This window comes from Halichoeres trimaculatus, unplaced genomic scaffold (assembly GCF_033239565.1).
Source record: "Halichoeres trimaculatus isolate MK-OKI-2021-1 unplaced genomic scaffold, fHalTri1.1 fHalTri1_scaffold_18, whole genome shotgun sequence".
NCBI classification, from domain to species: Eukaryota; Metazoa; Chordata; class Actinopteri; order Labriformes; family Labridae; genus Halichoeres; species Halichoeres trimaculatus.
This window is the reverse complement of record NW_027437196.1, coordinates 25,207,389-25,279,477: the sequence shown is the minus strand read 5'-3', so window position 1 is coordinate 25,279,477 and position 72,089 is coordinate 25,207,389. Positions and strand designations below refer to the sequence as shown.

The window sequence follows — 72,089 nt, the reverse complement described above, 5'->3', positions numbered from 1 at the left end:
TCAGTGCAAATTTTATTTTTTTTAATTAAAATTTAATTTGGTATCACTTCTTTTTTAAACAAGGTTTTGTAGTTTAGTTTAGTTTTTTTTTTTTTTTTTTTTTTTTCAAAACGCTCAGTTTTAGTCTAGTTTGTATTTCTTTTTTTATTTTCTAATATGGGGTAGTAATAAAAAGCATTGTATAATAAAAGCTCCAAACATCATACCAGTTTTAAGTGTTAATTCACGGAAGACAGATAAACAACTTCCTCATAAACGAAGACAGCTCTGCTTGTGTCCATGTTTTGTCTTCTTTGTGCTTTAAATATTGCCTCTATGATCATTCTTCACCCTGTGTCTCAGTCTTGTCTTTAATGCATTAATTGCTTTGAGGTGCTTTGTTAGTGTCTGTTGTAATTTTGTGTGGTATGTTGTAGGCCTATGTCTTCTTCGTTGGTTCTAGGCCTGTTATAACCATACATGTTACACATTTTCTTTTGTATTTTATATTTTTAAACTTAGTGATTACATTTTAGGCTGCCTATCTGACAACAGCAGATAACATTTGGGGCAGGATGTCTTGTACTCTATCCTACTGCCTGGCCATTTCAGGGGTGCCACTTTCACTCAACTTTTGCTGCCATCACAGTCTGCTATTACACAAGTGTGGACGAGTGAAAACAACGAAAAACGTTTTATCATGTCCAGCATTTTCTCTTTTATTTGTTTATTTAAGTTAGCATTGTAAAACCACAATAAAATTGAAGTTAGTGTTTGTTTTCAGAGCCTCGTTTTTGTTTTTATTACAGCTAACAATTTACCCCCCCCCTTGTTTCTGTTTTTTTTTATTTTGTCATTTTTCTTTAACTATAATAACCTTGGTGCAAACCAATCAGAATTCTTTCTAGGTACAAACACCTCATACAAATAATAAAAAACACGTCCAATGGCAGCCCTGCAATCTGCAAGACTGAAACAGGTTTTAGGTTTTATCTCAGCATTTGATGATGTGTGACACGCCAGTCTCTTTGATTTGATTTAAGTGCGAGTAAAACAAGTGGCTGACTGGAGGGAGGCAGCAGTCGGTGCTCATTTCTCTTTCCCCTGGAGCTGGCTGTGGTTGTGGCGAGGAGGTGAGTGAGGAGGTGGGATTGGAGGGGAAGGAGGCGGCTGTGCAAAAACAGTGGCTCCCTCTGTGAACACACAACAGCAAAGGGGGCGACTCCCCGTGCCCACCATCCTCCAACGCCCCCTTTCTGCTCGCTGTAACTCTACCCCAGAGATAACCATCACACCCTGGGCCTTCGACGTGCCCCACTTGCCTCCCCCCTGCTTTAAGCTCTGGGGTCAGTGAGGAGGGGGCAACACTTTCACATCAATGCAGTCCTGTCTGGAGGCCTCGCATAGCTCTGCTGGAGCTGATAACTGGCTCACACATTTACACCGTCTTTGTTTTAAAGCCGTCCGCCTGCCGCGGTCATGTCTGCTCCTTCTGGAAATGTTGCATGTGTGTTTGTGTGAGCAGCTGGAAAGTTTTGGCACTCATAGAAGAGATGTTTCATCAGTAGCTGTTATAGAAAAAGGTGGCTTTATGACGACTGCAAAGAAAACATAAAGCTGTGTGTTGACTACTAATGACAAATCTGTTGGAGAGACTGAGCTCCAGCTTCCCCCTGAATGTTTATCAGCTTTAGGACAGTGGATGTTTGCAGTGATAGAGCATCAAGTGGGTCCAAATCTAAATATTTGTCTGCCCTGGCCCTCGTCATACATCAAAGAGAAGCTTTGCAAAAAAACACGGTGTCTAAAAATATGTTGGACGCATTGGTTTTGTCTGGAAAAGACTCTGGAGCTGAGTGGTCCTTTCCTCAAACTGAGAAAGCTGAGCATGACTGTGTCACTCCTCAGTCCTCAGCCCTCACACACAAACCCTCAAATAAAACACACACTGCCAGGCACCGTATCCTGCGGTTGGCTGAGATCAAACCCAAAGACAAACCCATAACTGACACACACTTAGAGAAGAAGCTGCTTTCTATTCCAGGGCACCAAACTGGTTTTTAGACCCGCATCTTAGACGTGAAAATGTCTGTTTGTGACTGTTTGTGAAAGAATACACGCAACTGTGTGTGTTGATTCTTCATAAAAGCTGACATTTATCAAAAACATTAAAATATGGACAACAGAAAAAGCCTCCAGCTACTTTTCTCTTTGGTGATTGAATACTGAAGACAAAGTACAAGAGGAACCAGGCCAGCATGGAGCTCTGCTGGCATTTGTTGAGTAACTGCTGAATGTGTTTGAAGAAGCGGCACCAGAGGAACAACTGCTCATCCACTCACAGGAAGTGACTCAGAAACCCTAAAACCATCCCATATTTATCTAACGTTACTGCAAGTATGAGGCACGCTCAGTCTGCTTGGAAGATCTACTGTTGAGAAGACTTTTTGTAGGTTATATGAGGTCAATAGTCGGTATGACTTACAAGAGGAATTAAGCCCCGTTTCCACCAAGTGGTCCGGTTTGGATCAGTACAGTTTAGCACAGATTGGATCAGTTAAGCCTGATCCTGGTTGTATTGCTACAGCCAACCGTTCCCCCTAGTGGTAGGTGGCGTGCAAGCTGGATACTGATAGCCGCATCAGTTACCTAATAGTGTGAGGCCATAGCAGTGTACCCTGCTAATACAACCAACGAAGAAGAAACAGTAAACAAAGAGCAACTATGTAAGACATCCAGCAGTTTGTCTTCTTTGTGATTTCCATGTGGCTCTTTGTTACAAAGCACAATCAGGCTTTGATTCAGATAAGACTGTGTGCTGCCAGGAGAAATACAGCAGCTGTTGCTCAGGAAGTAATGATTCTTTTGACTAATCTGGGGTCATATTGGTTTAGTTTGGTACACCAATGAAGGGGTCCCAAAAAGTGGGACGGTTCATCTCAGTTATTTGGGGATTGTTCTGTGATTATATAGTGGAAACACCACAAATGTGAGCCGCAATGAGACAAACAGAACTGAACCGCTTGGTGGAAACAGGGCTTTAAAGTCAGATTCAGACCCCCACTGAAACTGTTGCTTATACATTTCTTGTTTTGAGGATTCTGACAAAGGCTCCTAATTTATTTCCAGAGCTTGGTGTAATGTGTTATTAAAACAAGTGGCTCAGAGGTTTTTGTGTCATATATATATATATATATATATATATATATATATATATATATATATATATATATATATATATATATATATATATATATATATATATGTGTGTGTGTGTGTGTGTGTGTGTGTGTGTGTGTGTGTGTCATAAAGAGCCTAAATAAGTGCTGTCAGGTGATTAAAAAAATTATGTAATTAATTTCAGGATTTGTAATTAATTAGTCCAATTAATCACATTTTTATCTCAAATCTGCTTGAGATCCCAAAATAAAGAATCTGAATTCTAGGACATTTCAAAATTGTAGTGCATGACTTATCAGGTGAATAAACGAAGAAGAGAAGATTTATCCCCCCACCCCACCCCACCCCATCCCCTTTTTAAATCGATTGTAACCATTAACTGCATCTACAGAAGTAAATTGTGTTTTTCAGCAGGGGGAGGCGGGGTCTTGCGGAGCTTGTCAATCAATACCATACTCGGAAAGTACTGTAGGTGAGAGCGCTGCACCTTTGGATGAGAGCTCAGCATTGATATGAGGAGAAGATGTGAGATGACAGAGACATAGCGAGACGCTGCAAGTCAGAAAAGCTCAGGCAGCTCACGTTCAAACTGAGTCGTGGTCATTCAGAGAGAAAAAGCGGCACAATCGTGAAAAACAATGATGGAGATCATGGAGAGGATCAAAGGATGGAGCACCGACATGAACATGATCAAAAGTTTGTTTTGTCTGTTTTTTGGATCAAAAACAGGAAGAGAGACATTAAAGAAGAGTTTCCACTCTTCTGAGGTAGTTTTGGTGTTTACACAGCCACAGAAAACAAAATTATTTGGGCCTTGAAAGATTGTTCAAGATGTGCTGAAAATGGCCGGCAGCCAATGAGATAATTGGGTGAATTTTTATAATGCATTAATTAGCAGTGTAATTAATTAGTCTAATTAAAGCAACAGCTGTAGTCTAAATATTAATCTGCCAACCACTGTTTATTTGAAAACACGCTGCACTAATATGATCTTGTGTTTCCCCTCCACAGACAGATGCACTTTGCTGCACGGCGCTCCTCTCTGACATGAAACAACACAAGCTGAGACCAGGCGTCCAGATTGATAAATGCCATTCTGTGTGTGGAAATCATCTATAGGAGCACAGGCATATTTACTAAATAAGGGGCAGAGTGTGTGAGGTGGATGCTGCTTTTCTTTAAAAACAGTCTATTAGCCTCCTGTTTTTACCAGCCAGTGGCTGCTCCTGTTTCTGCTCTATTTATTTGTCGTCTTGTAAATCCCCTCCAGAGGTAGAAGAGGGAGCAATCTCAACTGAAATCAAACTGTAGTCTCGTATACACAATCTTTTCAAAACAAATGTTCTATGGTCACACTTTTGATGGAAGAGGTCATCAAACAAGTGTTTGACAGGCAGGTCAAAGGTCAGTTTGAGACGTGATACGACAGATGGTATTTTGCATGTGAGCTGAGGTCTGTGCACCTCTTAAAAGACACGTATACACTCACAAACACAGGGAGGGACCAGCAGGTTGTTTGCTCTGCAACTGCTAATTGCTTTAGTTCCCTGCACTAAAAGCAATAAAGTCTTATCACTTGGTAAATAAAGCTGAGCCATTACAGCTAAGGAGCATCATAAATATCCCCAATTATCAATAATCCAGCGATGTGGCGTCTGATACGAACGCATTTCCCTCTGACTCGTCATGAAAGTCAAGCTATAGCAACAAATATATGGAGGATGAGATAGTCCTGCATTCCTGACCTCTGAGAAATCTTATAAAGAGAGGAAACAGGGATCATCTGTGGTGAGAGGCATGGTGACAGCTGAAAAACACTATTTCTGCACACACACACTCACACACACTCACACGCCCGCCCTGTCTGTCTCTCAGGCTGAATGGACAGTGAACCACTCAGAGGGAGATCAGGTTTCTGTTTGTGTTCTTTCCATTGTGTCCTACACGGGATGCTCGTGTAATTGCTCGGGAACAATACACAGTGAATTGGCTGAATAAACGCCGCTCTGGTTTGAGTTGCAGAACTTTTATGTTTGGATCCCGCCGCTGACTCGATGGAGACTGTAAACAGGCTGCGCTCAGGAAGCAACAGAAACCACAGAGAAGTGCTGACTCTGACTGCCAGCTCATCTAAAGCCATCACAGTGTTTTCTTTCTGAAGAGTCCTGCTGTTTCTAGACCTAAAAACTCCCCTCATTAGTGTTAGAGCCAGTTTGACCTTTTGGGTGTCCTTCTCTGGAAATAGAAACGTCTGATCTTTGAAAGTTATGTTGTATTTAGATTGAATTTCCCACCATGACTAAGACGGTGGTGACTGGAGGGCGATGAAACTCATCTTTACATCTTTAACAATGCACAGTATAAAAGGAAAAAAGCAGTGTTGTGGCCTGTGTTGACAGTACGGGTGGCTTCCCAGCAGATCAGCAGCAAAGAAGGAAAATCAGACCTGATGTAAAAATGCACTGTCTTCAGAATATGAGCTTTTTTCAGGGGAGAGCTGGCCAAGACGGCAGCAGCAAAACAACACAAAGCTACAGACAGAAAACAAAAGCACTATTAAGGAGCACTAAAACTTTTTTATTAAAAACATCACCAAAGAGATGTGTGTGACAAGGTACTCTGAAAACAACTTAAAGAATCTACTTTATTTTAGACCGAAAACACTTAGTGAACCAGCTTCTTGAGTTTCAAGCTTTTCTGCAACAAGTTCCAGGCTGAGGCTGGAGGATACCCAAAAATACCTATTTTTTTTGTTCTAACTTTAGGGACAGGCAGCATAAAAGTTCCTAGGCGTGCAATTAAGAATCAACTAATTAGTAATACCACCGCACTTGAAGAGCAGTATGTACATGAAACGGCAAAGGGAATGTGAAAGTCGACACAGCAGCAGGAACAAAAACAGAGAGATGGCTTAAGCTCACTAGAGTGCCCTTTAGATGTATCCTCAAGGAAGGTGTGTAATGCATGGTTAAATTAATTTATAATTACACCTAAGTATTAGATGAACGCTTGCCAAGGTTGGAAAGTACATATATCTACAGCCTAAAGCCTGTTTTATACTTCTGTGTTAAAGGTCCCATATTCTGCTCCTTTTCTGCAGTTTAATATGGATCATTGATGTCTCCATGAAATGGTAGTAACATGTTTTGGTCCAAAAAGCCAATAAATCAAGCACAGCAGCATTGTTTCCAGGCTCTCATAGCCCCTCTGTTCAGAACGGTCTGATTTAGTGGGCGTGACCTCCATATGTAAATGAGCCACCGCTGATACCGCCCCGCTCTACTGCATCACTGAGAGGGGCACCACAAGCTCCAAGTGCACAATGTTTAGAAAACAGCAAAGCTTGATTACCGTAACATTACAGGCTAAGACAACAGGCTAACTGCAGCTACAGTTAGCATCCTGAAGCTAACACAGAGACAGGGGGGACACTGAGGAAAAACTCTTACATCTGCTCCACAGCACACAGCATTTAAAATACTCACATTTCCAGGGTCAGAGGTTTGTCGGCGGATGGTTGGTAATGCAACTGGATTCAGGACCAGTCTATTTACTAACCCTCTGTTGTACTGCCCAAAGTTGGAAAAGCAGTCGGCCGTGAAGTGACTAGCACACACATGCACAGTTTTACTGAGTGTAGCTGGCACATTTCCTTGACAAATGAACTCTAGCCACTTAGTCTTGTCTTCTTCCGAGATGGGAAGCTTGTGCATGGAACTATGTGGCTGTTTACATCCAAAAACAGAGCAGTGATGGCAGAGGTGGCTGCTGGAGCAGCAGCAGGGAGGGGGTTTGGGGGAATCTGCTCCAGTGGACCAATCAGGTCAGACTTGCTCCTGATAAGTCAAAAAAGGGAATCGCTGACGTTGGCTAATCCCCAAAATCCAAACAGCTCGTTTTAGGTTAGGATTTTACATTCACAAGCACTACTGAGTACAGGTTTTGTCATCACATTTTGTGGGAAATCCAAAGACCCACACATTTCACTAAAAGACTTAAATAAGTTATTTTTACATAATATGGGATCTTTGATTTAAGAAACAAAATCACTGTAAGTATCAGCAATAAATAAATGTGCCAAAAAAGCAACCGGTATCATATCATATAATAAAGGTGTGGTGTTGCCCAGCACTAATGTCAGGCAACATGGGAAGGATTTTGCACTTTTTAAATCAATGACATTCTCTCAGTGCAATGACGTGTTTATTAGATTAACTTGTGACTATTGTTTGTTTGTGGCTTTAAGTATCATAAATTATGTAATGATCAATTTTAATTTTCCATTTCATTTTATTTTATAAACCCTTTTTAAAGCAAAAGTGGTGGAGTGAAGGGGAGAGTAATTTTTTTTTCCTTCCCTGCCTTCACACTTGAAGGACACATTAGACTTAGGTAAGTGCAGAAAATAAAATAATTGGCGTTAAAATGCTTTTCATATGCTTCACTAACCTTTTGGCTCTCAGTTTGTTCTTCAGCTCGGTAACTCCCATCTGACAGTCTAAAACAAACACTAGGTAATTATTAGTGACCCGTTTCTGCACCCCACCTCCTCATTAAAATACGGTCAATAGAAATGCTCACATCCTACACATCAGCTCCAAACACGCCCATTCTGCACAAACGGTTTGGATCTGAGGCCCAGCAAGAGCTGGCGGCAGCAGCGTTTTATTATTTTTTATTTTCCAGTAGATGTTGGAGCACGGTTTAATTGCTGCATGATTCATGCTTGTTCTGCATTCCCAGAGCTGTGTATTAAATGCTTCATTAGACGAGCCAAGTGAGCGATAGTTTCCAAAATCCCTCCTCGCCTTCTCACCCCCCCAGGCACAGGAGTGTGGGTGTGATGTCTGCTGCTGGCTGCGTGCCCACCTCTGTCACATACAGACACAGACAAAGTGTGTTTGTGTGTGTGTTTGTGTCTAATTGTTTATTCCTTTGGTTAAATGTCAGGATCACACTGACTCAGAGGTATTAATCTTGTTTTTAAAGTGATTAAATGGTCGTGTGAACTGTTGTTTCCTTTATTCCTCAGGAAGTGCGTCCCCGGATCCTCCTCAGGCAGTCACTGTACTACTGTAGCTGTGAACATGTACTGTTAATTTCACACTTTACTGCAGTGTGCCAGCCTGGGAGTGTTTCTCATCACCGGTTTGACAATAAAAGGTGTTGAGCAACTGTCAGATGTAATTTATATTAATTATCCTCCTCTCTCATTGGAGGTAATCACCGTTTGTAGAACCACGCTGCCAGCTGTAACATGTGCAACAACAAACCAGTGACGAAAGCAGCTTTAAGGAGCAAAACAAAGCCTATGTTCAGAAAACACCCTCCCTGTTAAAGCGCTGCTCCTTAAACTCGAGACCAGCTGAGTCAGCAGAAACAGATCCCAGGAAATATCAAAGTTAAACTTTATTCCACTTATTCTCAGGAATCAACAACTGTCAGCAACTCAAGTCAGCAGAACATGCCCACTGTGTGTTGGCAGCTCTGTTGGTGGCCTTTTACTCTAAAATGCATAATTACCCTTTATTTGTCCCCTGTAATATACAATAAAGAGACTAACTAGACCCACCCTGAGACAGTGCTGAGAAACAGTCAGACTAAACAAACCTCTCCTGAGTGCTCTGATAATGGAGGCCATTCTCATTTTATATGATTCAGATAAAAACTGTAATAAAAGCCTCACATTTCCACACAGTCCGTCAGACGTATAAAGATACTCACAAAGGCTTGGGAGCTTGTGGGACTGACAATTTTATTGGCCTACAGCAGAGATGTGTGTCAGCTCCACACCTACTGTACTTTAGCTTTTAGTAAAGCATTAGGCTGAGTCAGGGAGATCAAATAGAAATACATTTGTTAAAATTAGAAAGCAGTGTGCCAAGGATGGACACCAGTTTGGTTCAGTCTGAGATATCTGATCAAATATTTCAGGGGTTGCCATGAAAATTACACAAGTTATAAAAGTATACCTGAGCTCACAGAAGCTTAAAGATGCTATGAAAAGGATCTGTTTTAATTGGACTGCTTCACAACAAGGTGAGGTATTTATCAGTAGAATTGCATAGCGCTGTTGTTTGAAACGTGACAACGAGCAAATGTAAGTTTGTGCTGCACGTCAGTAGCCGGCTATATGTAGCACTACTAATAGCCTGGTGCTATGACGTATCTGCAGGCTAACATGACAACAAGCAAACTTTCAGTTTGAACGGTAGTGTAGTAGCAGTCCAAAGGTAGAGTTACTGACAGTCTGGTGCTATGAGACATGTCTGTAATGTGTAACGTGAATCCTGGTTATGTCCTGCACCAGGAAGCTGATGGCTAAGTGCTAGCATACCCAAACGTAGCCTTACTCTTCATTTTATTGATAAACTCTCAAGTTTGAACAGACCACTGCAGAATAACTGCTGACTGTGGGTTGGAATCAACATTAGCACAAACAGTTTAGCCTTGTGCTAGCCTTAAGCTCAGGTTGTATCACTCTCCTGTTTAGCTTTCTTCTGCTCTTATGTCCTTTTTCTGTCTGACAGTTTGGCTCCAGTGTTCACCACCACTACAAAATTAATCACAGAAATTGTTTTCGGCAGAGAAAGAAAAAGAGATCCCTCTTCTCACTACTTAACTTCATCAGCCAGCGTGGTGTTGTCTCAGAGACTTGGATGTGCCATGACTCAATCCAGTCTCGCTCAACCCAATTGAGAAGCTACAAAGTAGCCTTTCAAAATAACATATATTGGCACTCATAATCTCATATAAAGTGTGGTTTATGAACTGGCATATATCCAGAAGAGAGACTTCTGCAAGATCACTTTCAAACGCCTCACAGCCCCTTTAACAGAGTAACAGAGCATCTCTGAATGCACAACACATCCAATCCTCAGCTTTACCCGCACTATTTCCCTCGAATGTCGCAGTAACATTTCATTAGGAAGACTTCAGGTGGTGATGAAGTACACCTTTTTAACAGCTCTTAATTGAAATATCTAATCAGCCAATCACATGGCAGCAACTCTGCAGCATTTATTCATGTAGACATGGTGAAGACGAGCTGCTGAAGTTCAAACTGAGCATCAGAATGAAGAAGAAAGGTGATTTAAGAGACCTTGAACGTGGCGTGGTCGTTTGTCTGAGTATTTCATCCTGTGAGCAGCAGTTCACTGGGACTAAATGTCTTGTTGATGCCAGAGGTCAGAGAATGGACAGACGGGTTAGAGCTGATAGAAAGACAACAGTAACTCAAATAACCACTGGTTACAACCGAGGTCTGCAGAAGAGCATCTCTGAACACACAACACGTCCAACCTTGAGGCAGATGGGCTACAGCAGCAGAAGACCACACCGGGTGACCCTCCTGTCAGCTAAGAACAGGAAACTGAGGCTACAATTCACACAGCAACACCAAAAGTGGACAACAGAAGATTGAGAAACGTCTCCTGGTCTGATGAGTCTGGGTTTCTGCTCCACATTCGGATGGTCGGCTCAGAGTTTGAAGGAAACAACATGAAAACATGGATCCATCCTGATTTGGATCAATTATTTGTTATGTGACTGGAGGTAAAGTTCTACCCAGGATGGTTTTTGATTAGTTTAACACAAAATAAATGCAGAGTGAATCGCTCCTGTGAATTTAGAGATGCTTGCTAAGTGCTAGCATACCCAGAAAATATGATTATGCATTTTAAAAAAAAGTGCAAACAGTGTCATTGTAGGGAGAATCATGTTTTAGCATTGCTTAGCTCAGTGCTGTGCCGTGACAGGGAGCAGCCTCTCAGTGAAGCTAGTGTTTTTTAAGACACAGTTTATTTATCTTTCCATTTTCTTTGTAATCACTGTTCTGCTTATCCTTGAACAATTTATTTTAAACATGTAAACAAAAATACACTTCCCACCAACACAGTCCAAGGGGATGATGATGTTTAAATAACTGGATATTTAAAGTTGCCTCTGATCGTAAATACGATGGATTTCAGACGTATTGGTGACCTCTATGATCAAAGCATGAACCCGTGTCACACTCTTTCAGGGGGATTTTTTGACTCAGCTGAAACAATTGCACACACACAGACACACAGGCAGCTGACTGAGGCAGACTGAGGGGCTGGGGCCAGTGGTTGTGTTGGTGCCTGGGGCCCCAGCGGGTTTGTTTGTGGTTTGTTTGTCGGGGGGTTGGGGGGGATGAGAGGTTCACCCACAGCGCTCTCTCTGGCACCAGCCTGTCCCGAAGGAGAAAAACCAGCCTCTGTTCCTAGACGGATGCTGCCGCTTTGGGAACGTGGCAGGACAGATATGTGAGGGGAATGTGGTGGGGGGTGACAGGATGGGACAGTTGGTCAGGTTAACATTTTTAGGTGGTTAAAGTAAATACTTCACAATCAGACGTGTGTTGCCTTTGGGCGCTTCAATAATCTCCTCTCACTCCATGATCTGACTTCGATGACATGAGGACGGACTTTAACAGAAAAAAAAAAATACTGTTCATGATTTGAGTCATATTTGATCATACACTAATGCTTCTTCGTGGTTATTTTTTACAAATGCTATGGAGACAGGTTGAAGATTTGGGTCATAAAGGCTTACCAGGCTTTGTCTTGTGCATCATAACTTTGGACCCAAGATTGTGGCCTTTATTAGAGAAACTTCCTGGAAATCCTAGACTGACCAATGGTCTATCAGTAACCTTCAAGTGATCCAAACACTGAAGAAGACCTCTGTGCTGAAGAGGCTTCGTCTGCAGCCCCAAAAAACGGCAGACCTGTTTAAATGAGTTAACGCGTATCAGGACAAGTTTAAGAGCATCATGGATGATTTTTTTTCCTCCTTTTCTTCCTTCTTGAGAGCATTCATCACCATCCAGTTAGATCTACTGGGTGAGGACAAACATGCATGCAGAAGGATGCTTCTCTGGGGTCCTGGATTGACTGGCAAACCACAGAATGTGAAGTTAAAGGACACTAGAGCCCAGTGGCGCTACTGGCTTCTTTCCTCTTCATCATCTACATTACAGACTTTAACCACAACATGGAGTCCTGCCTCCATAGAAAGTTCTCTGATGTCTCTGCTCTAGGTGGATGGATCAGAAGAGGTGAGGTCACTTATGCACTCCTGAAAATTCCCAAAATATTCCAAAGCCTCTTTCCAAAGTCTGTTTGTACACATGTCCTTCATGATAGGAAATCTTAATTCTGGACAAGGCAGTGTTAGACAGGGGCCAAAGATGAGTGAGGATGAAAAAACAGTCAGTCAAAGTGTGACAGTTACATCACGATGGCAGGGAACTTAGCACCTAAGATTTACCCTTGCTCACCCATTTGTGTTGTGGCTGCATCACCTCACACTGATGCATCATAAGTGATGCCTTGATTTTAAAGTTTATCAAACTGGTGAGGGGGACAGAAGCCAGGAAACTGACAGTGAGGATGGATCAGAGGAGGAAGCATCACAAGTTCAAGATAACACGGATCTGTACCTGATCTAAAACTCAAGTTTAAAGGTCACAGATGATAACCGTCCCCCAAAAGTGACCAGAGGCTCATCTAGTGTCATGTTTGGACCTGTTTTACGGATGAGTGTTTCATCTACCTGTCCCAAGACTCTCTGATGGGCATTGATCTTGGAGTACTGTGAAATTTTTAAGTGTACATTTGGAATAATTTCCTTTGTACATAAATAGAATATTCACAGTCACTCTTGACCAGGAGCACAATATACGTAAATGTTATTTTGCGGGACTGTTTAAAAATATAAAAAAAAATTAAAACAAATGTCCTAGGGAACTTTTACCAAAAATATTTCAGGTTTGTTTGTTTGTTTTTTATCTAACATGTAAAAGCTCATATCAATTAAGCTTACATTAACAACAAACAGAAGTTTAAAACGTGTTATGAGCACAAGAACTGAAGATGATAAAAGATATTGTAACTCAAAACGCTGTCAAATTTAAATAATGTCGTTTTTATATGATCAGTCTTAATTGAAAAGGCAAGTTTGACTTTCTTCAGCAGCTTTCTTTTATCTGTTGTGCAGTGTTGAAAATGTCACTTGAGGTAAATTCTTCCAAATATTTCTTGCTTCATTCTTTCATCCACTCAGCCTGACTTCTTGCGGAAATTTAACTTAAAAGCTAGTGGGAAAAAAAATCTGGTAAATTCAGGTGTGAACACAAATGCAGCTCACTCTGAAAGTTTGAGAAGTTTCCAAGAGTTTGGTGTGAATGTGTGAAAAGACCTTAAATTGTGATTACTGAAAGAAACACTGTGAAAGAAAACCAAATCACTTTGACTTCATTCACTTTTGTTAAGCTACTAGTTTTTAAAGAATAAAGAGGTAATGTCTACACATGTGTCTGACTCCAGCTATAATCCACTCGGTCTGCCTCCACCGTGATTTATTATTCTGTTTCCTAACAGAACCAGACAGCACCCCACAAAATGAGCTTCCTAGTAATTGTCTTCTGACATGCAGGGGCCAAGAGTCAGCTCCTAAATATAAATAAGCTGTAATAGGGGCTTTGAAAACACAGCGAATTACAAAATCGACTTATCACAGAGGCAGAGAGATCATCTGGACGGCAGCTGAGACAGCCACAGAAAAAAAAAAGAGAGAGAAGAAACAAAGAGAGTGCAACCAGGAGTGAGAACAAGGAAAAGTAAGAGTGCAAATAAGGAAGTAACAGAAAGAGAGAGCCAAGCAGTAAACATTCATTTACACACCGAGGAGCCAAGATTCAGCTCATTTTCTCGCCCTTCTGCTCCAACCAAAAAAGGAGACACTCTTATTTAAAGGTTTTGTCTCAGAAAGTAAACCCCCTTTCTCTATCCTCTTTGCCCTGAGTTTGTCCTCTGGACTCAGCCCTGTGGTCACAAATCAATCTACAGTGGAGCCTACTGTATATTAAACCCTCAATTTCTGACAAAGCAAGCTTTGAGTTTGTTAAAAACTGGAAACATGACTCATAGGTATTAACAAGGTCTTAAAGGAGAAATATCACATGTGTGAAAGTGAGTCAGAGCAGCTTAGCATAACCAAAACCATAATCATTATGATTTACTACAAAAATGTGAACTAAAAGCAGCATTGTGAGGTTTTATATAAAAATCCAGGGCCATGGGAGTGTAACTGTTTGCTTAGGGCTTTGGCATACTTCAGGGCTTAAAGTTACAACTTCACAAACCTCCTCTGAGTCCAGTTTCATCAGATTTCAATTCAAGTCTGTCATATTTTCAGCTCTGAAAGTGCAAAGAGCTGTCCATGTTATTTACAAGTGTTTATTTGTTCATATAAGATCCTTTTTTTCCCTTTCTTGCCACAGCTACAATTACTAGTCCAGGGATCTATGTGAAACAGGAAAAAGCATGCATGAAGATCTATCCTTAATAAAAGTTAATATCTAAATAGCATAAACATTGGTCCAGTAAGTTTAATTCAGTATATTATTTTTTCTATTTTTTTTTGTGTAAATAAGCTAGTCCATGTTTTTTTTACCTTTAAAAACTTAATCTTTAATGGACCATTATACATGCTCTTGAAATGCTTCACCAGAATAAACACACCTTCCTGTGCCGAGCACATCAGAGAGCCTAACATCTGACATCCTGAGTAAAGCTGGATCAGGAAGTGACTTTGGGTGAGGATGAGTTCTGAGTTTAACCATGGACCGAAACATTGTGTAATGCATTTGCTCTGAAGGGAACGTGCTGATCGACCCACGATGGAGTGTTGTAGTTTGAGTTACCGTAGCTCCAGTCTGAGTCCAGTCCTCTTCACCTGAGTCCAGTCCAGGTTGAGTCCTCTCTACCTTAGCCCAAGTCCCCAGGGCCGGACACAGGAAACTTACCAAGTGGAACTTTAAGTATCTACCTTTCAGTTTATAAAATGTTCGGATGAATGAAGCTAAGACAGAGTTTAGGATGAGGAATGCTGCTGTTTGACTCCAGGTTACAGTCTGTGTAAACCTGGACTGACTGTGTTGAATAGTTTTAATGTGCAGAGAACTCATTTAGTGAATTAACATCAGTGTCTGTTGCTCTGAATTTTATGGTATGACGGTTCAGTAAAGAGTCTGCTTGCACAGGTTTTTAGTATGTCTTATATCACAGCTGAAGCAAACATTGTGGCACTATGATTTGAGTGACTTAAGAGGCAAACAATATTGTTATTTAGCAGATAGCTTATAACAAAGTTATCAGCTGACAAAGTTGCGTTAGCATCTACTCAATTCTTTGGGAGTATCCTGGACAAATGTTTGTTAGAGTTAGACGTTGTCCTTGCTTCTCTTCAATGTTAACTTTTACAAGGGGACATGCTCTGGGAATATGGAGTCAATGTTACAGGCTATTGGATCTCTGTATTTCTGGAGTAAGAGCTTAGTCCGTATTGCCAACAGTCAGTCAAACTCTTCCCCAGTCGGGGTTTGACTCTGCCCAGTATGCCCTTTGTCACAGATTCTGTTCATTGCTTTTATGGCGAAAGAAGTCAAGTTTGGGGGTCTCAGGATCCCATCTGTGCTTTTTGCAGATGATGCGGTCCTATTGGCCTCATCGAACACCGACCTTCAGCTTGCACTGGGGCAGTTTGCAGCTGCAATGAAGATCAGCATCTCTAGGTCTGAGGCTGTGGTTCTCATCTGAACAAGGATGGACTGCCCACTCCAGGCCGGGAGAGAGTCTTTGCCCCAAGTGGATGAGTTCAAGTATCCCGTGGTCTTGTTCACAGGTGAGTGTAAAATAAAGCAAGAGATTGACAGACAGATCAAGGCAGTGTTGGCAGTGATGCGGACGCTATACCGGTCCATTGTACTGAAGAGGGAGTTGAGCCAGGAGGCAAGGCTCTCAATTTACCGGTCAATCTACGTCCCGACCCTCACCTACGGCCACAAGCTGTGGGTAGAGACTGAAAGGAAAACATTGAGAATACAAGTGGGTGAAATGAGCTTTCTCCGCAGGGTGTCTAGGCTCAGCTTTAGAGATAAAGTTCAGAGCTCAGACATTCTCTTGGTGGGGAGTAGAGCCGCTGCTCCTCCACATCCGGAGTGGCTAGAAGTGGTTCAGGCATCTAGTGAGGATGCCTCCCAGAAGCCTCCCCTGGAAAGGTGTTTCAGGCATGTCCAGCTGGGAGGAGACCCCAGGGTAGACCCAGGACACGATGGCCTGGGAACACCTTGGTACTTCCCTCCAGAGGAGCTGGTGGAATTGGCTGGAGACAGGGACCACTGGTCTCTGGAACGGAACATGTCTGCATTTTTCCAGCTTTAGCAGTAAAATCTTTAAAACACACAACTGGTGGCGCCTCCTTTGATATCTTACCACACACTATTGCTCAACAAGCCGGCAAATGAACACCCATGCAGGTAAACAAACACAAGTGCCAGCCACAGCCTGAAAACTGATCTTTTATCAGGAGGTTATACCAGAAGAAATGCAGCCAGAGCTCATGTCCAAGTATAAGTCCAAGTCATCAGTGCATAGGTCACACATATATGAGCCTACCTACATATCTGAGCTGTTTATTCTTTCTCTTCTCAGCCTCAAACCTCTCCTACTCTCTTCAAGGCAGGACTGAGTAACAGAGACAGGAGTTGTTCTGAAAGTCATCCCTTTGACACTGATTTAATTTCAGCCCAAATTGTGAAATTGCAAAACTATTTCTACAAGAAAGGAGCATTTGCAAATATTTTAGGACTTAAAAGCTTCATCTTTGGCCTGAAGTGGTTTATGTTCATACTTCACCAATAATCCAATCATGGGAGTCAACTTTAATACTGTACAAGAGGATGTTTTTGTTCACCAAAAACTGCTTTCCTGCAAGAATGCTTGAGTAATTACATCTCATTTTGGGTTTTAATCATGTTTAACCTACCTACTGTGGCTTTTGTTTTCCTCCTTTAAGCTGTGTCACGGGGCTCTGCTGTGCCGTCCTGTTTGAGGAGGGAAATCTTTTAATTCAGGACCACAAACTCCGTATTTACTCAGTGTAGCGGATGATTAGCCCCATGCTAATGTGAGCCAACTTTTTTTCCCTCTCCTGGACTGTGCAATGACTTTGCTAATGTTGTGTTTGTGCGAGTGCGTGTGCATTAATGACACATTAGCCCCAGCGTCATGCAGAGGTTAAAACAGCCCCCTCCTCACCCTCCTGCTCTTGTTTACTGACCATTCAGAGGACATTTGTTGCACCACTGGTTTCAAAGAGCTCTCCCTGTCATGGGTGTTCCTGTCAGGAGAGAGGTGAGGTGGGTTCAGTTCTTTTTTGCTTGTCAGGAAAATGTTTCCATTTAAAAGAAGGAAAATAAGTTCAGAAACAGCGAGGGGAGAATGAGGGTATGACAGCTGAGTTATGAGGAGAGAGGAGGGCAGGAAAAGCTGCTTCCTTCCTCCCTCCATCACGATCGCCCAGGGGCTGCGACTGCACAGCAGCCACAGTATTTTTAGCCCTAATCGGAGGGGAAATGCCACCTCAGGGTCCTCAGGGGTCGTAGGGGAGCAGTCCAGCATTTCCTGACCCATCAGGAGCCACACTGTCAGGGACACCCAGGGCTAACCCTGGAGTCCTGGGGGCACCTTGGCCTGAGGTCAGAGGCCACAGATTTTCTGTATCTGGGGGAAAATAAAGAGAGGCAGGGCTTTAAAAAAAGACATCCTACATAGCAGATTTTAAATACACACTGTGTCCCATAAAGCTGGAGTAAAACATTTTTTTCCTCCTCCTGTTAAATGAGTGTGATTTAGTTTTAACTGTGATATGTCTGGAACAGATTGATCAATGCAGTTTTCAGAAAATTTGGTATCATTTTCAATCATTTCAGTTTCAATTATTTTAACTTCCAACTCTATGAACAGTTCATGATGGCACAGTTATTGTGTTTTAAGTACAGTTACTACGTTATCGTTTCAGAATAATTATGTCAATGGGTCAAAAAGTCAAAGAAAAGGTTTTAGAATCCTAATTAATTTGACATCTTCTGTCTCTGTCCTGCACCAAATATCAAGTCAAGTCAAACTTTTTTATATTGCACATTTTAAAACAACCACAGTTGACAATTTGCATTGGTGCAATGCAGAGAGCATGCCTATATGCACAAAAACATTTATTTTTATTTCTTTATTTTTGAGAAAAAAAAAAACAAGTATCACATCACAAACAAATTTATGATGTCTTTGTGAGGCATTTATGTTCTGAAAAATGTGTATTCACTGCAAAAGCGTTTTATTTATTTAGTTATTTATTTTGTTAGCTATTTGCCTTTAGCTTTATCAGTCAGGCGTGTGTCATATAACGACAATAGTCCAGAAGTACAGAGCACAAAAGCTGCTACATTTGATCTCATGTATGATTAAATCATGTAATGATTGATTACAAATCGTTGAGTAATTTAGGGCCAAGTTGTTATTATCCAAAACAAACAAACAAACAAACAAACAAACAAACAAATGTTAATTTTATTCCAACACAAATCAGTGTGTTGTAAAACAAATGGAAAATGTTTCTTTGCAGTCAATCAATCAACTTCTATTTTAAGCATCTTTCATACAAAATAAAAATCAGTTTAAAGTGTTTGACAGAGGTTGAAACAAATGCATAAAATAAATCAAAAACATTTTAGAGTAGTGACCAATGAACACTTATAAAGAATATGTTGTAGCCCTTTAAAGAGGACTAATCCAAATACTTTAAATCTCAAAACTTCAACACTGAGGTGTCACTGGAATACAAATGTTCTGTCTTGTGATGTGTGCAGAAGTTACCAGTGATAGTTAATGGCCCAATAAAGAGTTAAAACAGCTGAAAAGTTTAAAAAAGTTAAAGTATGCAAATAACAGAATTGAAAAGGTGAAAATTCTTAAAATAAAAGGATGAGTTTTATTCTTTGTATTTGTTCTTACAGTGTTGTCTTTGTTTTATATACTGCTGTATTTTAAAACTGTGCATAAGAATCATTTTTATTAAGAAACCAAAAGAGCTTGATGTTCTGTTTTTTTTTTTTTTTTTTTTTTTTTTGGGGGGGGGGGGGGGGGGTTGTTTTTTTTATTTTTATTTTTTAAGTGATGGTCTTACTTTAAATGTGAATGACACTGTGTTGTTGGATGAGCTGGATGTTGCAAAACAAATTTTTGCGTAATCAGACAATATAATATTATTTTATCCTGTCTTAAAAGCAAACGAGCAGGAACGTGTTTCTGTAATGTTTCATGTTTCTGTTTTAGGTTTCCACAGAATTTGACTGGACAGAAAGTGTTCAGCAGATATGATCATTTGTTAAAGCTCCAGTGTTTGTATTGGTTTTGGTGCCCCCTGCAGACAAAGTGGTCTTAGCTGAATTCCTCGACCACAAGTCTCACCTTGCTATCTGTGAACAGCCAAATGTTCCACTCAAAGAATCTCACTGTTACTAGTAGAGGTAATTAAATAAAGTGTATCTCAACCAGCCTCAAAACTTTAGTTTTCATGAGACGTAGATATGTTCCACTTCTTTACCTCTGTTGTCTCGACCCTCGACCGTGTAATCTTAAATGACCCAGCGTCCCTCCAGACCAGGTTTTAGTGAGACCTCCGCGCAGACTTTTCTGTGATTTACAGACATCATGACTCTCTTGCATGCCAAACTAAAATCATGGGATTCAATAAATGACTGTGGTAAGACGAGACCTTCCTCTGTGCACAAACAAATCCACGATACAGAATGAGAATATGAACTATCAGAGGAGTTACTAATCTGTAATCCAGATATCGAAAATTAGAGGCAACCTCCTCTTGTGCTCTTTCTTTCTTTCTCTTTTCTTCCCTCGCTCCAAACGCAGGGTCTCTCTGGTTAGGAAAATGTTTAGTGGTCGGGCCGTGCTTCCTGTAATTACTCCATTATTCACATCCCACTGATAGAGAGACAGTGGGGTAAAGGGCGCCCAGCTTCGCCCAGACTACAAGAGGGAATTCAGCACAGAATGTCTGACATGCAAACTGTGCATTCCCTGACACACACACACACACACACACACACACACACACACACACTGCAGTTCATATCCTTCAATGCAATATTCAAATGATTAAGACGGATTGATGTGAGGTCCAGCTGCAGAATGAATTTGGTTGCATCTAATCTCTTATGTATAAACCTCCCACACACAGAGCACACTCAAACACACACACACACATACACACAGTGGTCATGTAAGTTGTAATGGAGAGGTCAATCAGAGCGAGCAGCGAGGCAGCCTCTGTATTGAGTTAGAGCAGACATTAGCACCAGCTCTGTCTCTCGCCTTAGACTCCGTCTCCTCTCTGTGCGTCTCTATCTGCTGCTCAGTACAAAGACAGCCTCCTCCGCTCTGCCCCTGCTGCCCAGTAGCATCCACTGATCATAACCTAATTGGATTAATGTAACTTGTTTTCCAGGCCATTCAATCTAATTTGCCTGGAGCCAGCCGCACTGAAATAATTGTCAATATGATCTGCTCTTTTTGCTCCGTCTGGCGCTCTTTCTGAGGATTTAGCCTGGAGGAGGATGTGGGAGCAGGATGAGAGGCTGAGCTGTGCAGGAATGTGGAGCACTCAGCAGGATGGGAAGATAGACGGCAGGTCTGAGGTGTGGACAGCCAATTGAGTTTGAATGTGATTCAGGTTTCTGGCAGCGCCTGGAAAATAGATGTATGTCCTGTGTTTTACTTTTTAACTCCTGCATCTTCCATACTGGAGACATACATGCTCAGAGAGAATACATTTACTGTGAGACGTCTCCAGGTGTAGACATGGGGTGTGAAATTGAATCACACAAACACAGGGTAATAGATTTCAGATAGGGCTGAGTGGAAAGCGAATCTGAAATCTAATGGAAAAACAATTTGTATAAGGTCTCTTTAGGGGTGTTATTTTCGACATCTTTAAAGATTTATAGGTGCTTTGTAGACTTTAAGTTACATTTTTTGTCTTCTGGAGTTCCTGCTTCCTTAACTTTGCTTTTAAAAATACAGAGAACAGCTATAAACATTTCAGACAGTCATATCTAAGTCTACTGATGCCCAGACTAACATCCAACCATCTTTAGATATTTCAAGAAATTAAACTGCTCGTAAAGTGTAAAAAGGGGGGGGAAATCTGCAAATTTCATCACACTTAGGTAATAATTAGACATGTTTTTTTTCTTATTTCTTTAAAATTAGCACATAACTTCTTTAAAATAATGTCCAAATTTATTGCAAGTCACAAATGGCAGGTTACTGTTTTTTCCGGTTTCTTTGAAATCCATCCAATTAAAAGGTAAGACGGTGACAATTAGCAAATAATTTATTTGAAATTAAATCACAACCCACCACAAAATGTTTTTAGTATCCCAACGTTTCTGCTATTTCCAGAAAAGCAGATGATAAATAGCTGCGTAGTTCTTCAATACAGAAGTTAGGTTCACTGTTTCCTCTGCTCATTACCTTTGAAATGTGAAGTGATTAATTCAGTTTCCCAACAAGCAGCTGATAGTTTGCTATTTGTTGTTTAATTTCACCAAGTTCTTTAGTACCCAGTTTGTTGATATGCATAATTGAGATCAGGTGTAAAATGAAAAACCTTTATGATCAGGCCTTTAATGTTTTACATGATACAACTGAAGGCTCCAGATGTGATATTCACCAAGAGTGGGGTTGTAAATTGGCCTTACCTGATTGTGATAGACACTGTGAGTACAGGCGCACTGCAACACAGAATCTGGCCAGAAGTTTTGTCCTCATTTTCACTAAAGTCTCATGAAATTCTGGGGTAATTTCGGAGAAATAGGAAAAAACTTTGTCCAATTATTACCGAAGTGCAATGAAATTTGCTGGGGGGCTGGGTCGCCATAAAACAGCTGGGCGTCATTTTGAGCATGACACAACAATCACAAACATTGGAGGACTTGGAGCCAATAGTATACTTGCTGCTCAGTCTGTGACTTTTTGTCACAAACAGAATGAAAGAGGAGAACTTGACGGGACACCTTTCTTGCGGTTGTTGTTTAAAATTGGCAGGTGGCTCTTGTCCTCTTGTGTCTCGTCTTGTTTTGGGTGCCGCAATCATGTCTCATCGATGATGACATTGTCTGACCAATCAGTAGCCGGCAGTCTGAGATGTCATCTTTTTAGTATCGAATCAGCTCGCTTGGAACCAGAGCGGTGTGGGTACTAAAACTAGCTTGTTTTAGGAGGTACCAGGCCAGTGGAAACACACTGCAAATCGAGTAGGGCCGCGTAGAGTAGGGCCAAGGCGTGCAAGTGGAAGAGGGCCAAAAGAGTGGGAAGGTAAAGTACTTAAACAAAAATAGACAAAATTACAGGATCATTGAAAATCAGTTACATCTCTCTCCTTTGATGATAGAAGAGACCATCCTCTGCCTGTGTCTAACTGAACATCGGTGGCTCCACACAGCTTGATTCATTAATAAGCATGAAACAGGTCAAGGTCGAAAATGTTCAGAGGGGGAAGATATCTCCTCACCCAGGCTCAAACTCAGCAGAAAAAAAGAGATTTAAAGTCAGCGACAGACACCAGAAGAGACTGTTTTGATATGAAAGAGCCGAGAGAGCCATCCCAAAGATAAACAGTCCAAAACATCTTCAGAGTTTGTCCTGCGTCCAAATCTATCCCTCATCCAAACCCACTGCCAAAGAAAGCTGGAGCCTAACGTAATCACAGAGCGCTCGTATAAATTAGTGAGCACTCAACCAAACTGTTAAACTCTGGTTGACATCTGTGAGCCTCATTAAACTCTCTTCATATAGACACAAGAGCTCTCCTCTGTCCCTGTGTGTTTATTCAGGGTGTTAGCATGTGTAAGTCCGTGTAAACACACACAACGGCTTCAATGTACCTTCAGCCAGGTCAGAGGGTTACACACAAAGCCACATGTCAACTGTGAGAGTTTCTCTTTAGCAGTGTAAAACGGCGTCAGACAAAAGAAACTGATATACCAGCACTCCAGTAACGAAGTATCTCTCGCCGCAGCCTTTGTGCGGACCCTCACAATGCTCCGTGTGATATGGATCCCTCTCAGACGGGCAAAGTGGACGCCTATTGTGCGAGGCGAGCATACAGGATCCCAGGCGAGCCTCCCTCCTCAATGTGGTCAGAGTAATTATGATATAATTTTTCTTCAGGGTTTCAGCAAGTCTTCTCACTTTACTCAAAGCGGCTGTGATTGGGCCGGAGTTAGGTGAGGAAAGCTGCGATGCTGGAGGGTGTTGAGGTTTCACTGCAGCCTTACAAAGCCCTCGGCTGGGAAACTTTGTGGTTATTCGGGTATAAACAGTGTTTGGGCGTCTGTGTGTTCATCTACGATAGATTTGCTTCCCTCTTGGAAACATAAATATCTGTTGTTGACTTTTTAAGAGAGAAACACTTTCTGGGTTGAATTAACTGTGACTGAATCACTATTTTCACATGTGATGTTGTAAAAAAATGTGTTTTTCTTGATGAACTTAATCTAAAATCTGTTTTCTCTTCAGTAATGGTAACAGAGCTCTATAAAGTCAATACTCTAGTGTTGGCAAGATGTAGTTTTACAAGTTTTCATGGCTGGCTTTCTGAAATTTCCCCTCTGAATGGTTGTTGTGCAGTCTCTAAATGAGAAACAGAGTGGCTCAGCAGGTTAAGACTGTTACCAAAGTCTTTTGCAATCGTCCCAATCTTTGTCAGTTGTGTCAATACTGAACCGCCTGAAACGGACAACACAAGTCATCCTGGAGGACACATCAGAAATGCTGTAGTCACTCTGACTCTTTGTTATCAGAGGCCCTAACATGCAAACTGACATCATCATCACAAACACTACATGATATCATCACAGAGGTCTCACTCCTTGTTGACACCCATACAAGCTGCTGGTCTGTGTTAGGCGCAGAGGACAAGCCGCCTGCAGCTAACAGGTTGTTCCTGCTGTTTACACAATAGGCCCTCCCTGAGATGGACAGATAGCAGAGACTCCACCACCACACCACTGTCCTCGCCGCACAACCTGACGACTGCATGACAACATTTCTGCTCATCAAACCGAGTCACGAAAGGGTGAATGAGCCACATTCTGTCCCCCCACGATGAAGGCAGCAGGGGGAGGGAGGGTGGTCTGTGTTTACCCAAAGCAGGCGGACTACAGTGCATATGCGGTTTCACATCAACAAGGAACACAAGAGCGCGCCAGTCTATTGATCCCGTCCACAGGGAGAGATAAGCTGTCGCCACTCATGAAGTCATTTCATAGGTTACATGCTGCGTGTGTGTGGGGAAAGAGTATGGGCTGGACGTGCACCGATGCTGATAAAACAATACCTGAATGCAAGCATGAGCAGATAGTGTGTGTATGTGAATATTTATATTCACAAACAGTCATTATGTTGTACAGGTTATCCACACAACTTATTCGACTTTGAAAAACTGCAAGAATTGACATTTTGCACCGTTGGGTCTTGAAAAGGTACTGAGTAGAGTTTCAACATGCAAAAAGAAGAAAAGGAGGAGGAAAGGGAGAAAAAAAGAGTAAGCACATTATCTGAAAAATTTAATCAGCTGATCAAAAGTTTTAGACCACAGCTCCAAAAAACTGAAAACCCCTAAGATAGAAACAAAAGTGTTAAAAAAGGACTCAGTAATGAGTAGCTCCACCATTCTTGTTGATGACTTCATGCTTGATCAGGAGGCTATGGGAACGTTGCTCCAAGTGGTGAAGATGTCTTCATGGAGGATCATCCACCGTCTGGACCTGATGTCCTTTTCTGTAAACGTCCCTCTCCATCCATCCCCAAGAAGCAGCCATTGTGACCTGCAGCGTTGTCCTGTTGAAAAACCCAGTCATTCCCACACAGACCGGGGCCCTCAGTCATGAAGGAGGCCCCCTGCAACATCTCCACAGAGCCAGCCGCCGTTTGACGCCCCTGACCAACCTGAAGCTCCATTGGTCCATTGAAGGAAAAAGCCACAGATCATGATGGCGCCCCCTCCACTGTGCCGCCGTGAAAACATCTCCAGTGGAATCTCCTGGTCATGTCAGTAACGTTGAAACCATCAGGACGTCAAGGTTCAGTTTTTTCTCCTCAGAGAATCAAACTTTTTTCACCTTTCAGTGTCCCATGTTTGCTGCTCTCTGAAAACGTCCAATGGTGAGTTTGTGGTGTTGAAGGAGATGAGCCCTTTGAAGACATGCTTTCTTCTTAAAGCTCTTCTCTTCCAGATGGTGTCTGATGGTTGTTGGGCTGCAGTCGGCTTCAGTAATGGCCTTAATTTGGGTCGAGGATCATCCCTTGTCTTGACAAACAGCCAATCAGATCCTCTTGCTCCAGTGAATTTTACTTTGGGTCTACTTCTTGACATTTTTGGTCCATAACCCAGGATCTTTAAAGAAATTCAGAATGACTGTCTTACTGCATCCAACCTCAGCAGCGATGGCGCCTAGCTTATGCAGCTGGTCTTAGTTTTGATCAGCTGATGAACATCTTGTCACAAATTATTTGTTGTTTTTGATAAATTGCTACTCATTTTTGTTCTCACTCCCGTTTCTTCTTGTTGCATTTTGAAACTGTACACATAATCTTCTTAAGATCCAACAGCAATGTAAATATGTGCAAATTTCTTAACTGGTCGTAAGATTTTGATCTGGTGTGTTTGGAGTCTTGAAGTTACAGTCTCCGACGTGGACCAAACATAGGATCCATACCCGGGCCTTATGGTGTTCTGAACATTTCATCTCCACTCTCACCTGACATATCCTGTCTGTACTTTCAAAATAAGGGCAAAAAAGCCTTACTTACCTGGTAGTCCCATTATTATGTACAATTTATTTTTACTCTAAAATGTACACATTTTTTTGTTTTTGTTTTTGTTTTATTGTAAATATTGCTGTAATTTCCAAACTTTGTCAGTTTGAACTTCAGAGTCTTGTGAAGTTAAATCAACTCTTGGTAGTGAAAATGCAATGTGACATCCATGCAACAAAGTTCACGAGGCTTTTAGCATGGACGAGAAGATGAAACAAGTCACAGGACACAACTTAACAATCAGTTCAACAACTTTTTCTTTTTAACTTAGAGATTCAGAGCTTTTTCTTTTTTGCAAAGAGAGGACCTCATCAGGCAAATAATCTTTGGCGTCACTGAGAACAATAACAGTTTCTGTACGGCTTATGTAATGCATTATTCCTCAATAAAAAATGGGATTTACCCCTTTGGTTGTTTTGGATTTGTGTTCTGTATAGTGATTTAGCAAAGTCCCTGACAACCCTCGGCTTTTATTCGGGCTTGGGACTCTCATTAACAAGACCACTGGCTTGTGCGGCTGGGAACATCACTGCATTATTCAATAAAAGGAAATCACATCACATCAAAATGTTCATGTTTGGACTCGGTAGTTTTTCTTTCTCCACTGACTTTAAACGTTAAACTCTTCCCTCTTCACAGCTCCTTACTCTTGCATTTTTATCCTTTCAGGGGTGTATTTACTCTGACACTGCTAAAGAGCTCTCCTCAGGAGGCTCAGTGTGCAGTATGTGTTGGCTTGTACAGCTCTGTCAGGTCTGGAATATAGCTTCAAGAAGGTCACGAGAGGCTAGAAGTAATCAGAGAAATCTTCAAGTTTTCTCTGCACATACAGGGATCTTAAGTAAAGACGCTTATACACGAGTTTATGTTGTCAGGATTGGACCTGGTCATGAGAATTCAAACTCCCACTTTTTGAGGCTTGCAAAATTTTTGTTGTATCACATTGAGTACATTACTTTTTTTAAGAAAAGACCACCAAAAGCCTTTTTTCCCCTTTTCGTAAATGATCGTGTTTCCATTTTTGAAGGTGCAGCTCAGTGGATTCTGTCTGATTCACTAATCTGTCTTAGGAGATGTAATGAAAATGAGGCAGTGTAAATCTGAGCCGTGTGTTTCCAGCTCAAACATGTTCACATTTAGTTTATGTGCTGAAATCGGACCTGACTTTTCTAACAGTTTCTACACACATACATTTGAAGGAAGAATTAAACATTAACAGTTCAAAGTTCACAAAGCATTAATCAGCAGTCATTTAGCCGTTATGTTAGTTTTGCTTTCTGTGCGGACCACCATTCATTTATTCCCCAAACACTGCAGCCATGTTTGCAGAGCTGTAAAGAGGGGGAGACTGTATGTGAGGGGGTTCACATCTGATGGTGAACTTTTCCCTGCCTTGTTTCCTTCACTCATCACGCTCATTTGGGGCCAGCTTCCTCTGCAATATTTATGGGGCGCTTGAAAAACGTACAGAGGATCATATGACGCTCAAACTGCAGCAGCAAAGTTTAATGTTTGGTCAAAATGCAAAGCAACAGAAAGAAGGAATAAGATCACTTTATAATGTCTAATGAGGGAAACCCGTCAACGTCTGTTCTTTTTGTTCTATCAATATTTCTGATGTTTAAGAGTCAGACATCCTGCACACTCAGTCTGCGACAGATAAGGCTGTCTGCTCTGTGTCCTGTCGAGTCAGTCCTTCCCCTCTGGTTTCTCAGCAAACAAAAGAGAATGACTGACAACGCCGGCCTCTGAGAGTCAAAAATCCATCTATGGATTTCAGAGTCCTGTTGCTGCCCCCCCCTGTCCCCACTCCCACTCTCCCCCCCTGCCAAATCAATTCTGAGCAGGGACTTTTATTGACTCAGGTAAAGGGTTTGTGATCCAGCAGTCAATGTCTGTGTCTGCAGAGCGGAGGGAGGGCTGCAGACACAGAGGGAGCAGGCCGCTTAATGCAGCCCTCTCACCGGGATCAGAGCACCGCTGTGTGTGTTTGACTGTACTTATGATCTGCATATTTGAGTGCACATGTTCATGGGTGTGTGTTTTACCTCTGTGTTTGTGCTCCTCTGTGTATCAGGGACCTTTACAGCAGCTGAAGAGGCAGGCTGGGGCCTCGGGGTGCAGAGGGGCAGACATCGATTATCAGGCGCTGTGGAGCCACTGGTCTGTCTCCACTGGTGGGAGGGTGGCTGGGCTGGTTTCAGAGGAGCTCCTATGGCTGGGGGCTACAGTTAGAGAGATATAAGCTGGAGGGGTTAATGGTAATGCTGGATAAAAGGTGGGGCTCTTCCTGCTTCTTTAATGATTAATAGAGGATGTGACACCCTCCCTGGAGTCACATAAGCCAAGAATCCACCCTGAGGTGCTTTACTGCTGCTGTCCTGGTCCCTCTGAGTGTTGTCACCGTGCTGATATGCTGTTGGACGCCTTCACTGGAGCCATGTAGAAAGTCTGATCACACCTGGAGAGACGTTAGTCTAGTTCTCAGTCTAAACATCAGACTCTCACACCTGTGTGAGCTGGAGCCTTGAATTTCTCATTTCTCGGTTAATCTTTCAACTTTTTGGGCCAAAGATAAAATAAACTTCCATTGTTGCTTTATATTTTCTTTTCAGTGTGTGTATTCACAAGTTGAAGCATAAAAAAGCTACACAACAGTTGCCCCGAAGTGCAAAACACAAAAACAAGAGAAACAACAGAGAAGAGAAAGCAACTAAAATGGAGATACAAGAAGAAGAAATAATACAAACTAAAGAGAAAACAGCCCAAAAAAGGGCAAACTTTTTTCATTTTGTTGTCCTGTCTTTTTTTTTTTTTTTTTTTACGTTACCATGTTTTTCACATCAAGGTCACCACACTACACACCATCAAACTCTAGTTGGATAAAAAGAGACTTTGCTATTTTGTACAGCAACTTCTTTTCAGATGGAACAGACAAATAGTATTTTAATGTCCCAGCCTTTGCAAGGATTCTAAAATGGAAATGGAAAAAAAAAAAAACTTGTGTGTATATAGTGGTATATTTTCAACTCTGTTATCACTGTTAATCCATCCTGTAAAACTGGCCTAGTAATCCCAAAATCAAGTATTTATTTCCACATAAGCAAAAAAATGTGCTGCTTCATATACAGTGCAGTCAAGGGGGAAAACTAGCGATGTTACGAGATTTGCTGAGGCTTCTGAGCATTCACCAAGTAATGGAGGGGGTTCCGCAAAGTGCACGTCAAGGCTTGCTTCATTTGGGGGAGGAGTTGAAAAAGATGATATCTGAAGCCTCGCTGCCTGGCTTTACCACGTGACGACTTTGGAAAGTGGTTCAAAGCTTACCACAAGGTTTGACAGCAACACAACCCTTCAGGTTGCGTTCAAAATGTAGACTTTTCACAGAGAGTTGCAGTCAGTGATAGTCTGGATAATAGAGTTTGGACAGCGTTTATAGTTTGAAAATAGTTTGAAACAGTTGAGAAACATTATTTCTGAATGAAAATGAGCAAAATCTCCCCTGTACTGTTTATCGCCCATGTTAAACAAACAAATTCAGTGCTCCCTGGTTCCACAACCTCTTCACTGTGCTCTGCCTGTTTAAGCTCATGCAATTTTCCTAAAGCAACAGAAAAACATAATTATACAACCTGCCATATCATCGATACTACCATTTTGGGGAAATTTACACACCCAGAATATTGAATAATATTTTATTATACAACATATTCAATTATTTTTGTAGAGAAATTATTTGGTTGTAATTTTTTTTATTTTTTTTATTTTTGTAATTAACAGTCGTTCCCAAGAGCCAAAACAGACACAAAAGTTCAATTAATCACACAGTAAGTGGTTAAGATATTACTGTCTGTGATTATACACCTGACCAGCAGGGGGTTTTGTGTGCAAGTGAAGCTTTAAGACAGTGTTTCCCAATCCTGGTCCTGGAGGACCCCTGTCCTGCATGTTTTTTATGTTTCCGACTCCAACACACCTGATTCAAATGATCAGCTCGTCATCAAGCTCTGCTGGAGCTTGATAACGAGCCATTCATTTGAATCAGGTGTGCTGGAGTGGGGTAACATCTAAAACATGCAGGGCGGGGGTACCCCAGGACCAGGATTGGGTAACACTGTTCTAAGATATGAATCCTTTCTTGAACCACTTGAGTCAAGTGGTTCAATGCCTCATGAGGCTTCACCATCATGAATAAAGGAGGAAAGAAATGCCAAACCAGTTTGTTGAGGGACAGCGCTCTACACGGTGACACTTCAGCCCTTGAAGCTCCATCTGCTCTCTTTTCTTTGTCTCACTCATCAGGACTCCAACCTTCCTCTTATATAATTGTTGGCTCCTACCAAGAGTGAGGGATTTATAATTAGCCATCAATTAACTTATGTCTAACTGTTATCAGGTCAACAATGCACAAAAAAAAAATGCACTGAGGTTACAAAATAATTTTTCAAGATACATTTATATAAAATTCATGTTCAACTTAAACTTAAAATAACGTTTCTTATTTCATTTGTGAAATCACCCCTTGATCTCTTTCAGAAATGGTTCCTTCCATTTTGCACACCTCCCCATAAACCAATGACGGGCTGTGGTTCTGTTTGGCACTTCCTGGTTCTAGAGATGGAGGCTCAACATGGCAGGAGAAAACAGGTAACAAACAAAAACTATCTTTAAGAAGTTTAACAATAAATTAGATAATAAACTGTGTGACTATTTCCAAGATACAGTCTTCATAATCTCTCTGTGTTCTGCATTATCTGAGTTTAGCAAGTGGCTTCCACACACATCATGGTAGCATGCTAAGCTACCTTTAACACAGGCCTTTCAGCCGGTTTGCCGTGTACCCTTACAGCAGGCATGTGTGCACCCTTATCTAAATTCCTCAAAACTTAGAATAAATAAATTCATAACCTAATAAAAATGTCTTTGTTACAGGAAGCTGGAGTACCTAAAGAAAACCCCCACACACCTCAGAGAAAACATGAAAACACTTCAGCCAAGTCGTGGACCAGGAGGTGACAGCACTTACCACACCACTGTGAGTCTTCATGTCGAGTTTTTAAAATTTTTCTTTTACCTCAAATTTTAAGCATCAGATTTTCTACCATCATATCCTCACATAAAATAGACTTAATGTCATTAAACAAAAAAATGAGAAGATTTTTCCCAAAATGTCCAACAATATTTTTCTTTATTCACGCTGACTAATGTGTAGTAAAACAGGCCTCCTGCTGTAGTTTCTTTTAGAGTCTTATGAAGCAGCATGAGGTGATGTCCAGCCTCAGTCCAGTTATTATATTCTGATCCTCACGTACACAGCAGCGCAGGTCACCCTGGCCCCGTCATGGTGCCAGCCTACCTTCAGCAGCTCTGTGATCAATAGCGGCCCGACTGCCTCGTCTCCGCTCTCCTTATTCGCTGTTCTCCAGATGAGCCTGCTCTCTAACCCCTCCATGACTGGAGCCTCATTAAAAATACATCTCATCCAAATTACATTGATCTCTTTTACTCTTTTCATTTACTTTCACTGCACCTCTCTTTGTCTCCTGTTCTGCTGTGTCATGATGAGGGAATACAAGAGCAGATCTCACTGTGAAACACCAAACATCTCATCTTCTTATACTCATGCATGACCAGAACGTGGTTATTCTGCAGCTACTTTTCTACCTCTACATTTTTCCTGTCTTCACACAATCTGCTACATTTATTTGGATGTTTTCTTTTCTGCATTCTCTCTCAAACTGCAGCCGCTCCATCTGACTTGGGTGGCATTCCTCTAGGAGATGATAATGAGTATAGCTGAGGGCTCACCTGGGGACTGCAGGGCGAGTCCGTACAGGCCGTTAGACTCTCACATCAGACCAACCTCACTGTCTGATGTGCTGATACCCAGCCTGCCCTGCCTGCTCTTCCTGCTGCACACATGAATACAATGATTACAAATACTAGATGGATGCATTCCCTGTTTTTCAACAGCACAGATACTGTGGCTTAAAATGAATTATTTGCATGGCAAAGACTATTTTCACAATTAAATTTCTTCAAGCAGAGGAGAGAGTTCAGGTGGAGGTTGATGAGCTGGTCCTAAAGAGGAGGGGAGGGGGCCGGAGTGAGCCAGGGACTCAGAGCTCAGCAGAGGGAGCCCTTTCTTTTGTGTGTGTGTGTTTGTGTGCATGTGCATGCACAGTTTGGCTTTAGAGGTTTAACGCTAAAGGATTACACAGAGAAATCTACACCTGTTTGAGACCCTGCATGCACTGAGGAAACCAAGACAATTTCCTCATAGTTAAAATTTAAAGGACGTTAAAATAATAAGTAAATGAAAGAATAAAGCCTCCAAAAGGGTGACACATTTTGCAGGTTTGCTAAAGAGGAATTTAAAGGATAAATTCAGTTCTAGTGAGTCCTTATCTTTGGTTGATGATTCTTGATCTTTGGTTTGTAGCCTAAGAATCTTGTCAAGTTGATGCAACACTTTGTCCAACTTTGGGTTTTTAATCTTGCTAAAAGGGATCCTTCAGGGATTATTTTGGAGTTAATACCACAGTTTTTTAAATGTTCAGCACATACACTCACAATACAACACCAGCCTGATCTGTGTAGTAAGGTATCCCAGCATGCTTTGAGCAGCAAATCAGACAACTGCAACAAAATTGTAATACTGTATGTGCAGTGTGTTTGTACCACAGACTGTGTAATACGTGGACATAGTCTCTGTAATGAAGCCAATCCATGGATGCAGCCACATTTGATATGACGCCGGCTTCGATCTTCCTTTCTAATAGTTACAGGGTGCCCGGCAGTCACATGACCTGAGCTGTGTCTCTGATTGGACAATCAAATGACCCTTAAAAAATTCTGAACCGCAGAGTTAGAATAAAAAATTCACTCACCGTACAGTGTGTGCCGATAGTGAAATCAGTGTTTCATACCCGTGCCTATAAATATGTTTGTTTTTTTTCTATGCCGTAAAAGTCTGTTTTTATGGCTGGGTGTGTACGTGACTTCCTATCTTTTTGCATCCAGCGTCAAGCGGATTCTCGATGAACAGCGACTTTTAGCACTTCCACATTGGCTTCATTTTTGTGCCAATAGCACCTGCATCCTAGTATAACCTGATGTCTGCTAATCAAACCATGTCCTAATTATCTCACAGTACACATCACTTTTTTATTTAGAAACCAAAACATTTGCATCAAGCTGTAAACATTTTATGATTTTAAAAAGAACAAATTGTGACATCGTCTTTTTCTATTGAATGTATGATACATCAACATAGTCTTAGTGATGTCACCCATCTGTTTTTGATGCAGAGTTTTGAACCCATTGCTGACAGGAGCCATACTGGAACAACTAACCTTAACCTAGCTTAGTTCATGTTTGGATGAAGTAAAGAGGGGGGCCTCACAGACAGCTACAGGGTGCCCACTTATCAGTCAGGTCAGCCATGCCCTTATATGGACCAGTAGGTTTTATAACTTTGAAAATAACAATCAGAAGAAATGTAACCCCATATAGCGTGTGACACAAGGTATCCAGACCCAAACAATCTCTCGAACCAGGCTGTGAACATGTTTATTCCTGCTTTAAAAGTAGTCTCAGCCTGGGGGATGCTGCTTGGCTTCAACAGGGATTCTGCCTCTAGTGGACATTTAACAAACTACCATTTGTCTGCATTTTAAGACTGCTTCTATTTTTCAACACTGGAAGTTGCGGTTCTTGTCTTGGATCTCTTTCCAAACACTCAGAACAGGTATAAAACATCCCTCCAGGCACTACAAGAAGGAAAACTTTGGCAAAGCCTTTACTTAATATGTAAAACATACACATTCATCTAACGTCTCTGACATGCCAGACACCACAGGCCAGATTAATGAAAACGTATAGACTTGCTGTGTTTGCACATCCACTTTCTCTATTTAAATAAATGTTTTACAAGAAGGATTACATTTATCTCTTGAAGCTTTCCAGAGTCAACAAACCTTTTACCCATTTTTATATTTTACCATCACGCAGACATGACCTGATCTCGATGGGTCACACACAGATAAGAACAGGAGCAGAGAGAGCAATCACTCTATCAAACTGTATTTCCTGTTATCAGAAGTTTAGCTGACACCCTTCATACAGCTCCACATAAACCCTCCACTCATCCACACTGTGGGAGGGGTCACCTGGAGGTGATGAGGGGAGAGAGTTTCTATGGAGACAGTAATGAGCGAATGAGGTCGAGTGCAAGGACCCGGGGCTGCGATGCGCTTTGTGCCTCCCTTTGTCCCCATAACAGTGGAAATTAAGGGACGCAGGAACAACAGGACTGAGTACACATGACCTAATGAGGGTCCAGCGTGGGCCAGGACTTGGGGAACAGGGTGGAGGGGAGTGCTTTGGAGGAGCAGGGGAATGTGGGTAAGAGGGGGGTGCAGAGAGAAAGGGGCGGGATTAAATGGATTGTGTCACTTCTGAAGCTGTTTTGAGGCTTTTTTTTTTAAATGTTTTAGTGCACTCCAAAAAGGGATTTAAAGAGTTATAGAAAAACTTAAGAATTCTTCTCCCAAACTCTAAAACTGTTTCTCAAATCCAACACTTTCCCTCTCCAAGCTTCTCCTCTCTCCCCCTCTCTCCCTGCTGACTGCCCTGACTCAAAGTGACAGCAGCTCTCATTAAATACGAAACACCGGTCACATGTGGAATTGACCTCGCAAGTGTTCTGGCTCACCCTGTCCATCCACCGGGCTTGACTCCCATCAGCCCCCCCGGAGGGAAGCGACCGAAGCCCCAGAGGTGTCAGGTATGGAGAGAGGAGGGGGCTGGAGGAGGATTTTCTTTTCTAATCAGCAGATTTAATGGACTTTATGGAGAGGCGCCCATTATCACTGCTTTACTGCCAGACTAGAGGATGTATTTGATGTGTCTCCTTATTTTTTTTCTGCTAATTCACTGATTCTCTTTTATTGTTCATAAACATATGATTCAAATTTGACAGGATTTTGTTTTTCAAATTATTATCAGGAAAAGTGCATAAGGATATATGTCATAAGTTCCAGTTAATCTGGTTTGAGGAGTTCTACAGGAGTTTCAGAGGAAAGCAGGGCCTTTCATAAAGAGATGGGTCTTAATGGGCTGCATCACATGATTTAATTCAAATTTAGGTTGGCTGTAAAGCCTGGTTAAAAGGTACAGTTCATTCTTTTTCAGTTTGGTTGTATTTCTTGTCTCTTTTGAAACCTGCAGACACCTGTTTGTTGTGTCTGTGAATGGTGCAAAAGCAAACAGGCTTCTGGCGGCAACAAAAAAGTGCCAAAAATGTTCCAAATAAACTGCAAACTTAACTAACACAGGCTTAAATGTTTGGGTTGGAGTTTGTCAAAATAGCTGAAATGGTACATACAGCTGACTTGATAGCCCAGTGGTTTTCAAAGTCGGGGCTGTGGCCCCCTGGGGGGCTGCCAGGGGACACCAGAAGGGCCTCAGAAAATTGGAGGGAAGGGAAAAATAGGATATTATTATTATTATTATTATTATTATTATTATTATTATTATTATTATTATTATTATTATTATTATTATTTAATCTCATTTTTTATGTTTATAACTATTTTTCTTGAACATACAACACTCAAGGCTTTAATTGTACCAAACCGCACCTGACAGCTTCAACCTTGTCAAGATGATGTCATGATCCGTATCGACCTGACAGTTATCTTAAAAGCAACTGAACTTTGGGGCTCATCCCCTGTCTAGCTACTGGATAAATGTACGAAAGAGGTATCTCACCTTGGCTGACAGAGCCCTGATATACCTCCTCCCTTTTAACATCAACCTACCTGTCTGGGTCTGGCTTTTGTTTCCTGTTCTAAAAAATGGAATCATTGAAAAGTGAATAAAAGTTTTAAAAAATATATTCTTAAACTTAACATTTCTTTACATATGTTGAAACGTTGGTTACCAAAGGGGGTCCCAGGCTAGAAGCAAATGCTGTTATGGGTGGTCTTGGCATAGTAAAGTTTGGTAACCCCTGTGATTGCCTATCTGTGGGTTATCTACCTACTTTCAGTGCCTCACACAACCTCACTTATAAAAAAAAACACAGAACAATTCCTCTGAGAACCTGTTCCTGATTATGAAACATGCCAGAAACTGCAAGAGTGTGAGTTGGATTCCAATGTTGCTGTGTCTGGATTGCATGATAGGATGTCACTCCTCTTTTCTCTCTCAGAGATGGTGGGGGTCCTCTCACACCGGAGCCTATCGCTAACTGTCATTACTTCCTCACTCTGAGACCAGCTGGAGACAACGCTGACTTTTTACCACAGCGTCAACAGGCAGAGAGTGGAATCGAGTTTGTTACACAGCCTTGTAATGAAAACATCTTCTCTCTGACCGCCCTGATTGCTTTTGTGGGTCAAATACTACCATCAGTATTACTTCAGTGGGTTTCATGACCACTTTTAAGCTCCTTGTTGGGCTTGTAAGGGAGAATTTTCCATGATAACTGAAGTCTAACCCATTTCATTTGTAAATAAGTGGGTGGATTTCAGATGCTCTTCTGCACAGACAGTCCTATAATTAGGGCTGTGATTTAGTATAGCCTGTGCCTGTCTGTCTGTCTGTCAGTGTGTCTGTCTGTCTGTGTACACACACAGCCCAGCTGCAGTGTTATTGCTCTTGGCTGCCTCTGACAACTTAATGGGATGTTTGATTTCCACGTCAGACTTCCTGCTTGACATTTAGCCCTTTGATATTTGGACTTCCCCTACACACTACACACTTCTCAAAACAAACATGCACACATTCACACGTATAAAAATACACAAACACAACGCTGACCTCACGTCACCTGCGGCACACATTACTAATTTCTCTCAGAGGATGAAGCCAAAGCACACTCAGCGGCCGTCAGCTCTCACTCAGAGGCTAGTTCTTTTACTTAAAGTGTGTAAAGTCGTTCTTGCTGGGGAAGACTCTCACCCCTGGACCATCAGACGTCTTGTTTGTCATCACTGTCAGGCCATGAGGATGACCCACTCCCCGCTCTGCGGTATCACTTACACCCGGCGATGGCTATCTCCCAGCCGTCCATGTCTGCTCTCCGTCTCTGAGACGCGCGATGATTAAAGATGTCTTCTATTTTTCATGAAGCGAGGACTCCAGGTTACGGCCCTGTGTGACCTCTCTAACGTTTCTAGTCTGTTTGAATGTTTTGTGCAAAGGATGGGAATTTTTCCATGTCACTCATCAAGTGACCACAAAACAACGATTCATGCCTGTGAGAGAGGATCTCTATTTCTGGTCGAAACTGGTGAAATCATTTGTGTAAATAGTGGCACCAGCAGCAGCATGAAAGATACTGTTGGATTGTTACTGCTGGATAATTAAAAGTAGCAGCAGATCACCATGAACTGTTTAAAGTGACTGAGAAAGGCCAAACCTCTCCTCACTGTTTTTAGCTGAGTATAAAATAGCATTACTCACTACCTACCACTCCAACATGCCAAAAACCTGTCAATGGAAACACTCCACACTGAGTTATTCACACTCCACCACATTAACACCACTGACGCCTCTTACACTTGTACATCACAACCTCAATCATGTTTCTTAATTAAAATAAATCATGTTTGTTTACATTTGGTGTCTCTTTTCCGTGGCGTTATGACACCATGCATTTAAAACTGGCATGTGTCCGTCACACAAGTTTTAATAAGGTCAACAGTCTCATAAAGCATGACATAAAAACTTTAATTGAACACGGAGGAAATGTAGAACATTGCTGCAAATGTGCAAAGTGAATTTTTACAGCACAAACTGGATCATGTAACAACTGAGGTCGGAGGGCGGACTTTCCATGACTTGACGTTGAAGTTTCATCACTTTGTTGGGCACTTGGTTTCAGAAGTGGTGGCAGGTCAGAGCACAGCTCATAACAAAGGAAAAAGAAAATCAAAGACAGGCATATATAATACATCATGAAAATGTTGAAGAAGTTCAGTCCAACTCGTGACCAGATATGTGATATGTTACTTGACTCAGACTTGTGCGCTGATGACTGAGCTCTGGTTGGATAAGGATTGAGAGCAGGACTCTGAGAACTATCAATGAATTTATCAATGAATACTTAATTGTTTTATTAATTTGTTTTATTTATATTAAATTGTTTTATATTTATTTCTTCAGCTATGAGGTCCTGATAGCACATGTGTTTTCAGGCTATAACTGGTATGTGTGTCTGTTTATCTGCATGCTATGTGTTGTCTTGTTCAGCAACAGTGCATATGGAAAGATGTCAGAGGAGGTGCCTCAGATTGTGTGTTTTAAAGATTTTATGACCAGCACTGGTAAATGCAGAGCAACATGTTGGCTATTTATAAGGCAAAAAACATTGTCGGGGAAACAGATAAGTTAAGTAACATGACATGAATAAATTCTGACTGCAGGTGTGTCCTGCATTTAAAGAATTTTGTCTTAAATTGGATCCAGCCAAGGTTTGTAGTAAATATTTTTAGGAGGGCTGAACTCTCACAAACAAAATTTAGTTTAACAGACTCTAATGAGAATCAATTAAGTGCATTTTCTGCACATCAAAATTGTCCAACACAGTCAGTCCAGGCTTACGCAGCCAATAATCTGTAGTCAAACAGCAGCATTCCTCATCCTGAACTCAGTCTTTGCTTTATTCATCAGAATATTATATAATACTAAAACTTAGATACTTCAATTTTCACCAGGTGAGTTTTCTGAGTCCTGCTCTGGGGACTATTCCAGGACTTTGGCTAAGGTACCGAGGACTCAACATGGACTCATACTCAGGTGAGGAGGACTCAACTTGTATTTTTTTATTTTTATTTTTTGGGGGGAAATACAATGCACCACAATAACATCACCTCCTCTGTAAGTGCAAAGAAGCATTTAAAGTGCTATTTTGTGAGCTAAAGAGCTTTACCTGGAGTGTGAACACACAAGAGGCTGCCTCCTATTATCTAACCCAGGGATTACCAAAGTGTGGTGCGTGAGCTGCTGCTAGCTGGTGCAAGTGTAATAGCAGCAGAGCACCATTATTTATTGATAATGTATCAATACATTATACATAAATAATTAATGAATAATAATAATAATAATAATAATAATAATAATAATAATAATAAACAATTAAGTAAATAATTTAAACATTTTTTAATGTTGGTTAACGGTTTAAATATTTAAATGTTGAATTTTTGTTACATAGTAATGACTGTTTTTCATCACTCTGCTACCATATTTGACTTTCAAACATTATCATTGTCATTATTATATTGTTAATTACTGTTACTGTCCCCATCATTTCTAATGTGAGAGATCATTGGGCCCATAATAGTACATTCTGTTCTGTGTTAACAGTAGCCCATTTTATTGAACTTGATACCGTATATGTGGCTATAAAGACTACACCTTTTCTTTTATATGCTTCGGGCATTGGGAGTGCGAAGTAGGTAAAAAGGGGGTGTGCGGTAACAAACATGCCCACATTTAAACCAGTACACTACATATATACACCCTTTTTTACACATGTATAAACACAAACACATACACATAAAAAAATTATTGGGTACAAATTAGTGAATGCAGATATGGAATGACTTAGTGTTTTTAAAAGTGGGGTTCGTAGGAAATTCCCTGATTGTAATCGGTAAGTTGTTCCTGACCTTGATCAAACAATAGATGTCAGCGTGTCTGTCATTCACTTAAAACATATTCATATTATCAACAATTTAAGGCCGGCAAAACAAGCTTCATGGTAACAGACGAACCAGTTGCAGCATTAAAGGCAGGGTTGGCAGTCCTGAAAAACTAGCATAAATTTGAATGTAGCATCTCGTCAGGACTCTGCCTAGCCCCTCCTCCCCCTCCCCTTGGGGCTCCCTCAAAGCAACACCCCCGCTCACATGCACCAGCGCTGCTGATTCGCAACTATGATTGTGAATGACTGAAAGACGGACTCAGCTCATCATTTTATGTTTTGCACTACGTAGAGTCATGTCTCATTTAGAGGTAAGAAAAAACCAAAAACGTTAAAACGCAAAGCTAAAAAAACAATAAACAAACGTGGCTTTTGTCAGCACTCGCGACTGTCATGCTAGAATCATCCACTTTTACCTGTGACATGATATCAGGAGTAAAGCTATAATACAAATAGTACATGCACATTTTCTCTAGGACTTACCAAATATCACATTTTTTTGTTTGTTTTTTTTTTGCTTGTCAGAGCCTCTGTGGTGAGAGTTTATTAGTCTCTGATCCGAACTACAGCCCAGAGCCAAGTACCCCATCTGGTCAGAGGGGACATGCCCGAGGTCGAGTGAGAGGGGCAGTAGTTAGAGGCAGGGGAACAGAGCAAGAAAAGAAAGCCTCCGTCTTTCTTTTCTTGCTCTGATTAGCTGGAGGAGCGGCAACGGGCAATCGAGGTATAGGTAGCTTCTCCGCCATTCTGCAGCGCCGCTCCTTCCTTCTCAGCTCGGCCACTCGCACTGAATCATGTGCACGCCAGTGAAATGTACGCGCAGGAGGCGGGTGGAACAGCGACGGGATTTGATTGGTTTACAAACAAGGTGTCCCTGGATGACAATTGGTTGGTGTTTTCCCTGTTTTACTCCTGCTGTAGATAGCGGATATTTTCTGCTCTACTTTAAGAACACATCACGTATTTCTTGCCATCAGTACATATAGATCATTTTAACCAGCATAACAAATAGTGTATCTAAATCAAACTAACAATTATACCTTTAATGTAGGATGTGCAGAATTTAACTTTTAGCCAAACTGACCGTTATGATGTTGAAGAGGAGGACGTGACTCAGCCAAGTTTTGTTTTTTTTGTTGTTGTTTTTTTGTTGTTTTTTTCTTAAGATTTAAAGATAGTGAATGACATTAAAAACCATACGAACTTGTGGTGTTTTCTGCTACATGTAAATCTATAATATTTATAACATTGATCAAGACTGAGCTGCAACAGTGACTCTTGTGTTTCAGCAGAAAATAAAAATAGAAAGAAGAGAAAGAACAACTTCTTATCTGGTGCACAAGGCTGGACACTGCCTTTAAAGTAAACAAACATAACAACCAGCAACTGTGAGCTCTCTCTGAACCCTTTAGGCTGTGTGTGTGAGTGTGAGAATGTGTGTGTGTGTGTGTGTAATTAGAGATAAAGCATGAGATTATGTACACCTATGTGAACACAAGAAGCAGAGGATTAGGACTTTAAAAGAAAGACAAACATCTCCTGACGCTGTGTATGTTTGAGAGTACACCAAGCAAGTGTCAAAAAAAGTTCACCCGTGTGTGTGCGTGTGTGTGTGTGTTTGTGAGTGTATGTGTGTGTTTGAGGACAGTATGTGTAGAGGGAGAGGGGAGGAGGGGGAGGTCCTGCTGCTCTGGTTGTGTGGACTTGTTCCCTCTGCCCTCATTAGATGGTTAACCAGTGTCCACTCAGGCACAAGAAAAAAAAAAAGGGCCCCTCCAACTGACCATTCGTCTCCTTCCAGAGACAGCAAACAAACTCTCGCGCAGCATTGATCCAGTGCTTCGAGTGGACACCCGCTGCAGCTCAAAACAATCCAAAAAGACAGGTCAGGGTGAATGAAAGGGCTGGGTTGTTGGAAAAACAAGCAGGGGAGGGAGTTCTCAATCGATTTGCTACGTATAACCGCATCTGACGTGCATGTCGGTAGCTGCTTGCTAATTACGGCGAGAATCTACACTCGGGGGTTGTTGTGTCACCGGGAACAATCTGCTGATTGTTGTGTGAGAAGATTGGTCAGACAAGGGCCGGCCACTTTCCGCCCAATTATCCCCATTTAGTGGTTCTGCTTCAAGCTGCCTGGACGGGGCAGAGGGGAAAAAGAAAGAGCAAAGGAAACATGAAAGACCTAAAGAAAGAGAAGAAGCATTTCGGAAAACAAAACATTTTCTCAACATTAAACAGAGAAAACTTGAAAACGCTGGCATGAGGCTTTTACTTTGCACAGCGGTTATTTTAAGACTGAAAAGTGATGGTCCTTACCCTAATGAGCTCAGCTACCTCACCCCACCTGCCCAACCCGCCTGTAGGGGCGAGGGGAGGCGGGGGAGAGGGGGGCCAAAAGGGCCGATTATGAATTGAGTTAATGAGCCTGTATTGGGGTGGGGGTTGGTGGGTTTGGGGCAGCCTGAGAATTCAACCTTTCCCCCTCTGTCCTCCGTTTCCTTCCTTTTTTCCGTCCCTGGTGAAAAAGAGAAAAAAAAACTCCAGCAGGTGTTTTCAAAGCGTGCTGATTCACTCTGATGGAGTCCTGTTGTTAAAGTAGGAAGTGTCAGATTGTCCAGACGTGATTTCAAGATGATGAACTTGTTGTTTTTTGGCTTTACTGTAACTGTTCCTGACCTTTGACCTCTTTCTAATTGAGTGAACAGACAATCAAAATAATGAATCAGGGCTTTAAATCCTACGATATCAACGCAGTTACTGTGCCAAAGACATTAAAACCATACAGATATACAGTAAATGTTGTGGCATGATCTATTGCTATGTAACTGACTGCACAATGTCATTTCCACACTGTAAGTTTTCAGTTTTCCCTTTAAAACATTCAGTATTAAAGGGGAGCAAATAGCTTTTTAAAGTTATAATTTACCAAAAAAGTGAACGATAGGTGTTGTTAGCATTTCTTCCTCCTTGATATTCTTTTTCTCTGACATGAAATCCCACAGGTGGTTTTGACTTAGATATGAATACAGAGCCATTAAGATGCTGTGAGGTGTTTCGAATCTCAATACAAACGGCCCAAATACACAAGATGGGACCCTGGGCCAGCCCTACTGTTGTGTGTTGACTGTGCACCAAGGACTTCCCACTCCATTAATAAGTCTCTCTTCATTCATGTTGGGCTGTGAAACCTCAAACCTGTTGACTCCTGGTCTGTCTCCACTCCACTGTGTTGGTTTGTTGTTGTAGTCAAGATAAATTTGATCTGGTTTTGACACGTTTTGTTTTATTTTGAAAGTCACTGGCTGTTTTAGTTGGTTTCCGTGCAGCAACTTGATGCGTCACAGCTTCGGCATCCGTAGGATTGTTGTGTATCTGCTGCAACCTGCCAGAGCAGGGATGCAGCTGGACTGCAACAGAGCGAATCTAATATAAGTTGACACATTGACTTGAATGGAAACCTATCTGATCTGGTGCTATAATGGAGTGGAGCCAGACTGGAGACGCATCTGGAGAATTTGGGCCCTGAAGTGTCAAACTGTCGCCCTTTTGATGACACTCCATTGCTAAACTTTGCAAACATGAGTATTGAAGAGACTTTAGATTTATGATCTTCTGGGGAAAGCCTCTTCTGAGCACAGATACTTAAGAAATAATAAACTTTGACACTGATGATATTGTTTTGAACAATGAATTAGAAGCAGATAGATATATAAAAGTGAGACTATTTCAAGAGCATTCATCAAGTCCCCACATGGCCTTTACTCCAACACACTGTAAGTTCTGTTTAAGTCTTGGAAGCCTAACCCCGGGGCAAGGGCGGCAAATCAGCTGTAGCTAGACACCCATATATATATATGGCATCTATGTTTCATGAAGTATGTTTCATGCATTTGTCTCTGTCAAATAAATGTGAATAACAAGATAAATGGAGGCCATGAAGCAATGTTACACCACATAGACGGACACAAAAGCCCTGTTTCCACGAAGCAGTTCAGTTTGGTTTGTCTCAGCACGGCACGCATTTTTTGGTGTTTCCACTGACTAATCCCAGGACAGATCCCCAAATGTCCAAGAAGAGCCGTCCCACTTTTTGGGACTCTTCCATAGGGATGCCAGACTAAACCGATCTGATCCCGGAAGGTGGAGCTACAACACTGCAGTCCATTGATTTGTTAAAAGAATCATCACTTACTGTGCGACAGTGGCTGTGTTTCTCTTGATGGCACACAGACTTCTCTGAAACAAAGTTTATTCGTTTTTTGTAACAAAGAGCCACATGTCATTCACAGAGAAGACAAATTGCTGGATGTCTTCCATCATTGCTCTTTATTCACTGTGTTGTGTTTTGATTCTTCGTTGGATTTATTAGCAGGATACACTGTGTCACGCTGCTATAGCAACACGCTAATATTTAACTGATGCAGCTATCGGCATCTGGCTTACATGCCGCCTACCACAAGGGGGCATGATTGGATGTGGGACTGTAAACAGGACCAGGCTTAACTAATCTAACTCATATCTAACTGTACTGATGTAAACCAGACTGCTTGGTGGAAACGGGGCTTAATATAACCCAACTGTGAAGTCAATATAAAAGTACAGAGGTGCGTTCACAGTGGTTTATTTTGGCATCAAAAGAGCCATCATCCAGGAGACTGAGGATCGTACGTAACGTATCTATCAAACAGCTAATCCCATCACTCAGGTCTAAACCTAAAGCTGGAAAATCACCTCTAAAAAAATAATAAAGCTTCAAATGTTTTCAGACTCAATGTGAAACTAACTTAATTCATCCATCCACTGACTCAGTCAGTCATGCTGGTGTGAGAGTAGAGAGGTGAGCCTGTGGACACGGTGAACTCTGTGGCCGTGCAGAGCGGGATGAGGGAAGGACAGAGAGAGGCAGGGAGGGGAGGAGAGGTGTGTTTGTGTTCAGCCTGGCCTACTTAGACTGATTTCAGCCCCAGCAGTAACCCGCCGGAGCTCCTGCGCTTCACCCACTGAGCTCGCCTCAACACCCCGACTTGATCAGTCAACCATGTGACTCAGGCCTGGAGCCAGGAGGACAAGAGACAGACAGCCAGGAGGGGGAGAAAGAGGGGAGAGAAGGACAGAGGAAGGCTTGATTTCATGAGCCACTCATAGTTAACAATTTAATTTTCAATCCAAAAGGCCAAATTTGGTGGTTAGAGATCTGTATCAAACCACTTATCTGCACAATTTATCAAGTATCCTCAAAGGCAGCGCTTATTAGCTGAGCTCATTGGGATGACATGAGGTCAGAGCGGCAGACAAAAACCCTCTTTCTGTGTTTGCCCCCATGGAGCCATGCTGAACTTTTCCATCGCAGATGATAGCAGACTGCTGATCTTTAATGCTGTATCAAAAGAAGGCCGTTTCCCACACTGAGGCCTGTCTCTTTCCCACAGACGACTCAGATAGCCCGCTCTGTCTCTGTGTGTTCAATACGAGTCATGTCCAGCTTATCATCAGCACGTTCTGACAACAACTCTCCACAGGCGCCCTCATTCATTCCCTGTTTTTCTTCCCCTTCACTCCAAAAATGCATATTGTTTTCTGCAAAAAGAGACTCAAATAAAAGAGCTTTTTGTGTAAAACTCAGGCGCCAACTTTGGTAAACAAATCTCAGTGATAAAAGAGCTCAGTTACAGAGTTACAGAGCTTGATTTCCTTACATGGAGCGCTGTGGGACGTTAGAAAATTACAGCAGCATTGTCTGGGATGTGCTCACCACTGTTTGCAGGATGTTTGCTGTTTTCACGTCCCTCTGCAGTGAGACTACACGTTACTGTTCAGAGGACTTTACATGAGTAACAGAGAAGCTGAGGGGCTGAGGGGAGTAAGAGAGACATGGTGACATTTGTCTGGCGACAGAAGCAAAGTGTTGTGACCTTTCAGCTCCGAGCACTGAGGGGGATGCACGCTGTAGGGAGAGCTCTGATAGTAAAGATAGGACTATGAGTGAGTGTGTGTGTGTTTGTGTGTGTCTATGCAGGACACCAAAGAGCAAACAGTGAGGGTGGTTATGCTGTGTGTCTGTCTGTCTGGGAGTCTGTCTTCTTTCTGTCTGCATAGCTGCAGTGAACCATGACAGGTATCATCAGGGCAGTCTGTGAGGAGGCAAATAATACCAGTTAGCTGGCACAGTTTGTTTTATGACTTATCAGCGTTTGCTAAATCTGCAGAGCTCAGAGTACCATCCAGTTCTTTCCTCTTTGTGCATTTTGGCTTTTGAAGACTGTGGAGTTTAACTTTTTGATCCGCTGATGAACAACCTATTTCATTTTAACCCCTGAAGCCCACGCCTCTTTTTTGGGTCTCTTGAAAAACGACAAATCCAAATTGAAAAGTGTAGATTTCTGCTTCTACGAGGTCTATTTGAAACATTCTGGTGTCATAATACAGGAAACGCTTGGTTATTTATGTCACTGGCTCAGAGAATAACTGGTGCTTCGTTTTATGCCTTTTGCTGTTTTGAGCCTCTTGTTTCCAAAAACTAATCCCTGGACAGATCCCCAAATTACTAACCTGTGCCGTCCCATTTTTTTTGATAACCTGGGGTGCCAGATCCACCCCAGAAGGTGGAGCTAGAAACAGTGCAGACTGTTGATTGGTCAAACGAATTGTCACTTACCGTGTAACAGCAGTTACAGTTTTTCTCTTGGTGGCACACAGTCTTCTCTGAAACAAAACTTGATTGGGCTTTGTAACAAAGATCCACATGCCAATCGCAAAGAAGACAAATTGCTGGATGTCTTCCATTGTTGCTCTTTGTTTCCTATGCCACGTTTTTCTTCTTTGTTGGATTATTAGCAAGGCGTCGTGCTGCTATGGCGTTACACTATTACATAACTGACATGACTTTTGGCACCAAGCTGACATGCTGCCTACCAAGAGGCACGGTTGGTTGTGGAAACACAAACAGGATCAGGCTTAACCAATCCTTCCTGTACCAAACCGTACTGATCCATATTGGACTGCTTGGTGGAAACTGGCCTAATTTCCCTATTTGGGGGTTTGAAGGTTTAATTGTTGTTTACAGTAAATTACTTGCTCACATTTTAGTAATATATTTATCTTTTTTTTTTTGTCTCACTCCCATTTCTTCTATTTGCATTTTGAAGCTCTACTACTAACCTCATTAGGATCCAACAGTGCTAAAATGTACATTTTTGCCATTTTTCTTAAAATCAGGTATAATCACATGGCTTGAAGTGGAAATACCTTATTCAACAGCTTTTTATTCATTCATTCATTTTCTGAACCACTTATCCTATTCAGCGTAGAGGGTGGCTGGAGCCTATCCCAGCTGTCATTGGGCGAGAAACGGGGTACACCCTGGACTGGTCGCCAGTCAGTCACAGGACTGACACAGAGACAGACAACCATCCACTCACGCACTCACACCTATGGACAATTTAGAGGGTTGTTTAATTTTAGTTATTTTTAACTTATTATATAATTTAATCATTTTATTAATTCTATTTTTATTCAATCAATTTTTTTAAAATCTTGTTTTATCTTTTCTTGCTTATTTTTCTACTTTCTGCTTTTTGCTTATCTTATTACACTATTTCTATTTTTTCCATCTGCTGTAATTGTGTGATGAGCGATGGGGACATTAAATTTAACTGGGATCAGTGAAGTATTTCTGATTCTGATTCTGATTCATTTCACCTGGAATAGGTTATACCATGTCTGCTGGAGGGCTCCAAGTCGTCTTTAGCACCTCTATGTTGACTCCATGTTGTCTTGTTAGCCCTTTAGCACCCAGGTGTCATATGCAGCCTGCTTTAGCATGTAGGTGTTAAGGTGATGTCTGTCTGCAGCTCTTCTGTGCTTCAAGCCTTTTATGTCTCAGCATGGCTCAGTGACCAGTTAAAAGTAGTTTCTTCTGTTAAATATTATCGTTCAGAGGTATTTTAATATTTGATCACAGTTTCCCTCCAGCAACCCTTAAACTGTTAACCTCTTAGATAAAAACAGAGCATCAGAAACAGTCTTTCTTTGTACCAGTCCTGATATTATGTCATTGATCAGCCGTGAGTTTATCTCTGAGGGAAGAGTTCAATGAGAGCTTTGTGCGTCTCTCCAGCCAAAGTTCACTGCTGTGTTATTGGCTCACAGGCACAGCTTCAGTAACGCTGCAGATTGGAAATATGTACTTTATTAGATTAGAAACAAGAATGATAAGTGCGTGATAAGTGGAATTACTGTTTTGTTCTGACGCCAGCCTCTCTGTGTGGTTTGGTTTTATCAGTCTGTGAAATGTCTCATGATTCTCAACCTTCCTTTTCCCTGATCTCTCTGTTTCTCTGTTTCTCTCCGTGTTCACCACAGCAAAGAGGTCATAAAGTCACTCGCTTGTTATGAGAAACTTTATGTGTTTCTTTTTATGAGAGATATGGGATGATTCTTGTTCACAGTTCTGTGACCTCCTCATGGCAATATTAAAGTTTTTGAGTTTTTTTTTAAAATTGCTGGGATGTGGTAGTTCAGCCAACAGTTTGAACTCAGGTTAGTAATGAAGACAGAGGGTCAGATCATCCTCATCAAAACCCTCTGTTTCCATCCTCCATCACATCACTGGTCAGAGTAATGTTGGTGAACTCTTGGCAAGTGTACTGAACCAGGTAATTAACTGATACTGCATAATCACATTTACCTTCATCACCTTTAACATGACGACAATGGACAGGTGCAGTGAGCATTACTGATGGTCTTGCCTATCAGTGGATGGGAAATGTGACTTTATGTCTTCAGTGTTCGTGTGTTGGTGAAAGAACAAATTGATTCAATAGACTTTAAAGAGGATTAAAATGTGATGTCTTGACCAGTGGTTCCCAATGTGGAGATCGTGGGGAATCACAAAATGCCTTTCAAAATCAAAAGCTATTGGCATTTGCATACTTTGTTCATTTTTGTAAAAACTTCATATAAAAACCATCCAAACAGAGCAGTTTGGATATCTTTTTGTTGGTGGTGGTTTTTTTTCTGCTTTTGGTTTGCTTTTAGTGATTTCCTATGGCAAAGGGTTGTCTGTCTTCCAAAGACCTACAGGAACCTTTAAGTTGTTGATGTGGCCTCCAGATTCCCAGATCTCAATCCAATCAAGCATCTGTTGGATGAACTGGACAATATGGAGGCCCACCCCCACAACTTCCAAGTCTAAGACGGTTGACTGTTACCGTTTTGGTGCTAGGTACCACAGCACACTTTCAGAGCAGTTTTGGGCCCTGACCTGAAAAGAAAAGGTCCCACAAGTGGTCATAATGCTATGGTATAAGGTATATGTTGCACACTTGGACAAATAAATGGCTTTCCAGGTGTGCATTGGTTTTAAAATTAACTTTCACTTGCAGTTCTTTAAAAATACAGAAACACAAGCACAGAAGCTCAACATGCACTGCATTTCATCCTGGTCTACTAAAATGATACACATACACAACATTTGCCCTGTCATACACGTGGTGTTTGACATCAGTTCCCAATGCATTTCACACTTAAACACATCAACATTCAGCGCACTCACACAGTAAATATTAAAGCAGACTACAGGTGGTTAGGTTAGTATTTTCTAGCAAGCAAACATGACAAGTGCAGCACTTCAGAGACCACTAATCAACCTGCAAAACTTTGGCAAAAAGTGACTCATTCACATGAACAGAAGTCTGATTTCTCTTAGACACATTCTCTATTTGTGTCTCTACATCTATACACTGATTAATCACTTTTGCTCACCTGAAAATACAGAAAATAAAGAACAGAAGCTCAATGAGGCTGTGCACTTCATTTCATCCTGGTCTGCTTAATGACACACATGCATTCTTGCATACATAAGACCCCAAGCTGCCCCAAAATACTTGTGTGAGCCAATTAACTGTTAAAATGTGACATCAGTGCCTGAATATTCATCTTTGAGCAGCTGAACGATATAAAATACAAAACAACAAAAATAAACATGACATTGGGCAACTGTCCGTGTCCATATGAAGGTTTTACATTATTATGGGTCCCACATATAGTCAAATTTTAAAATAATGTTGCAATGAAAATGCCACAAATTTAAATGAAAAGCTCCAGAGAACCCATAACTGCATAACATACTGCAAAAACTGAAATATTATCAAGTGTTTTTGTCTTATTTAAGGTAAAAACTGTCTTATTATACATGACATGAGCCACATTAAACTGGTCATTTTAGAAAAACGTCTTGTTTCAAGTTATCTAAAGACAAAAATGAGGTCTGAATTGCTTGTAACAAGTAAAAAAAAATATGCCTATATAACTTTGCTTAAAACCAGTACAATGTCTTAGTAAAGAAACTTTTCTCTTGTTCCACTGGTAGATTTTTTTCACTTGTTACAAGCAATTCAGACCTAATTTTGTCTTTAAATAACTTGAAATGAGACATTTTTTCTGGACTGGTCCGGTGAATCCAGCTCATATTAAGTCTAAAAAGACATTTTCCAAAGAAAATTATTAAAATAAGACAAAATCACTTGATAAGATTTCAGTTTTTCCAGTGCAGTCTATGGAGGATGATTAAAATATTGCTACAAAACACAAAAAGCATCTAAAAACCCACACCTAATATGAACTTCTTGTTATTTTTCAATAATTGAAAACCCTTCTTGAATTCAAAAAGCTAAAGAGAAAGTGTTTGAGCCATAACACTCTCTTTTTCAAAGCTGTTGCAAATGAAAAATAACCTCCATTGTTGTAAAAGAAGCCGGTACTGAAGTGCAAAAAACTGCAGTTCCTCTACTTTCCACTACAGGCTAACCCCCAAAAGAGACCATATAATTATAGAAATCTTTTCCAGCAGAGTTGAACATGTTAACAGTCTGTTTTGGTCTCTTTCTCTTATAAAGTATGTGTCAGATTTTGTAACAGACCATGTATCGAAGTGAAGAGTTTGATCAATTGGTGCATGGTAACGAGGTGCGTGGTTAACCCGCTCAAGGCAGACGTTGCAGATTTGCAACTGCTAATTGCTAGTTACCTAATTACTCCACATCCACATTTTATGGGCCTTTTTTTCTCAAAAGTACCACTGCAGAACTTAGTTGTGCATTAGCAACAAACAGTTTCCCACTATCCCACCAATTGGCAGAGCTGTATCACTTCCAACATGGCTGCCTACTTGGTTTCACCCAAACAGGTTTTTATGGCATCAATTTCATGTAAGTTTCATTAACAACCTCCATTAATTTAAAACCAAAACTGCACAAGATGAGGGTTAAGGCCTTAATTCCAACCCTTTCCCAGTCTCTGAGTTAATGAAAGTTAGTTGGACTCAGCCTTTCTAATTCGACCACCATCTGTGGACTTCATAAACCCTTTTTCAGAAACCAGTGAGTGACAATACTGAGAATGCATCCATGTTTTATACTCCCTGTGCTTCAACTCCACTTAACATCACAGTGGTTAACTTTGTTCTGTGGAAAACAGACTGAAAATGTTTTTTTATTAAGACCAAAACATGCGAAGAAAGCCACAACATGTCATAAACTTGGGTTACACCAATAATAAAGAGACACAATGACATGTTTTCTTTAACATGAACTTTCCCAGGAACCTTTTTTATGTCATCCATGTCAGTGAGAACATGAAAAAGATTCCCAGTGAAAACAAAGTCAGCACAGAAAAGACTTTGCTTTGTGGTTTGTGTAGCAGGCATGACACTGCCATGATACATGTATGTCTAATTGACTGGAGCCTTGTGAGTACTTGCTTCTCTCGAGGCCCCCAGGCAGAGCTCTTCACTTCACAAGTTCCCACAACTAAACAGAGGTTAACGTGTTGTTGAGAAAGAGCAGCTCTCAGCAAATTTCACAGGAAATTCCCGACGACAATCAGTTCCATTTTTTTCCCAAACCACCAAATCCCACATTTAACTTCAGGGAGGAGAGGAAGGAAACTGCTGCAGTGCCAAAACCGACAAGTGAATTAACCGATGGTTTCAGGTTTTTTTTTTTACCTGTGCTTTCACAGAAACGAGCTGTCACACAAAGTGAAAGGGGTAAGTCATACCAGTGCTTAAGAGCCATGCAATACTTCCTCATTGTGGTCATCATTAAAGCCAGGACTCTGACCTGTTGGGATTTTATTTCACCTCGCAGAGGTTTGTTTAGATTCCAGCTCATGCAGACCTATCAGGCCTCCCTCTCACACATTTATTCCTGTCTGTATTTCCTTTGATTGAAATAAATGCTTCACCCAGGCTGGAAACTGAGGGGAAAGAGTGGAAAAAAGGACGTTTTAACTCACTGCTCTCAAAGTGATGTTGATATGTGCTGGACAGGCTTCCACAAAAAGGTTATTGTGCGGCTTAATTGCACCCAGTGGGTTGTGACGGCGGTGGGGAGTGAGGTAAGGGTGCTGCCTGGATAGCAGGTTGGGCTGAGCCTTGCCCTTATGTTGCTATGGTCCCACAGCTGTCATCACCTTATTGTCCCAACAATTACCCATAATTACACCTGGCAGTGTTAGCGCCATTCAGAGACACTAACAAAGGAGATACCTTCCTGCCTGTTTGATGAGGGAGAGTGAGGATGTTACAGTGATGTCCGGGGAGGAAGAATGGGCAAATTATCTGCTTAAAAGGTCAAAGCATGAGGACATGAACAGTGTTTTACTGCACTCATAGAGCCTTCAGGGGAAAAAAGTCAACATACAGAACAGAAATCAATCCAGATCATAGCAGTCTGACTTATCCTAACTGTAAATAAAAAATTGATAATAAAACTTTTATAGATCAGATATAGCATCAATAATAATAATAATAATAATAATAATAATAATAATAATAATAATAATAATAATACTTAATAAAGTATTTTCTATTCTATTCTATTCTATTCTATTCTATTCTATTTTATTCTATTCTATCACAAGTAAAGGGGGCTTCACACCACCGCACGGCAACACGCTGCCTCCAGTCGTGCACGCACACAGATTTTCCCCTGCCGCCCAGAGTCCAGCGTGTTGAACTTTCTGGCGGCAGCCGCCTGGGAACAGTCAATCACATCGAAGGAAGAAGAAAACACGGAAATAGCAGACTTCGCGAGGCAAAACCAGCAATAGAGGAGCTAATACTGCTGTTATTTGAATATCCAGAGCTCTACAATAATAATAAAATCTTTAATATGCACATCATACAGTAAACAGAAACTATGAGGTACTACACAGGGGTAGTGTTGTGAAGGATTTTTTGGCGGACTCTGCTGTGATGTTCGCCGAATCACCTCTTCGTCACTGCCGCCTGTTACCCCATGCTCATGCCACGGCGGCAGGAGCCACTTTGAAAAACGCTCTGCATTTCAGGGGTCACCGCCGGCAGAGAAGCGGTTTTCGGGGCGGTTACCGCGCGGCGGTGTGAAGGGCGCTTAAGGGTTGGACTCCCCCAGGGCTGCCCTTTGTCATTAATTCTGTTCATTACTTTAATGAACAGGATTTCTAGGTGCAGCCAATGGCTGAGGGGTCAGGTTCAGGGGTCTTAGGATCCCATCTCTGTTTTTCGCAGATAATTTACTGGCCTCATCAAACTGGCCTCGACGTCCAGCTCGCACTGAGGCTATTTGCAGCTGAGTGTGAAGCAGCTGGGATAAAGACCAGCACCTCTAGGTCTGAGGCTATGGTTCTCAGGTGGAAAAGAGTGGACTGCCCACTCCAGGTCAGGAAGGAGTCCAGCTTAACATAAGAATCAGTTCCACTGTGGCCTGTTCTGCCCTGAGCGATCTTTGTGATCTCAATCCTTTGATTCTACCTGCCAGCTATCACTTTTATATTTCTTCAGTTCTGGAGCTTTTTTTAGGCATTCCTACTATTTTAAAACCTTTGGTTTAGGAAACAGACAGTTTGGTAAAAATCTGTTGCTCTTTGGCATTTTGAAAATCAAAACAGAAAAAGAAAAACACTGAGGTATAAATGATACCAAATTAATCCTTGGTTACAACCCTCACTTGACTGAACAGATGATGTTACTCACATTTTTTCTTTGCACATATTCCAGATAAGATACTTGAAAGTCTTGAATAATTGTCAATTTAGACTCTTTTGTGCAGCCTCATCAAACACATTTTAAGAGGTTTTCAAGCTCCATGCGACAGACTCTTAGGCTGTTTAATATCTTAGTTTTCTATTCAAATTGTGAGCTTTTGAAGCGAAAAGACAGTTTTGATTCTGTAACCTTTAATATTGGTGCCATCATGTCACCCTGTGATTTTGTGATCCCTGCCTGAGCTCCTGCTCCTGCAGTGTTGTGTTAGTGCAGTGCAGCAGTGTTGATAATGGGCATATAACTCACATGCTGCTCCATGTTACAGACTCTAAATCATCCACAATGAAACACATTATGTGATACAGACTACACTGCAGATGTTTCTACTCTCTTGTTATCACGGCTCCACGTACGTTTGTGTCTGTCTGCTACTGGTTATCCAAACCTGGGGTTTAATCATTACAGAGAGGCCAGACATGTTCCCATGCTGCGACTGATTTCACTGTCATTTTTCATCCATGAGCGCCTGGAACTGACTTTACAGCCTCAGCTCCTCCACTTAATCATGTTTTATTGCTCCTCTGACCCTCGCTGCCGAGAGGAGATGGCAGAACATGGCGGGCCGGGGCCTTAAACTAATAATTATAAACCAGTCTGCTCACTCTGTTAAGCAGACGGCCACTTCCTCTGATAATACACAAAGCTGGGACAGTGGCAGCAGACCATACAGTTTCACAAAAAAACAGTAAAACTGTTTCAACACGGGGGAACAGCTGTCACAAGTTAAAACCCACCAACACAGACACAAAACACACAGAGCACTGTTTGGGCTTCAGAGAATCAAGTCAGGCTTTAGATTTTTTTCTTTACATTTAAAAAAAGTTTTAATCTTGAAAACTTTCTACTCCAGTTAAGTATTAATTGTTGCACAAAGATTAAATAAGGCCCATTCATGCTCCATGTATCTGTGTATAACATGTTCTTTATTGCTGCACTGTTTCCAGAAGCTCACAGAAACATATCACAGATGTATTGATCAGGGGCCCAAACTCACGACCTGCAAGTTTTTACACTGAGAAGCATAAATTAGTAATTTTCCAAATCTTTAGTCCTTGGCATCATGAAAGAGGTTTCTTTTTACCTGATGGAGTCAAACTTTTGAAGTCCTGGTTATCATTTTATCAGTCTGTATTGTATTTTTGGAAACATCAAGGAACAATTTAAGTTTTGGCAACTATTTGAGATAAAGTTTTAGTCTTTTGGAATAAAAAAATAAAAATAAAAATAAAAATGAAAATGAAAACAAACAAAAAATAAATAAATAAAAAAACCACCTTGGTTTTTATCATATTTAGTCATATTTTAGAATTTAAGTCCATTTTTACTTGATGAAAACTCAAAAAATTTTAGTCTTATTTTAGTCAATATACATTTTTTTATTTATTTATATTTAATTTTACTACAATAAATGTAGCAAAGAATAAGTTAAATATTCAAATATAAATCAGATGTCAGTCTAGTAGCTGTTTGTATTTTTGTTTCTAATGCACACCAGGGATTTAAGTAATAAATGAAAATAAGAAAAACACATTTAGGCTGTGAGAACTTGTACGAGAAGAAAAACTTTTTGCAGATAAGTGACCAAATAAACAATTCACCCGCTCAACAAACTGTGTTAGCCTGTCACATTTTGAAGGCTTTGACACTCAGAGAATGGATTTTGAGTGTCTAACTAACATTTTTGTCTCATTGTCTCGTAAACAAAAACAGAACTAACATTTGTCTAAGTTTTATTGTCAGAATTGTTTTAGCGCTCCATCAACCAGAAGTTGTTTTAGTTATAGAAAATTGGGTCATTGATGAACATTTATCATCACAACTTTAATTAAAGAAGTTAAAACTGGTCCTGACTCATAAGGTATTTACATATCAAAATACTAATGCAAAGCTCAGTCACTTTGGTGACTTTTTTTTAACCGTGTCTTAAGCCCTAAGCTTTTGTCTGGTGTGCAATTTTTAAAACACCTTGCTATTTGGAATAAATAAGACCTAATAAGTATGATAACTAAATTTGGTCTTTGTACAGAAAGTTTGATTATTTCTGTTATGAGTTCTCTAATTGTTTTTTATTAGTAGTGTTATTGTACTTAAATATGTTTTTTTTTCCTCCAAAATGGGTGTAATGTTTTGATTTCACCGAAAGATAATGTTGGCAGTGTCCTTTAATGTGGCTAACAGGTCAAGGTTTTAAAAAGTGAAGTGTCATAGGTCTGAGAGGCAGAAATGTAATGTCCAAATATGTGGATGCTGGGTCTTAAGAGGTTAAAAGAGGGCTCTGAACAACACCAAACACCAAAATGAGCATCATTGCATGGACTAAATAAAATGTGGAAGTAGTCTCAGTAACGGTATTAATTGGTTTCTGAGATATTTCTGAGAGATGTTATGAGGCCTAACAAAGACAAGAGCCATACTGGAAATGCTAACAAAACCCACGAGTTAGCCGAATTGTAAATAAACAAAGAGGTTAAAAACTAAACCTTTGACCTCCTGGCGAACAGTTCATCATGTAACCACCAGTCTGTCTGGTCAGTTGTGCCCCTGAGTATGCATATATAAGTCGAGCTCTTATCTTCATCATACAACTTGATGGATACATCATAAGAATTAATCCAAAGCATTCATTCATTCATACATTTTCTTAACCTCTTATCCTGTTCAGGGTCTTGGGTGGCTGGAGCCTATCCTAGCTGTCATTGGGCGAGAGGTAGGGTACACCCTGGACTGGTCACCAGCCAATTGCAGGGCTAATCCAAACCACCCTCAGCAAAATAAATGAATGAGCTTAACATCCTTTGCAAACCTGACTATAAACATGTTTTATCTTGCAGTCAAAATGAACATTTCATTGATTGCCACCATGGAGATTCTTTGCAGCTAGCCTTAAGTGGATGCTTTAGAAACTGCTGTGTTCTGCATTTATACAGTTACCTCAGTTTTAACTCAGGAGGTTACTTTAAGGATTTCAAATATTGTTTCTTTATAATTTTCTCTGAAACTAGAAACAAGATGCCACTTATTTCCTAAAATTGGAGTGATTTTTTGAAAAAGAGGAATTAATGAGCAAACTTGGTGGACACACTGCATGTTTAATTCATCAGTAGAGAAGGTATTCAAGCCCCTTGAAAACTTATAACAGGTTAAATCTTTATGGCATACCATACCAAGTCTATCAGAGCACATCTTAACATTTTTAGATGCTGTAGTGTCTTTTTTTATTGAATAAAACTTTTGCTTATTAAAACCCAAATGTCCCAAACTTTTATAAAATTTGTAGACACATGTCCAGAGTGACTAAATAAAATGCTAAAAAATTGCAATGAACCATAAAAAATTGAAATGATCATAATGTTTTGTTGTTTATCTTTTGTTCTGGATTTCTGCAAACATTAGTAGAAGGAAACAACGCTCTGGGCAAGATAGGTCAATGGGCACTGGGCATTACAGGGTTAACCAGCTCACTGATCCAGCATGTCCCAGGAGAAGGAAAATAGTTTAAAATGAAGATAAACTCTGAAGAATCAATACAACTTATCTCCAAGGCTGTTTTTTCACTCAATGCTTGGCAAGCTTAGAAAATAATTAAGCCACAGAAAATGTGTGAAGCTGAGATATAACCTAACAGAAGCACAGGTAGTCATCAACTCAGCAGAGTAACACATTTGTGTAAGAAACACGTCCACATTCATCCAAAAGTAACATTGGCTACAACCACCATGAGCTACTGTTCATGCCCGACCACATACGGCTGCAACAATAAACTCCTTTAACGTATTGAATTGAGCAAATGTGTTTTATTGCTCATAAATTTAACTTTTCATTTGCAGAAAGAAGACTGTTATTCCTTCTCTCAGTCTGCCGTTAAAACTCCTTTTTCAGTGCTCGTGATGTTTTGTCGACCCCCTGTGACTCCCTGCAGCACAGACACGCTGCCAATCTGCCGTATTTCACGCACGGGTTCAGAAAACAGTGGCACTCTGAACAAGGAAGTTCTCTGAAAAACAGCCGTGACTACGATGCTGTGGTGTGACTGCATAGCTTTTTACACCTCGCAGTGCCAGCGTCAATAGTCGAGGCCTCCAAACCACACTGCGCTCACTTCCAGGGCGCACACTAAGAACTCACAACATTTCACAAGTATTAGTTTATTAAGAAGACAGACCTTCATAATATTTATTCGAGGCAAGACCAAGGTCAGCTGGAGACCTGTCGCCAGGCTGGTGACGGCCGTGCCAACACCTCCACCGTGCTGGGTGGAGACTTCCTGAGAACAGGCAACATTTCTGACAGCACATGTAAGACTTCAAGAGAGAACTGGACGTCCTGACCGAGGAAATACGTCTTTGTTGGATTGACCCGGTTAATTTCCTCGCATTCAATTAGCATGCCCTGTGGTTTTCTGCAGGGTGTATCAAATGTGGCTGGATGTAGGTTTTATTAAGTGAGTGTGGATCTGTAAAGTCTAAACAGTCTCAAACAAGGCTCTCCAGCTCTTGGAAGGGACCCAAATCAGAGAGGACACGGCTGAGGGGATGCCGCTCCAACACAAATCTATAAACTAAGAGCTCCTCTTGGCTCCCACAGTCAGACTGAAGAGCCTTTTTATGATCTGTTTATGTTAGTCAAAGCAGCAGCCATTTTCCAGCCCCCCTTGGTTTGGTCTACTGTACCCCCCCCTCCCATCAGACAGATCAGGGAATTCTGGACCCAGCAGCGTGGGAACACAAAAACCAGCCTGAAAATCGACCCCCTGGCTTTACCCACACGTTCACTGCAGACACAAATACTTACTCCACCTCTGCTCCACCCCACATCCCCCTGCGCTGTCCTCACCTGCAGCAATAACTTTGTCACGTCATAAAAAAACAGTCGCTAAAATGAACACCATTTCCACATCCACCTCAGCCTGAGGTAGCGTGCGAGGAAACACCTCGCTGGTGTTTTATTCAGACTCCACTTATAAGTCGAGTCCAGCTTTCAGCATGTCTCTTACACTTGGCTCTGTGGCCCGCACAGCACCAAACAGCATAACAGCTTCTTTGTGCATTCTGCATTTATTACTGGCATTTTTGTGCAGTGATTATACAATGCTTTTATTATTTTCATGCACATTATGCACGGTGGAAAAAGCTTTGATGTCAGGGCGCTGTGGCGCTGCCCTCTCTGTCGTAGAGGCGAGGGTCTGCGTCTGACACCAGTCACAGTCAATCTGGGCTGAGGGGAAGCAGCGGTGGCTGCAGGCGCTCTGCACAGGCCGGCTTTTCCATTCATTTATTTTACGTTTTCCTTCTTTTCATCCCCTGTTCCAGGGGAGCTCGAGGGTGGCCGTGAAGCTAAAGGTTGTGTAACACATGCACAAAAGTCTTCTTGTTTGTTTAAGTGCATTAAATTATTCCTATTTAAATATCATTTGGAGGAAGCAGCTTTTGAATCTGCGTGATAAATACGATTTTGATGGTCCGCCACACGTCACCCTTCCGTCATTCCCTTACAGCTCAACATGGCATTATTAAAGTGGTAGCAAAGTGGGCCAAGGCTTAATTCAGAAAGCTCAAGCTGCTTTAACGCCTGTAATTATGAGATTTATTCCCCCACAGCTACCTTTTTCTTTTTTTTCTTTCTGCTTTCTTAAAATTTTTCCACCTCAATTTCCACTTACATCCGTAAACAGTAAAGGAGCTCAAATTAAGCAGCCGCAGTTGCAATCTGGTTCCTATTTCAGGACGTAAAAGATCGAAAATGAAAAAGAAAAAAGAACAGAGAGAGGAGGAGAGCGGGCTGCTGCCTGCCACCACCGAGAAGCTAACCACTTCCATGTGTCTGTGTGTCTTTGCTAAATCCCCCAGCCCGCCTTCTCTTTTTTTCTGGCTGCGTCCCGCTGCTTCTTCCCCTCGCTAAACAGACTATAAAGAGCATGCATGGTGGAGGGAGGGACTCAACAAGGTGCAGGAACTTTATCCAGCCAACCACAGCCCTCCTCCTCAGGCTGGGCTGCTCTTTGCCTCGTCTGATTGGCTGCGGCGGGAACACAGATGTTTCTTCTTTAATGATTTTTGTAACCATTAAGTTAATAGTTGTTTATGGCAGTGAAATGCAGGAATGCAGGGGGAAGTAGAAGAAGGGGAGCAGGCTGATGGGGAAGGGGACTTTCTGGAAGGGAGGAGGGGTGGATCATGGGATAAATATGGGGAGTGGGGTAGCAGACTTTGGGCCAACTGTGGTGGAGACTGTGGGTTGACATTACAAGGGGGATGGAGACAGGGGCTTCACACATACTCTGTCATGTAAAGACACACACGCACACTGACACACACCCACATGAATGCAGGAACATCTTTTATCCACCAACAAAGTCGTGGACACAGAGATCAGGGCTGAATGACGCCTACCAAACAGCAGAGGAGCTTGTTTCCTGCTGCGTCTGTTGCTGCTGAACTTGGTGATATTGTCACAAGAGCATTGAATATGTATGGTGACATGTCTAAATGAGTTTGGGACACAAATCTCAGGTGGCACTTTTGCACTCTAATGCTGTTTAAAGGCTGTGTTATGCTTACAGTGCAAGTAAAAGCGTGAGGCTTTTCTACTTTTCCGCACCCCGTGTGGTGTCCTTTGTTATCCATTCCCAAACTGCAGGGGGCGGTGTATCACAAATGTACGTCTACCAGAGTACTAACCAAGAGTCAAAGAAGTTTGCTTTCGTTTACAACATGGCATATCTGTCCCGAAGATTTTTCCAGGTCCTTTGAACCACCATGAACTATTTACCACTCGGTTATCACAGTGATCTCTGTGTGAAGAGTCATACAGACGGCTGTATTTCTGCACTTTGACCACAAGGAGATCCTGTTCTTCTGCCATCTTGTCCGAGCATTTCCCTCCAGCAGGTTAAAAATTTTCGAGTGTGGTGGCACGAACAAAAAGACACGAATGTTAAAGCCACAACAGAAGTTAAGAGGACAGTTATCCTAACAGACACAGAAAAGTTGTGAAAGTAAGTAAATAAATCTTTTTTTTTTACCTTTCGCTATGATAAATATAGCTTTTATGCTAATGTTATTGATTCATAAAGCTAAATGTAAGAAGACAAATTTCTTCAGTGAATAAAAAATATATAAGTACTACGAAGGATATTATATAATGAGACCCCTAGGAAGTTTATTTACCATAGATGAAGTTTAAAAAAGATAATCATGTACTTACTTTTGCAACTTTTCTGTGTCTGTTAGCATTACTAACTTTTTAAACTTTTGTTGTGGATGTACTTCCAGTGTGTTGTCGCTTTTTGCATTTGTGTTTTTGCTCTTGCATCTGTGATGTGGCTTTTGCAAATGGTCTGACATCCACCGGCCACTTGGATGCATTTTGAAGCATAGGGTCAGTAGCTGTTGAGGAGTTACAGAAACATCTTGCATATGCTCTTTTTGCAAGTTATTTAAGAAGCTAAATCTGAGCATGTTTACTCTGAGATATATAAAACCCATCTTAATTCACTCTACACACAGTAATATATGATCTGTAACAGAGTTAAAAGCCTGTAAAAGATGGATGTATTAATTATGTAGGACATGGGAAGATTAATGGTCTCTGGACCACACTGTAAAGAAAACAGAGGATCACTCAGCCGCTCTGAAAGCTCCTCTTCCTCCCTGCATGTTGTGTATGTTTCCCTTCATATTATGCATATCTTGAACACATGCAGTACATTAAACACTCAGTTCACTAACAGTATTTGAGCTTTCCCTCAGAGTTCTCTGCCATCCCACTTCCTCCTCGAGTTCCCCCCGCTTTGTCCTTGTTGACAAAAACATCCATCTAGATCCATCCAGGCATCTGTCCATGCAGCAGGAGCCTCTTACATGTAAACACGTGACTCAGCAGTTAAACAGCGGTTTCTCCCTGCAGTTCAATCTGAATTCTTACTACTCTGCAGCTTCATGGAGGAGATTTCACAGCATCAGGTACAACCCCAGAGGAGGCGTGGCCTGCTGGGTCAGTATGAGTCCCAGGTGCTCCTCAAAGAGGGGGGCATGTGGCGGCTGGACCGTGGCTATCGCTAACGATGCTAACACAAACCTTCTGTCATGGCCATATAAAATGCTGCCCCTTATTAGCAGGAGAGGAAAATGAGGGATGGGTTTCCTATGGGGTCTCCTGAGGGGCTCTGTGGAGTGTGACTTGAGTGAGGAGGGGGACGTCTGCTGATGCACGTATCAATCAGTCTGTCGGTCTCTTGTTTGGAGAAGACTTGAAATCTACCGTGAATGATGTTCAGAAACAAACCACATGTTAACTCTGTTTGTTTGCTGAATTTGAAGTGTTTGCTTTGAATGAGCCTCCACCAAGCATGACCCATATTCATTACATGAGAGCGGGTTACTCTGGAGCTGAGAATAGCAGCAAACATACAGCCTGATGTGAGACAGTCAGACCACAGAATAAATGGTTTGATTGTGTTTTCTTATTCTTGCCAGAACTATACAAAATGTCACTTTTACAGCAAAATATAATTAAAACATATCAACATTTTCATTTTTCAGGCTGTCTGAAGAAGAACTTAAACACACAAAAGAGTCAAATCACATGTTTAATGCCGACTGTAACAGTTATCACATGATCACTTATCCATAGTTTTTTAATTGATTAATCTGTTAGTCATTAGCTTCTTTTTTTCATTGCTAGCTATACCTTTACTCACAGACTTGCTCTATTTTTTAGAAGTCTTGTGGTGAGATCATATATTGTAAAGAAAAATGGACGCCATCTTGCTCGGCTCAAAGTAAGATCTCCACAAAAACTGCTCCTCCTGGTGGCTGGCTGCAGTTAAGTAAAAAAAAATCCATCTCCCCAGTCATTCCAGATGGGCTGTGGTCAAACTTTAAAAAATTAATACACCTTGTAGAAATGTTTCTCACATCTGTATGCTGTGGTGATATGAAGATATTATTGGGCTGCCTTGTGTTCCAGGTCCTCTTTTTTTAGTTTAGTTTTCATTAGTTATAAGGGGGTTAAAAACGAGGCTTTACATCAGAGTTGACGATGATTGACAGCTGCCGTTCTTGTGTATTTTTCAGGGAAATTATAAAATATGTTGGAAGGTAGAGTCAAGAATCATTTTTGTCACCTGGCTCCACTCTGATTCTCCCAGAAAAACCCTCACAGTCTCGACTGCGCAGACTCTGGCTGCACATCAGCTGCCAGTGGCGGCACCTGTAATGGGGGTATTTTGGTTTCAAAACTGTACAATGGTAAATAGTTAGGTCCCCATCTATATACAGTCACTGGGTTAGATATGACCCAACTCTGCCCCTTCGCCTCTTTAAGCTTGTTATTTTGGTTGTGGAGAATACATTTTTACTGTTTTGCATCTACTGAACTGTTTGTGCAGTTAAGCTGAGAAATTAATCATGATCAACATCAAACTACAAACAAACAGTTAAATGCAAATGTGCAAACAAACTGAGAACATTGAGCTGCAATAGCCTGATGTGTTGTTGCTGGTGGAGACCAAAATGAAATGAATATTTCACTGTAACAGGTAAACAGAACCATGGCTCTGCACTGTTTGCCAATGTTGCCTAACTGCTAGCGCAATATTCAAGAGGAAGTATCATGCTTATACCAGATATAAAGTAGTACGGCTAAGTGTGCAGAGTTTTAAATTGCAGAATATGAATATGTTGTAGAAATGCCTGAAAATGTCTAAAAACAGCTTATTTTAAGAAACCAGGTCCAGATGACATGATCTCCATGACATCTTCACAAAACTTACTGAAATGATGAAGTCATCACACATGGATCCCCTCACTGGTTCATGACATATTGAAGGGGCAGGCCTCAAACACCAAGTTCTGCCTATAGAGCGATTAATATTTACGTCATAAAGCTGGGCACGCATCTTTACAGCAGAATCAGCGTTTGGCTCTATTCATCCAGACAGGTTAGCACTTTTTAAACACGAAATTCAACCTGTTTGCAGCATCAAAATGTGGTTGTTCTGTGGTCAGTTGTCAGAAACAATACTACACAACAGAGGCAATGTCTGTCAAGTTTAGAGGGTTACAGCACAACTGGTGTTTTGGAGTTAATAGCGGCCATGCTAACTGGTGACTTTCAGCCAACGGCAGCCAGGATTAACGGCCGAGAGTCACCAGTTAACAGGGTCACACTTAACTCTGAAACACCAGCGACGTCTGCAGGGGTGTAATTAAATGTGCCGTCTGTATCCAACTGCAAACAAGCAACATTAACTGCAGATATTCAAAATGTAGTTTTTACTTTGCTTATGTAATAAAAAAGTTGGTTTGGGGCTGAGGTTATGACCAAACATATAGAGTATATAACAAGTGAACCTATAAATTATAATTAACAAAAACAGATTTTATGACCAAAGTAAAACTATGTAATATTATGAAATGATGAACCAGTCTATGAACCCTGAAATACTCAACCGTTAATATTCTGATGGTATCAGAGGGACCGTAGGAAGCCTTCAAAAGAAACACAATAAACCCTATTTTTCAATACAGTTTAAGTGTCAGAGTTGTGGGCCACTTACGGGCCAAAACTAAATGCAAGTCAAGTTGGCTCACAGTCAAGCATGGCAACATATTCCCACTTTAACACTAGTTTTACACATACAGAGCTTTGTGCTTGGAGAAGCTTAACTTTGCATTTATAAGATCTTTGATTTAGAAATTTAATAAAGCAGATCCAAAAAAAGTTTTCATTTAAGTAACAATAGATTTCTTTGTTCCCTTTAGCAGAAAAAGTAGTGAACTAAGCATGTATTTCCGGCCCTGTTATGACAGTGATAAAACAAACTGTGTCTTCAGCCCACTGACCTGTAAAAAGATGTGAAAGCTTTCTTTACACAAACCTTGCCCTGGGCAACCACAATCAAACCACAATGTAACAATATCAAATTCCTCTCAACACTTCTTTACACACCCAGCGCTACCTGTGTGTATTGGCCTAATATCTCAGATTTAATGCTACACTGCACCTACCAGTCTCACCTCCTAAACAGCTGAGAGCTACAGCCGCTGCCTAATCCCCCTGTTAAACTTGTTTCTATCTGCAACCCAGCCCCGTCCATCAACAGGAAATTAACCCCAGCTTCCCTGTAATGTGAAACAGCATCAGGCTTCATGGCAGCAGCTCTCATTCACACAGTCTCTCTGCCACATACACACACACACACGCACACACACACACACACACACACACGCATACGTTGTTAAAAATATGCCCTGACGCCTGGGACAGGGGTGAGGATGAAGTCATCAACACACATGCAAGAGCTTGGATTCGGGTGCACACACATTCCCACACATACACACCCAGCCACACACAGGCAGTATTCCCAGCACTAACTGGCAGCGGAGACAGCAGTGTTATGGCTTCATCGTGGGCAGACGTACAGCTGGGAATGTGGGACGTGCAGGCGGGGATACCTGGCAAGGCCAGAGCTCTGGGAAAAGAATGCTGCACTGACAGGAAGGTATGAAGAGGAAACTCCAGGTATGTGTGTGCGCAGGGAAACAGAGGCCATTGTTGTAGTCCGCTATTATCATTTATAGCTAAAGATAAGTCAGAGGGTTAAAAGAGATATCAGAGAGGTAGGTTTGATCTGATCAAGGAAATAAATGAAGCCTTCTGATCCAAGTCCAACTCCATTAGAGCTCAGGAGAGAGCGTCATTAGTGCTGATAAGCTTCTACTTATGAGAGGTGTGTGTGTGTGTGTGTCTGTTTGTGAGCTCATACTTCAGGTACTTAATGTTACTAATCAAAGTGTGCTGTTATTTCTGTCTCATATTGTGCTTGTAAAGTCAGGAAGTCATATTTTCAGAGTGGGTCTGAACTTTTTGATAAAAGGTTCTGTTCTTCTGTAAAATCAGTTTTTGTTTCTAATAAAATCAGGAGAGATTTGGTGGTTTTTCAGTGTTTTGTTTAAGTTTTATTTTATTATTATTATTATTATTATTATTATTATCTTAATGAATGAGATCTTAAAGATTAAAAAATAATAAAGTAGTTGTACTTCAACATGAAATACATGAATGTCAATGTGAAACATGAAATTTCAAAACCATACTTTTTCATTTAATTCAACTCAAGGTCCTTCACTGGAGTAGAACACCACTACGTTGTGTCCACCTTGTTAGTTTCAAGTGGAAAAAAAATACTAGAAAAAAAATTGCTGTAATTATTAACATTTCAACTGCTTTCTTTTATTTATAATGTTTTCTTTGTCTGAAACCTGCATGGTAACCAGATTTCCTGTAGTCTAAGCAGTATTTTCCTGTAATATCTGCAGGTACTTATTGGCAGTGTTTGTCAAAGTACTTGAAAAAAAAAACAAAGAGTTTTAGTGACTCATTACTTTTCCAAAAAATAACTGAATAAGTAACTGAGATACTCCTTCATAAATCCAATTAGTTACAAGGGAAAGTAATTAATGCATCACTTATAAAAATAAATAAATAAATAAATAAATAAATAAATAAATAAATAAATAAATAAAGAAATAAATAAATAAATAAATAAAAACTTTGAATATGTAAAAGAATTTAAATTTTAACAGATTTTACTCTGGGACATAATGCACACCTCTCATGTATGTTCTTGCATTTTACATCAGTGATGTTTTATTACTACTATACTTCCATCCTGAAAACAACAGTTTGAGCTCAACAGACCACTCTGACTCACCATGGCTGCATCTAGTTCTTTTGTATGGTTGTTTGTAACAACAGCACCCACCCACCTGAACTCTGGCTCTGATTGGCTACCATGAAATTGTATTCTACCTTTAGCCAATCATCATTACCTATGTGTCCGTCACTTCTCCCCACTCACCGAAGAAGGACAATAGAAGAAAGAAAACAAACACATTTTATTTGCAGCTCGAAGCAAGCCAGGTCATAAAACAACTGATAGGTATCAGCGCATAATAATGCACCACATTTCTTTGTCGTTAATAGTAATGGCGTTGTAACATTTCGATTAATACTGGAAAAATGTAAAGGCGTTATTAGCGCCATCTTTGTACTTACTGGGAAAGGTCTTTTTGGTACATTACTGTTGAAAGCAAAGGGTTGTTGAGGGAAAATGCTGACACTGTAAATACTTTCAGGGTAGTTTATTTAAAATTTGCAGCAACTTTTTCACAGTGTTACTTTCATGACACAAGAGAGGCATGAAATGAAGACAAAGTCACCTGATCCCAAAAAAAAATGTGTGTTATAAAATACCTGAAAATCTTAAATGCCTGTATAAGTAGTTATCACTATTTCCTGGATGCTTACTGTTTTGGATCACTGGGAAAATCTAGATTTACTGTCTGAAACTTTGAATACAAATCCAGTTGACAGTGGTAGAAATTCTTTACATAAAACCATAAAAAGGTCAAAGAAATGGTTCCACATGAGGAAAAGCTGGGGTGATGATTCATTCACTGAGCTGTAGGTAATGATCTTGTATTCTTGAAGGTTGTGAGTTCAAATCCAGCCTCTTTACCTTATCTCACTGAGCTTGACACCAAACTCCCAGCTCCTCAGATCTCAGCCCCCTTACTCTGACTTATTTATTGTGCATTAGGATCCTATTTGTGCACAGCTAACATTCGTGTAACATGTACAATAACAGAATAACAGAGTGTAAGAATTAAGTGCCGATAAAGTATGTTGGCTTGTTATAATCAGGATCATTATCTGTTCTCAAACACATGGCTGTCTTTTTTATATTTGCTGCAGTCTGCACCAAACTGCTGGACTAACAAGACAGATTTGGAAAACCCTTGGATCACGCCAACGGTGGCAAAAAGAAAAGCTTGTTCTGGCTAAATGTAAATGAACAGACAGACTGTCTGCCTGTATGCGTTTGCACACATCACAGCAAATAAAGACATCATAAAAACAAGCTGACTCCTCCAGCAGTAGCTGATTAGGACAGGGTACAACAGATAATAAAAGTTTGAGGTAATTTCAAACAATCTGCAGAGAGGTTACACAGCAGGACGACGACTTAAAGTCTGACAACCTCGACTGGTAGTAGACCACAAAAAAGAGAGGAGGGGGGAATCGTGTACTCATACAACATCTGAAAGTGATCTACTCTCCAGCTACCGATTCAGTCTGACACCAAGCAGCGCTCATATACCCTCCAACATCCAAAACACCCCCAGCAACACCAGCACCATCCCTGAACCCACATCTGGTTGAGCATCAAGGACCCTTTTGGCAAATCCTCTCTCCTCATAACATCAAATTCCTCTGGATCATTAGGTAACCATAACCTCTTTGTGGGTTTTAAACTCTCAAAAACATAAATCCTTATCCCCCTTTAAACCAAGTAACAGCTAAAATAAATATATACACATACAGGGCTGGAGTTTTTGTTTAAAGTCAGAGATTAATGTGAAGCATACTGGGTCTATTAGCCCTCGCTTTAAAGCTCTGTGAACTTCAAACGGCAGAGCGCAGGAGGAGCAGATGTTGCTGATTTATTAACACAACAAGGAAACTGCTAATGGTATCTGCTCTGTATTTGTTTTGGCTAATTATAAGGAGGCAGCGTCCTCTGAATTGACAGGCATGATAATGCTGAGAAATCTGTCTGCTCCACTCTCTCAGGCTCAGGACGGACAGGACGTACAGCGGGTTGGACTTTGTTGGCTCAGGGTTTGATGTGCCACAGCTTCAGGTCATGGTGGTCAGAACAGCCCCACACTGTCCACATACAGGTCTATTGTCTGTGGACAATGCACACACAGGGCCTCACCACGGTCACTGGGGCAAAGACATCACGGCCACACTGCTGTCAGACGAAACACACACACACCTCAAGTAAATGTGGCAACATGGACTCCAGCATAGAAAAATGTTCAACATGACAGTAAAGTATTGTAATGTTTCACTTTCCAATTTTTTGGAATTGACATCTAAATTCATTTTTTGGTGTGTTTTTTTGTTTAGTTTTTTTTTTTTGTTTTGTTTTGTTTTTTTTTAAAGTATTGATTAATCCATCAATTGACAATGGAGAATGAATGGAAATAAATTTGAATTTAAAAAAAAAATTAAATAAAAAATAATAACATTAAAAAAAAAACGTTCCGCTTCTTTGTAGAAATGTGAAAGAATTTAAATCTGTGATTTAACTGTTTGTCTTTGTTTTCATTTTGGATTGTTTGCAAAATTGTTAAGTTATTTCTTATAACTTTTTTATTACATTTTTTTTTTTTTTTTTTTTACATTTTTCAAAATAAATGTTTTCAATTAATCAAAACCTTCAATGTGTTTTAAATAATGTGTTCACACTCTCTCTTTAAAAGCAGTTGTTTTAAGAACCACAGTGAGATTTTTCTTCCTAACACCTGACTGCCTGAATTGATTAACAATTATAATAATAGATTGCTTTTATGTGTTTTTTCATTCGAACAGATGTTAAATTAAGTGGAGATAGTAAATTTGAGTATAGTGCACACAATAGTTATAACTAAGATATATATAGACATAAGAAGTTTATCCCCTGAACAATATATTGTGACATAGTGAATCTGACACAACCTTTGATATGTGTAGAATATGAATCAATAGATTAAAATGAGATACAAAGTTCATTTCAGCTGCATAAGGACCTGACAGGGTATGCTGCAAATTTGGGACAACAGGCATCAAGGGGTTAACATCTTGCTACCCTTGAAAATTACTAATTCTGACTCTTTATTTCAGTTAAATTGCAAATTTTTCTTGTCTCTGCTGTGCTAATAACAGTGGTGTAAAGTAACAAAGTGAACGTACTTTGTTACAGGAGTATCTCTACTTAACTTGAGTTTCTATATTTAATGCAACTTTTACTTTTACTAAGCTACATTAAAAGGAAAAAATATTTACTTTTACTCAGCTACATTTACAGTGTCACCTTTGTTACTCACTTCGTAAGAACATCTTTATATAACTGTCACATCATGTACCGATCATAGGGACTGTGTGTTCTTGGTGAATAACTGGCACTCTGATATCAAGCACCACCAAGCCGAGACTCATCTTACAGATGTCGTACACCCCAGGTATAGTCCTCAGTGTCTACAGCATGATGTAGAAACCATGTCCGCTGGGGATAGCAGAGATACCGCCACACCACCACCACCTTCCAGTTTATCCTTAGAAGAAGACAGATACCTGTCGCCATATCTAGAAATAAACATTTTCAATTCGTCAGGATCGAAGATTCATCTTACAGGATAAGAAGCCTCATGTGTTGGCTGAAAAACAACGAAATATTGGTGTTCCAAAACTCACTGTCAAACCTAAAACAAGGGAGCAAGAGGAGAAAGAAGGAGAGAGGGAGCAAGAAATGAAGGGAGTTGAGGGAGAATTAATCTTCATAAATCTTTTGAGAGAAACAATTATTCCTTTTTTTCTTTGTACTTTTACTTTTAGCACTTAAGTACTTTTAATTTGAGTTACTTTAAGACTTTTACTCAAGTGATTTTGTAGTAGGTGTCTTTCACTTTTACGGGAGTAGATTTCAAGTGAGATATCTTTACTTTAACTGAAGTCTGGCTTTCAAGGACTTGAAGCACCTCTGCCTAATAACCATTATTTCATAATCAATATCATAACTCTGCATCTGTTATTGATTGACATTGAATACTTTTGAGCCACTTTGGACTATCACTGTGTGTCTCCATCTGTCATCCTCTAGGGGAGGTAGTTGTGAGTAGCAGCTGGCCTCAGTTAAACCTGTTAAACCTGTTCAAATGAGCCATATTCATCATATATTCTGGTCAATATGGTGAACATTTTCATTCATTCTCACATGACCGTGTATCAGTTATTTATCACACCCCTTGTTCATGTTGCAGGAGAGCACAATGACTTTTTCAGCTTAACTAAAGTTTTGGACAAACATCCATGGTGTTGTGTGAATAATCTTCACCACACACAGATCAGCCAGGTTTTATTTTACACCACCTGTTGGTCACATTATTTGAATGCACACATTTTCTTCAGGGATATAATCTCACTTTGCACAGTCAAAGTACAGTGCACTGTTTCAGATGCAGCCTCCAGCTGTTTTATCATGTGATCGTCTGACAAAGTCCTGAGTTGCCCTTTCACACATGTGGCACACAGCAGGACACTGTCTCAGTCAGGTACTGGGATGTCACCTGATGGAAATCCTCTGTTTGGGTAAGGAGGGGGGGGGGGGGGGGGGGGTGCCTGGGTAAAGAGTGCTTATCATGATCACATGCATTCTGACGTGACTAGAGAAGACTACAGAGGGTGAGAAGCAGCATACAGAGCAGTCTGATATGTACTTATCTAACGGGAGTTGTGGTAACATCATCCCTGACTGGTTTGTAGCACGGTGGCTGAGTTCGTGAGGAGAATGGGCCTTCCTCACTGTGTGACCAAAGCCAACAGGAAGTAGTAGCCCTTAGCTTTAGCAGTCACATGCTACATAACTATAAAGGCACAACAGAAATCCCAGTACAGGTCAGTGAGAGGACGTCAAGTCTAACCCTGTGTAATGTCTGTGTCATTCTTCAGACACCGAGAAGAGCTTTACCAAAGCTGGGAAAATAAATGTGCAGTGGAATAACCTCACATTCTATATAACTGCTGTTTTATTGCTTTTTTTGTTTGTTTACCTAAGATATTTTTTTATTTGTTGCATCGTCATCTGTTTAGAAGTAAGGAAACCATATTATTCACTTGACATAAACAAGTTTCCCAACTCTTCTTTTTATTTAAGAATGTGGATGTAAGTTCCCATTCTTTCTTTTTCAAAAGTTTCCAAACAAGCCATTTCACCACCTCAAGTACCTCTTAAAGAAGTCGACGTGAACTCTCCATGGCTCTTACATAAGCCAACAAAGTGGGAGTCCCATTAGAGCAAGCCATTGATGTAACTTCAAGTGACGCTAAAGATCATTTAGTGGAAAATAAATTCTGGCCTCTCAGTGAACACTAGGAGGTTTTCCATTAGCAGGAGGAGGAGGTGGAGGAGGAAATCACTGGCAGACATTAAATGAGCCCACTGCTGGTACAGGTACATGTGAGCAGCAACACTAAGCAACATGTCCTGGTTTAGTTTGGTACCCAGGTCACTGTACTCCAGTCTACATGTGTGAAGTGAGATATTATGTAATAGTCCCTCAAACTAAAGTTTCAGAGACCTGTTAGAGCTGAAGAAAGAAACTCACCACAATCACACCATCCTGTGTGTCTGAAAGAAAGAGGATGAGGCCCGTTTTAAAGCCTGGGAGGGAAAAAGGGCTTTATCACGGGCTGTGGGGTAATTTTCATACCTGTCCTGTTGGTAATGGTACACGGATTTCATGGGGCCCCAAGT

General features: G+C 40.9%; 1 long non-coding RNA gene across 2 annotated transcripts; it reads left to right on the top strand.

Annotated features, from left to right (window-relative positions):
- The first annotated feature begins 30,515 nt into the window (after positions 1–30,515).
- On the top strand, positions 30,516–68,580 carry LOC141807859 (uncharacterized). Of its 2 annotated transcripts, none has more exons than XR_012599868.1 (3): positions 30,516–30,569; positions 30,855–30,957; positions 68,363–68,580. It is a non-coding gene; the product is annotated as an uncharacterized LOC141807859 (long non-coding RNA). The 2 variants fall into 2 exon arrangements; XR_012599867.1 differs by lacking the exon at positions 68,363–68,580 and adding an exon at positions 31,157–31,398.
- The last annotated feature ends 3,509 nt before the right edge of the window (positions 68,581–72,089 follow it).